This window comes from Thalassophryne amazonica, chromosome 16, assembly GCF_902500255.1.
Source record: "Thalassophryne amazonica chromosome 16, fThaAma1.1, whole genome shotgun sequence".
Taxonomy (NCBI): Eukaryota; Metazoa; Chordata; class Actinopteri; order Batrachoidiformes; family Batrachoididae; genus Thalassophryne; species Thalassophryne amazonica.
Window position 1 is genome coordinate 85,849,229 of NC_047118.1, and position 72,089 is coordinate 85,921,317.

At 43.1% G+C, this 72,089-nt stretch overlaps 1 long non-coding RNA gene across 1 annotated transcript; it reads left to right on the plus strand.

The window, feature by feature from the left end:
- Positions 1 to 39,461: 39,461 nt before the first annotated feature.
- On the plus strand, positions 39,462 to 60,206 carry LOC117527278. The gene is made up of 4 exons (XR_004565486.1): positions 39,462 to 39,585; positions 53,192 to 53,196; positions 55,234 to 55,241; positions 60,196 to 60,206. It is a non-coding gene; the product is annotated as an uncharacterized LOC117527278 (long non-coding RNA).
- The last annotated feature ends 11,883 nt before the right edge of the window (positions 60,207 to 72,089 follow it).

Genomic DNA, 72,089 nt, shown 5'->3' on the forward strand with positions numbered 1-72,089 from the left:
ACTTTGAAATAACAAATTGAAAACACATGGAAAATGGGGGTGGGGTCAATGCTCAGATGTCGTATTTTGTAAACTGCAGTGGAAACACTTTATCCGCTGTTACATGTCACATGACTTACAGATGGTCGCAATGTTTCTATGTAGGCTCTCAGTTGTCCAGGTGGTTTCCATAGTAGAGAAGCTTGAATCTTCGACTGGACTGGGTTGCTTGACGTGAGGACGTTTCGCTTCAAATCACAGAAGCTTCCTCAGCTAAAATTCTTGCTCTGGTAGTCTGACTTCTGTCTTGACTCTTGTTCTTCTCTACAGTCCAGTCGAAGATTCAAGCTTCTCTACTATGACTTCCAGAGTCACATGATGTGGTACCTGTAAGAGATGATGTTACAGCAACAACAAAATACACTCAACAAAAATATAAACGCAACACTTTTGGTTTTGCTCCCATTTTGTATGAGATGAACTCAAAGATCTAAAACTTTTTCCACATACACAATATCACCATTTCCCTCAAATATTGTTCACAAACAAGTCTAAATCTGTGATAGTGAGCACTTCTCCTTTGCTGAGATAATCCATCCCACCTCACAGGTGTGCCATACCAAGATGCTGATTAGACACCATGATTAGTGCACAGGTGTGCCTTAGACTGCCCACAATAAAAGGCCACTCTGAAAGGTGCAGTTTTGTTTTATTGGGGGGGGATACCAGTCAGTATCTGGTGTGACCACCATTTGCCTCATGCAGTGCAACACATCTCCTTCGCATAGAGTTGATCAGGTTGTCAATTGTGGCCTGTGGAATGTTGGTCCACTCCTCTTCAATGGCTGTGCGAAGTTGCTGCATATTGGCAGGAACTGGTACACGCTGTCGTATACGCCGGTCCAGAGCATCCCAAACAGGCTCAATGGGTGACATGTCCAGTGAGTATGCCGGCCATGCAAGAACTGGGACATTTTCAGCTTCCAAGAATTGTGTACAGATCCTTGCAACATGGGGCCGTGCATTATCCTGCTGCAACATGAGGTGATGTTCTTGGATGTATGGCACAACAATGGGCCTCAGGATCTCGTCACGGTATCTCTGTGCATTCAAAATGCCATCAATAAAATGCACCTGTGTTCTTCGTCCATAACAGATGCCTGCCCATACCATAACCCCACCGCCACCATGGGCCACTCGATCCACAACATTGACATCAGAAAACCGCTCACCCACACGACGCCACATACGCTGTCTGCATTCTGCCCTGGACAGTGTGAACCGGGATTCATCTGTGAAGAGAACACCTCTCCAACGTGCCAAACGCCAGCGAATGTGAGCATTTGCCCACTCAAGTCGGTTACGACGACGAACTGGAGTCAGGTCGAGACCCCGATGAGGACGACGAGCATGCAGATGAGCTTCCCTGAGACAGTTTCTGACAGTTTGTGCAGAAATTCTTTGGTTATGCAAACCGATTGTTTCAGCAGCTGTCCGAGTGGCTGGTCTCAGACGATCTTGGAGGTGAACATGCTGGATGTGGAGGTCCTGGGCTGGTGTGGTTACACGTGGTCTGCGGTTGTGAGGCTGGTTGGATGTACTGCCAAATTCTCTGAAACACCTTTGGAGACGGCTTATGGTAGAGAAATGAACATTCAATACACGAGCAACAGCTCTGGTTGACATTCCTGCTGTCAGCATGCCAATTGCACGCTCCCTCAAATCTTGCGACATCTGTGGCATTGTGCTGTGTGATAAAACTGCACCTTTCAGAGTGGCCTTTTATTGTGGGCAGTCTAAGGCACACCTGTGCACTAATCATGGTGTCTAATCAGCATCTTGATATGGCACACCTGTGAGGTGGGATGGATTATCTCAGCAAAGGAGAAGTGCTCACTATCACAGATTTAGACTGGTTTGTGAACAGTATTTGAGGGAAATGGTGATATTTTGTATGTGGAAAAAGTTTGAGATCTTTGAGTTCATCTCATACAAAATAGGAGCAAAACCAAAAGTGTTGCGTTTATATTTTTGTTGAGTGTAGCAACATATGGCCTGCAACCGCTATGAGGACTGGAATTATAGTTCTCAGAGGAGCCTTGCTGCAAAGACGGTTATCGCAAGAGGACACAACCCAGCAGTCACATCCCGTTAGTCAGTAGAAACGCTCTCATCTCACCATAGTGTTCTGTCAGTATTCTGAAATCTGTAATGGAAACCCAGATACAGACCTATGCCAAAAAAGAAATAAATCTATTCATCCATTTTCTGTCCTCGTTTGCTCCAATTAAAGGTCACGGGGGGCGTGGAGCCTCTCCCAGCAGCCATAGAGTGTGAGGCAAGGTTCATCCTGGACAGAACACCAGGCTGTCGCAGGGCCACATACAGGCAGGCAAACACATTCACACCCGCGCACACACAAGGGACAATTTAAAGTTTACAATCCATCTAACCTGCATGTCTTTGGATGTGGGAGGAAGCTGGAGCACCCCGGAGGAAATCCACGCAAACACAGGGAGAACATGCAAACTCCACACAGAAAGGCCACAGGTCGGAATCAAACCCATGACCTTCTTGCTGTGAGGCAACAGTGCTAACCGCTAACTCGCTGTGGTGCCTAAATAAATTAATAAACACAAATTAAACAATCAATCAGCACAAACTAAGATTTAGCTGAAAGAGAAACAAGGTCCTCAAATCAGTTTTTATAAAACTTGAAAAAGTTAATTTTGCTGAGGGACAGTCACGTGTTTGTGAGCTTGGTCAGAGAAGATATTTTTTGATATGTTTGTTATCAGAGTTGCATTTTAAATGTTTATTGTTGAATTGCATGTGGGGTGTGAAATAAATTATTACACACACACAAGCTGAGACAAAGAGATGGACAGAGGAGCATCATCATCTTTGGTTGTTGCTGCAGAGTGCACGCCCACCTCATCATCATCATCATCATCACCCGCCTGCATCCACTGCAGGAAACACTCCAAGAGTCCTGAAATTATTCATGACACACACGTGAAGCAGCATTTATCGTGGCGTGGTTTCTGCTTTACACTCTGTTACCTGTCAAACCTGCAGTGTTTCTGTGTTTACACTGTAAATGCACTGAATTAATCATGTATTTGCTGATTATGTGAGCGTTGCACATTATTACGTAACTCTCAGTGCATGTTGCCTACATGTGAGCTGTATGTGGATGTTTTGTGTGAGTCTGTGGGTGTATCTCTTTGTGCTGACAGGGAAGGGAGGCCGAACAGGAGGGTAGAGTTCTATAAATAGAAAGCTCTCCAACTCCCTGCCTCTTTGGGCCCAGAAAGGAAGAAAGAGATGGCGAATCAGATGCAGCCATGCTGTGTTCACCAAGAAAATACAGAAAGAGCAGAAGAGTGGAGGGAGGGAGCCATTTTGGCACAACCTCGTCTGTGTCCTGACCACAAGAGTAAAGCATCTCTCTCTCTCTTAAATATATATATATATATATATATATATATATATATATATATATATATATATATATATATATATATATATATATACGAGGTCTATTAGAAAAGTATCTGACATTATTTTTTTCAAAAACTATATGGATTTGAATCACGTGTGATTACATCAGACATGCTTGAACCCTCGTGGGCCTGCGAGAGTTTTTTCATGCCTGTTGGTTGCGTCATTCGCCTGTGGGCAGTCTTTGAGTGAGGAGTGGGCCACCCCTCCCGTCTATTTTTTCATTGTTTAGGAATGGCTCAGAGACTGCCGCTTTGCTTGATCAAAATTTTTTCAGAAACTGTAAGGCACATCCGAATGGACACCATTTGAGAAATTCAGCTGGTTTTCGGTGAAAATTTTAAGGGCTGATGAGAGATTATGGAGTGTTAATTATGGAGTGTTACTGTCGCTTTAAGGACAACCCATGGAGCGGGACGACGCACCGCGCTCTGAGCCGCCGTCGTCACCCTGTTTCGAGCTGAAAACCTCCAAATTTAAGCCTCTGTTGACCCAGAACATCGTGAGAGAACAGAGAAGTTTCAGAAGAGGTCAGGATCAGCAGTTTATCCGGACATTCCACTGTTAAAGGACATTTTGTAATGAAAGACGTGCGGACGGATTCGCGCGTCGGCAGGCAGCTGCTCATGGCCCGGCACCACAGAGAAACACCTCCGTTGGAAGCATTACGGGACAAGTTGGAACATGCCCAGCTGTTAAATAGTTTCTCGGATACTCACTCGACTGAAAACCATCGAAAGCTGCCTGAATTTTACAAATGGTTATCAACACGGAGGTGTTCCTCTGTGGCGCCGGGCTGTGAGCAGCTGCCTGCCGACACGCGAATCCGTCCGCACGTCTTTCATTACAAAATCTCCTTTAACAGTGGAATGTCCGGATAAACTGCTGATCCCGACCTCTTCTGAAACTTCTCTATTCTCTCACGATGTCCTGGGTCAACAGAGGCTTAAATTTGGAAGTTTTCAGCTCGAAACAGGCTGACAACGACGGCTCGGGGCGCGGCGCACCCTCCGGCTCCGTGGGTTGTCCTTAAAGCGACAGTAACACTCCATAATCTCTCATCAGCCCTTAAAATTTTCACCGAAAACAAGCTGAATTTCACGAATGATGTCCACTCGGATGTGCTTTACAGTTTCTGAAAAAAATTTGATCAAGCAAAGCGGCAGTCTCTGAGCCATTCCTAAACAATGAAAAAATAGACAGGAGGGGTGGACCACTCCTCACTCAAACCCTGCCCACAGGCGAATGACGCAACCAACAGGCATGACAAAACTCACGCATGCCCACAAGGTTTCAAGCTTGTCTGACGTAATCGCACGTGATTCAAATCCATAGTTTTTGAAAAAAATAAAAAGGTCGGTTTCTTTTCTAATAGACCACGTATATATAGTGCATCTGTAAAGTATTCAGAACACTTTACTTTTCCCACATTTTGTTCTGTTACAGCCTTATTCCAAAATGGATTAAATAATTTTTCCTCCAAATTCTTCACACAATACCCATAATGACAAGGTGAAAAAAGTTTTTTTTTTTTTTTTGTTTTTTTAGATATTTTTTTTTCAAATTTATTATTAAAAAAAGAAATCACATGTACATTCACAGGCTTCACATTCACATGTTAACTCAAAGTTTTTGCCATGAAGCTGAAAATTGAGCTCAGCTGCCTCCTGTTTCCACTGATCATCTTGAGATGTTTGTACAGCTTAATTGGAGTCCACCTGGGGTAAATTCATTTGATTGGATTGATTTGGAAAGGCACACACATCTACATATAAGGCCCTGGAGTTCACAGTGCATGTCATAGCACAAACCAAGCATGAAGACAAAGGAATTGTCTGTAGACCTCTGAGACAGGATTGTCTCAAAGCACAAGGGTATAGAAAGGGTATAGAAACATTTCTGCTGCTTTGAAGGTCCCAATGAGCACATTGACCTCCATCCATCCATCCATCCATCCATTTTCTTCTGCTTATCCTAGGTCGGGTCGCAGGGTCAGCAGCTCAAGCAAAGCTGCCCAGACCTCCCGATCCACACACACCTCCCCCAGCTCCTCTGGGGCAACCCCGAGGCATTCCCAAGCCAGCTGAGAGACGTAGTCCCTCCAGCGTGATCTGGGTCTTCCCCGGGGCCTCCTCCCGATGGGACGTGCCCGGAACACCTGTCCAGCGAGGCGTCCAGGGGGCATCCGAAAAAGATGCCCGAGCCACCTCAGCTGGCTCCTTTTGACATGGAGGAGCAGCGGCTCGACTCCGAGCTCCTCCCGAGTGACAGAGCTCCTCACCCTATCTCTAAGGGACCGCCCAGCCACCCTGCGGAGGAAACTCTTCTCGGCTGCTTGTACTTGTGATCTTGTTCTTTCGGTCATGAGCCAAATCTCATGACCATAGGTGAGGGTAGGAATGTAGATTGATTGGTAAATCGAGAGCTTTGCCCCCCACTCAGCTCTCTCTTCACCACGATGGTCCGATACAGCGATGCTGCACCGATCCGTCTATCGATCTCACGCTCCATCCGTCCCTCACTCATGAACAAGACCCCAAGACACTTATACACCTCCACCTCAGGCAAGGACACCCCACCGACCTGAAGAGGGCAAGGCACCTTTTTCCAGTTGAGAACCATGGCCTCGGATTTGGAGGTGCTGATCTTCATCCCGGACGCTTCACACTTGGCTGCACACCGCCCGAGTGCATGCTGAAGGTCCTGGTTTGACGAAGCCAACAGGACCACATCATCCGCAAACAGCAGAAATGAGATTCTGTGGTTCCCAAACCAGACCCCCTCTACACCTTGGCTGCGCCTAGAAATTCTGTCCATAAAGGTAAAGAACAGAACCGGTGACAATGGGCAGCCCTGACGGAGGCCAACGTGCACTGGAAACAGGTTTAACTTACTACCGGCAATGCAAACTAAGCTCCTGCTGCGGTCGTACAGGGACCGGATAGCCCTTAGCAAAGGACCCCGTACTCCCGGAGCACCCCCCACAGGGCACCTCGAGGGACATGGTCAAACGCCTTCTCCAGATCCACAAAGCACATGTGGACTGGTTGGGTGAACTCCCATGAACCCTCGAGCACCCGATGGAGGGTGTAGAGCTGGTCCAGTGTGCTGCAACCAGGATGAAAACCGCACTGCTCCTCCTGAATCCGAAGTTCGACTATCGGTCGAATTCTCCTCTCCAGCACCCTGGAATAGACCTTACCAGGGAGGCTGAGGAGTGTGATCCCCCTGTAGTTGGCACACACCCTCTGGTCCCCCTTCTTAAACAGAGGGACCACCACCCCAGTCTGCCAATCCAGGGGTACTGTCCCCGACCGCCACGCGATGTTGCAGAGACGTGTCAACCAAGACAGTCCCACAACATCCAGAGACTTAAGGTACTCAGGACGGATTTCGTCCACCCCAGGAGCCTTGCCACCAAGGAGCTTTCTGACCACCTCGGTGACTTCGGCCTGGGTGATGGACGAGTCCGCCTCTGAGTCCCCAGTCTCTGCTTCCTCTTCGGAAGACATGACGATGGGATTGAGGAGATCCTCAAAGTATTCCTTCCACTGCCCAACAACATCCCCAGTCAAGGTCAGCAGCTCCCCACCCGCACTATAGACAGTGTCGGCGGAGAGCTGCTTCCGCCTCCTGAGACGTCGGACGGTTTGCCAGAATTTCTTCGAGGCTGACCGATAATCCTCCTCCATGGCCTCTCCGAACTCCTCCCAGACCCGAGTTTTTGCCTCTGTAACCGCACAGGCTGCAGCACGCTTGGCCTGCTGGTACCTGTCAGCTGCCTCCGGGGTCCCACCTACCAACAAAGACGTGTAGGACTCCTTCTTCAAGCTGAAGAGCTGAACATTGACCTCCATCATCTGAAAATGGAAGAAGTTCAGATCCACCAGGACTCTTCCTCGAGCTGGCTGCCCATCTAAACTGAGTGATTGGGAGAGAAGGGCCTTAGTCAGGGAAGTGACCAAGAACCTGATGGTCACTCTGTCAGAGATCCAGCATTCCTCTGTGGAGAGAGAAGAATCTTCCAGAATGGTTAGGGTTAGCAATCCACCAATCAGGCTTGTATAGTAGAGTGGCCAGACAGAAGCCACTCCTTAGTAAAAGGCACATGACAACCCACCTGGAGTTTGTCAAAAGGCACCTGAAGGACTCTCAGACTATGAGAAACAAAATTCTCTGGTCTGATAAGACAAAGACTGAACTCTTAAGCGTGAATGTCAGACGTCATATTTGGAGGAAACCAGGCACCATCCCTACAGTGAAGCATGGTGGTGGCAGGATCATGCTGTGAGGATGTTTTTCAGCAGTAGGAACTGGGAGACTAGTCAGGAGTGAGGGAAAGATGAATGCAGCAATGTACAGAGGCATCCTGAATGAAAACCTACTCCAAGAAAAAATAAAAAAGAGAGATGGTGCAGCGAACGGCTGCCTCTGTGTTTTGGTGCACATTCCTTTGTTTGTTTTTGTGTGTTACTCCTGTGATATGCAATGGTTCCTGGTGTCCCAGTCTGAATAGCCCCCCTAAAAATTGGTCCTCCTTGCCTTCACTGCGCATGTGTCATGTGGCACCACAGCAGCTCATCTGAGACTAAGTCTTTACACCCAAAGTGATCAAAGGGGTTAATGTGATTATGAACCATCTGATGACAAAGTAAAACCTCTTAAATCATTCTAAAGTCAGTTTTAAGCAGAAATGAGGCGATAATCTGTGAGTCGCTAATGACGCTTTGAAATGACAGTGGCGCAGTGAATGCAGCAACTAGCAGCTCATTTGGCTGCGGTGCTCTGATCATAAAAGACAGAGGAAGCCTCTGTCTTTTATGATGAAATAATGCTGAATCTATGTGGAAATGATAGTTGTACAAAAGCTTCAGATATCTGTCACTGATATAGATGATGAATGGAGTGCAGTTTGAAGCAGAAAACCTCATTCATTCTGGTTGGTGTTTACATCCCACCGCTGGCTAACATGCATGTGGCACAACGCACACTCGCTGATCAGATACTGGATGTGGAGCGGACTAATCCAGACTCTTTAGTTATTGTCCTGGGTGACTTTAACAAAGGTAACCTCTCCCATGAAGTTTCCAAATACAGACTGCTCAATGTCCGACCAGACAGGACAGAATTCTGGATCATTGTGACACAACGATGAACAATGCTTTTCATGCTGTCCCCTGCGCCACTCTGGGCCACTCTGACTACTCCATGGTCCACCTGATTCCTACCTACAGGTAGAAACTAAAGCTCTGCATACCTGTAGTGAGGACATCCAAATTGTGGAGCAGTGAGCCTGTGGAACAAGCCTTAAGGAATGTTTGGAAAACTTGGACTGGGATGTGTTCAAGGCTACCACCAACAGTCTGGATGAGTACACAGATGCCGTGACTTCACATATATCAGCTTTTGTGATGTATACAATTTCATTGCGACACGGCTCAATGGCGGACGCGTGTAATTTTTGTAAGATTTATTGCGAATTAAGTAGCAATGATAAGGCTAGATATCGTGAAAAGATCACGGAGTGTGAGAGGATCGATCCATACAGCAATCTAGTCAATTCTGAGGATGATGTGCGCCTGTGACCATCAGTGGACTACACTGACATTGTTAATTATTTAGTTTTGACTACGTGCTTTGTAACAGGTAAACAAATGAAAGCTTACAAAAGCCTTTCAGCCTACAATTTTTTTGTATCTGGATGGGTTCGGAACATCACCGTGAAAGTGACAGAGAGAGAGAGAGAGAGGAGGATTGTGTTGGCCAGGGTAAGTACATGACCTCAGTACAGAAACTCATGGAAAAATGTTATACCTGCAAATGTTTTTGTTGTAATTCACTTAGGTAAAAGTTGGTGACTTTTTTTTAAATTTATTTTTAATAATGATTTAATTTATTTTATTTTAATTTTATTACTTAGGTCAACCATTCTCAAAGGGCAAATGAAACTTCACTAAAGCCATGGGTGTTGTTGGAAGCAGATGGGGAGGTGGTTACAGCACACTGGGATTGCATGGCTGGGTAAGATTTTTTTTATTTATCTATCTATTTATTTACTTAGTGATTTGTTTGTTTGTTGGTTTGTCCCACCCTGTTTGGAGTTTGGACAAAGGGAAAAAGGCAGGTCATTGTGCGAAGATTAAAGGAAACAGTTGTCCCTGTCTTGTATGACCATTTCACAGTTGAAATTTGTTACATAATCATTGTTATATGTATGATCTTGTGTGTATATGTATGATATGTATGTATGGTTCTTGGTCCAGTGAGACCTCGGCATCAATTTAACTAGTTCAGCTCAGCCTTGGCTCGTGTGTCATATATCACAATGACAAAGTGAGGAACCTTGGGGTAATTTTTGATCCTTCGTTGTCCTTTGGCCTCCACATTAAAAATATTACTAGGACTGCTTTCTTCCACCTGCGAAATATAGCGAAGATTCGTCCCATCTTGTCTATGGCTGATGCTGAGACCCTGATCCATGCATTTATCTCTTCTAGATTGGACAACTGCAATGTTCTATTTTCTGGTTTACTGCAGTCTAGCATTAGGGGTCTCCAATTGGTTCAAAATGCTGCAGCCAGACTTTTGACACGAAGCAGAAAGTTCGACCACATTACACCCATTTTGGCATTCCTTCACTGTCTTCCTGTCCCAGTGAGATCAGATTTTAAGGTTCTGCTACTAACCTATAAAATTATTCATGCACTGGCACCTCCCTACCTAGCTGACCTAATTAAACCTTACGTACTGGCCCGGGTTTTACGTTCTCAGGGTGCAGGACTACTTTGTGTCCCAAAGGTGAATTAGAAGTCTGCGGGTCACAGAGCTTTCTCTTATCGTGCCCCTGTTCTGTGGAATGATCTCCCTGCGTCAATAAAACAGTCAGATTCTGTGGAGATTTTCAAGTCCAGACCTAAGACGCACTTATTTTCCCTTTCATATGGCTCACATACTGGTACAGTTTTGTTTTACGCTTTTTACTCTTTTAATTCATTATTAGTTATTATTATTGTTATTATTATTAGTAATTGGAGCAGGCTGCGGCCTCAACTTTACCTAAATTTTGGGTCTTTTAGTGAAGTTTAGGGCTAGCGGCCGGCGATCACCTTAGTATTTCTGTTTTTCTTGTTGTTTAATGCTGGCAAATTATACAGTGTTTTTTAGTCTTTCTGAAGCCTGATTCTGTTTTTTCTCTGTTGCAGCTCCATCCAGAGATGGGAGTTGTATTTGTGTTGGCAACCGTCCTATCCTGTGCGCCAATAGCATTTCTTGTATATTCGTCCATGAATTGTTCTGTAATTTATGTCTGTATCATGGCCCAAGCAGAGGGTCACCCCTTTCAGTCTGGTCTGCTTGAGGTTTCTTCCTCAAAGGGAGTTTTGCCTTACCACTGTTGCTCTGGGGGTTGGTAAGGTTAGACCTTACCTGTGTGAAGCGCTTTGAGGCAACTCTGTTGTGATTTGGCGCTATATAAATGAAAATAAATTGAAAATAGTTTGCTGAACATTATTGTCAGCTGTATCTAATGTCTAGTTTTTATTTTAGGTTCCATATGTGCACTTCTGCACATATGGAGTGTGGACTTCTCGTCAGCCCACAAGAAGAAGAAGGACCTTGTCAACCATAATAAGTCACCAGCAGCACTGAGGTTAGTCACAGGGAGCAATCGCCTTAATAGCGTCATTCCAGGCGAGGAACAGATGACCTTCTTCACAGATGTTGGTTCTCATAACTTTCAAGTTATGCTGATCTTGATATATTTTATGAATTGGGTGTAAAACAGTATTTTTGCAATACTTTGATATAAATAAATGAATTAAACTAAATCAATATATAGATAAATTTAAAAAAAATGCTAGATGATTTTCATTCCATTACAGGGTTAGAACTTTACAGTAAAAAAGTGGTCCATGACCACCAAATTTTGCTCTAGACCCCTGAAACACTCACATGTTAAGAGGTCCACTTGATCACCACCATCAAAATTTAACTAACCCTGCATTAGATGCATAGTTTTTAACCTCATTATGTTTATTTATTTTCTAAAAGCTGATCCAAACTGGAGAGAAGGTATCCATCCTGTCCATCCTGCCAGGCAGCTTCAGCGATCACTTCACACCAAGGCAGCAATTTCCCAGAGACCTGAGAACCCTCTTTGAGGTGGAGGCACTGGAGCTTCAGTACAATGAGCTGTTGCAGCGTTGTGCTGAACTCGCTGAAACCGTTTCAGCCATGGTGAAGAATGTGGAGGCAAAGACCAGAGGGCAAGCTTCCAGCAAAGCATGGTTCCCATATAGGTAAAAATCCACTGTTATTTTTTGTTGCACTTTGTGCACTATGCACAAAGTGTACCGTAAGGTTAAAGCTAGGCTATGACAGCGGGGGGCAATATGCATATGCTGCAAGTATTTGTTGAACAGTACTGTATACTGCTTGATATGTGAGTCAGTTACATTGATATCGTATCCTAACGTTTATTTTATTTTAAATTTATAGGTCTGGACGGATAACAGCCTCAAAAGTGAAAGCTGCCTGCCAGACAGACCCAGCAAAGCCTGATTAAGTCGATCTGCTACCCAAACAAGTCTACATTTTCAAATGAAGCTACATAGTAAGTTCATTTCAGAAAGTTACAGGGGTGTGCTTGATTGGTTCCATTGAGTAGTAGATCATAGATGACCCAAGCACTAAAACAAAGTATTCAATGCATTCAATGAAACGTGGTTCTGAAGGCTGTACAAATCATGTGATGATATATGTAAAAATGACAGAAATGCCATGAACACTTATGAAAAATGTTGATATATATATATTTTTTTAATATTAAATAACACAAATTAGAAAACCACAATGTATTTAGTCTTTCTGTATAATTCATCTCAAACTGAAAAAAAAATCAATATTTTGTTTCAGGTGGGGATGTGAAAATGAAAAAAGGCACAGGAATTATACGAGGTCTATTAGAAAAGTATCCGACCTTATTATTTTTTTCAAAAACCATATGGATTTGAATCACGTGTGATTGCGTCAGACAAGCTTGAACCCTCGTGCGCATGTGTGAGTTTTTCCACGCCTGTCGGTTGCGTCATTCGCCTGTGAGCAGGCTTTGAGTGAGGAGTGGTCCAGCCCCCTCATCGTTGTTTCATTGCCAGGAAATGGCGGAATGATTTGGGCTTTTTTTCCATCAGAATTTTTTCAGAAACTGTTAGAGACAGGCAGCTGGAAACCATTCGAAAAATTTATCTGGCTTTCGGTGAAAATTTTACGGGCTTTACAGAGAATAAGGACTGTTACTACAGCTTTAAGGACGGCTTTAAGGACGCTCGGCGCACCGCGCTCCGTGCCGCCATCAAGAGCCACAAACCACCGGATCATTTCTAAACGGATGGCTCTGTGGATCCGAGACCATTGTGTGCACTTTCTCTGGTTATCACAAGAGCTGGACATCAGCCATTTTCCGGCAGATTTCACTTTTAACAAGAGATTTTGTCATGGAAAGCCGAGCGGAGGCTTCACGCATCACGACCGATTTGCTGATGAAGCGAGACAAAGGAACACCTCCGTTTTGGTCTCACAGGACAGCTTTGAGATGGCGTTCAGACAGCTGTCAGTGGTTTTTCCATCGAGTGATTATCCGAGAAATTGTGGATGTGCCTGGACATGCCAAAACATGTCCCGTGAGACTTCATCACGGCGTTGCTTTGCGCAATGCAGCACCGTCGCGACGCGCGGAATTCCTCCGCACGTCTGTCTCAATGTGCCGAAAAAGTGCTGATGTCCACGTCTTTTCACAATTCCTGTGCTAGTCAGACGACGTCCCGGAGAAAACACAGCGTCCAGTTTGGAAATGAATGGCACATTCCACTGTTACAGGAGTTTTTGTCATGGAAAGAGGAGCGGAGGCTTTGCGCGTCGCGGCGGTGCCACATGGCGCAAAGCAACGCCGTGATGAAGCCTCACGGGACATGTTCTGGCATGTCCAGGCACATCCACAATTTCTCGGATAATCACTCGATGGAAAAACCACTGACATAATGTTTGTACACACATAATGTACAAACATTATGTGTGTTTTTAACTTTGTAGCACCTTATATAACAACCACACATAAAAATGTATTGAGTCAATTTCAAGAACTTCTGATTGTACTGATGAGGTTATGTTTAAACACTCCATTCCAAAATTTAGCCTATCGTTTTGGAGTCTCTGTTTCCACTGCGACAACCCCTGGCAAAAATTATGGAATCACCGGCCTCGGAGGATGTTCATTCAGTTGTTTAATTTTGTAGAAAAAAAGCAGATCACAGACATGACACAAAACTAAAGTCATTTCAAATGGCAACTTTCTGGCTTTAAGAAACACTATAAGAAATCAAGAAAAAAAGATTGTGGCAGTCAGTAACGGTTACTTTTTTAGACCAAGCAGAGGAAAAAAATATGGAATCACTCAATTCTGAGGAAAAAATTATGGAATCACCCTGTAAATTTTCATCCCCAAAACTAACACCTGCATCATATCAGATCTGCTCGTTAGTCTGCATCTAAAAAGGAGTGAACACACCTTGGAGAGCTGTTGCACCAAGTGTACTGACATGAATCATGGCTCCAACACGAGAGATGTCAATTGAAACAAAGGAGAGGATTATCAAACTCTTAAGAGAGAGTAAATCATCACGCAATGTTGCAAAAGATGTTGGTTGTTCACAGTCAGCTGTGTCTAAACTCTGGACCAAATACAAACAACATGGGAAGGTTGTTAAAGGCAAACATACTGGTAGACCAAGGAAGACATCAAAGCGTCAAGACACAAAACTTAAAGCAATATGTCTCAAAAATCGAAAAATGTACAACAAAACAAATGAGGAACGAATGGGAGGAAACTGGAGTCAACGTCTATGACCGAACTGTAAGAAACCGCCTAAAGGAAATGGGATTTACATACAGAAAAGCTAAACGAAAGGCATCATTAACACCTAAACAGAAAATAACAAGGTTACAATGGGCTAAGGAAAAGCAATTGTGGACTGTGGATGACTGGATGAAAGTCATATTCAGTGATGAATCTCGAATCTGCATTGGGCAAGGTGATGATGCTGGAACTTTTGTTTGGTGCCTTTCCAATGAGATTTATAAAGATGACTGCCTGAAGAGAACATGTAAATTTCCACAGTCATTGATGATATGGGGCTGCATGTCAGGTAAAGGCACTGGGGAGATGGCTGTCATTACATCATCAATAAATGCACAAGTTTATGTTGATATTTTGGACAATTGAAAGGATGTTTGGGGATGATGAAATCATTTTTCAAGATGATAATGCATCTTGCCATAGAGCAAAAACTGCAAAAACATTCCTTGCAAAAAGTTTTGCGGGATGAAAATTTACAGGGTGATTCCATAATTTTTTCCTCTGCTTGGTCTAAAAAAGTAACAGTTACTGACTGCCACAATCTTTTTTTTTTTATTTCTTATAGTGTTTCTTAAAGCCAGAAAGTTGCCATTTGAAATGACTTTAGTTTTGTGTCATGTCTGTGATCTGCTTTTTTTCTACAAAATTAAACAACTGAATGAACATCCTCTGAGGCCGGTGATTCCATACTTTTTGCCAGGGGTTGTATGAACTCATGTCTTCTACTTTAGCTGTAACCATTACTTGTGTCTGTATGTGAATGATGGTTGACCTAAGGTGTTGTATGTGAGTGTTTTGGGTGGATTTCTTTGTCGGAAAGGATACATTCTTGTGTCTGATGACTGCGCCTCAGGCTGCCTCTTGTCTGCTTCATCAGATGATGTCTCCTGCTCATCCTTTGCTGTTTCATCATCCTCCACTTCTGGTTCCATTCCGCCTTGCTCTGGACACTCCTCTCTGTCACTTCCTTGCTCCAGGTGTCTGTCAGCTGCTTGGGGTCTGAATTCCTCTGCTTCCACTCTCAGCTGGCTGTTGACCTGGTTGAATGACTCTGCTGGTCGTGTGGTGATGAACCTCCAATCACTTTCATCCTCGAACTACTGTCAGAGTCTCTTTCTTTGTGTTTTTCCTGCCTTCTCCTCTTCCTGTCTGTGGCAGGCTTTCTCATTACAGTTGTCTTTGTCACCTGTATTTCCTCTTCCATAGGCAAGAAGTCACAGGGCAGTAAGAGGTTCCTGTGCAGGACTCTGGTCTTTCCTGGGCCCCTCTCAGGTCGTACCACATAGACAGGACCGTCTTTGTATTTTCTCTGTTACAATGTGAATTTGCTCCTCCCAATAGGACCTGAGCTTCCCTGGTCCTCCCTTGTCCCTGACATTTCGTACCAACACTCTGCACCCTGGCTGTAGTTCAGCTCCATAGGTCTTTCGGTCATAGTGCTTCTTTGCTCTCTTTTGCTCTCTTTGAGCGGTCTCTGATGCCAACCTGTATGCCTCTTGCATACGCTTTCTCCACTTGCTTGCGTACTCACTATGTGAAGTACTTTCATCACTTGGTGTCAGGCTGAACATAAGCTCTACAGGTAGTCGGGGGTTTCTGCCATACAGAAGGTAGTATGGGGCGTAACCGGTCGCTTCACTGCGCGTACAGTTGTCTGCATGCACAACTTTGGCTAAAGAGCTCTTCCAGTCTGACTTGGCTTCCTGTGTCAGGTTTCTCAGCATTGACAGGAGGGTCCGATTAAATCTCTCAACCTGACCGTTTCCAGCTGCATGATAGGTTGTTGTATGTGACCCCTGGATACCAGAATACTGTTCCAGAGTAAAAACAGCTTGTTTTCAAACACTTTGCCCTGGTCATGATGCAACTTAGCAGGAAAGCCAAACCTTAGCACAAAGTCTCCAAAGATCTTTTCAGCAGCTGTTTTTGCTGACTTGTTGGTACATGCATACGCCTGAGCAAAGCGAGTGAAGTGATCCATGACCACTAGAATATACTCATATCCTCCTTTGCAACTTTCTAGGAGTAGGCAGTTGATTGACACCATCTCGAACGGGTATGTGGTGACTATATTAACTAGTGGTGCCTTAGTCGGCTTGTTTGGCCGCTTTTGTTTCAGACAGCTGCACCCTTTTGTTACATAGTGGTCCACATCCCTTTGCATATGAGGCCAACAGAATCGATCACGAATCAAACTGAGTGTCCGCTCAACTACAAGATGTCCCATCTCATCATGTAACTCCCTGAAGATGAGCTGATGGAATGTTTTTGGTAACACTAACTGATCCCGAACGGCTGTTTTCCTGTACAGGACACCCTCTTTATTGATATATAGCTTGTTTTTCTCCCTTGCTAGGAGAGACATATCATCACGACGATCTTTTCCTCTTATTTGGGGCCACTGTCCTGACATGACATATTCACAAACTTTGCCAATGACTGGATCATCTTTTTGTGCTTTCTTTAAGTTGTCTGTGGAGATTTGTGGCACTGGGGATGTCACTCGTTCTTGTTCTACATCAGCACAAGCTGCAGCGATAGTGATTGGACACATCCAGGGCTCATGTTCCTGAGATTGAAGTTGGAGTGTCTGTGTGACAGCTGTGATTACCTCTGGATCCATTTCCTGTGAGCATGTGTGCATGTACTGTTCCATGTCGAGCGGCATCTGTGAGAGGCCATCTGCATCTCCATTGACTTTTCAAGGCCGATACTTGATAGAGAAGTTGAAGTCTGCTAACTCAGAAATCCACCTGTGAGTCGTTGCATTTAGTTTGGCTGTGGTCAAAACATAGGTTAAAGGGTTATTGTCCATGTAGACTGTGAATGCAGGTGCATAATACAAATACTCACAAAACCTCTCACAGATTGCCCACTTCATTGCCAAGAACTCCAACTTCCTAGAATGAAGGTGGTAGTTCTTTTCTGGAGCAGTTAGCGTTCTCGACCCATAACCAATGACAACCAACTGGCCTTGCTGTCTCTGGTACAGTACTGCGCCAAGACCCTCCTGCGAGGCATCGCAGTGCAACACAAACGGCTTGTCAAAGTCAGGATAACCCAGGACTGGTGGATGTAGCAGATGTTCTGTGAGCTGGCAGAGCACTTGCTGGTGTTGTTCTGTCCACATGATCAGCTGGCTGGAGGATAACTGGTCTGATTTCCTGCGTTTCCCCTTGCCGTTATTTACATTGGACCCTTGGACTTCACTTCCTGGTATTTTCTCAGTAGATAACAAAGCATACAGAGGCTTTGCAATGCGAGAGAAATTTGGAATGTATGGACGGTAGTAGGACAGGAATCCTAGCATCCTCCTTAGGTCTCCCACAGTCTCAGGCTGGCGATCTTTGAGTGCTTGTACTGGTGCAATCTCAGCAGGATCCATGCAATGGCCGTTTTTGGACACAATCTTCCCCAAAAATTTCACCTTGTCTTTGAACACTTCACACCTTTTTGGTGTCAGCTTTACACCATGTGCTTGGTAGCGACGTAACACCTCTCTCATATCATGCAGATGGTCTTCAAAAGACTTACTGTGGACAAGATTGTCATCCAAATACGGCTGACATGTTTCACTCCTCCATGCTGTGCTGAAACGCTGCTGGAGCTGAGGATAGGCCGAAGGGGGTCCACACCCACTCATACAAACCCCACGGTGTTGTAAAGGCTGTGAGTGGTCTGCTGCTCTCCTCCAGAAAGCCCTGATGATACTCTTTGCCCTGGTCCAGCACAGAGAACCAAGCACTGCCGCTTAGACTGTTCAGCACATCCTGCACTCAAGGGATGGGGTGATGATCAGGGATAGACTTCCGATTCAATTCTCGATAATCTATGCACAAACGTAAACTCCCATCCTTCTTGCGCACACAGACTATTGGTGATGAATATGGAGACCGGGATTTTTGAATCCATCCTCTATTCAGTAGGTCCTCCAAATATTCCTTCACCTCCCTGTGGAGTGGTTTGGGTACTGAGGTGTAGAGTGTCGTACTGGAGTTGTGTCACTCAATCTGATTTTTAACTGCAGAGATGAATACATCCTACATCATTCTCGTCCCTTGAAAATGCAGCACATTCCTCTCGTAGCATTTGTTTCACCTTTTGTTGCTGATTGTGAGTCAGGTGATCAACTGACACTGGTGGATCCCATAGTTCACATTCGTTTGTGTCCACCTGCCTGTTTGTCTCATTGTGCTGTCCAGGAGAAGAGGCTGTGTCGACTGTGGTTTCAGGAGCACTAGCTGTTTTTGTGTTGTTTTCATGAACACTTGCTGGTCTCACATCCACTGGATAAATAGCTTTAACCAGCTGTAGGTAGCACTGTACGAGGGGTGACAGTAATGTCATGATTGTTGTCGTTTGTGACAGGGATAGTCACCTTAGACCAATTTCCCTTTTGCAGGCAGATGACTGTTTCAGAAATGGTCAGCCCCTCTGGCCACTTTGGTATCTCGTACGGTTCAAAAAGGACTTCTTGTCTTGTGGTGATGGGACCTGTTCTCACACTACACTTAACATCTCTAGTTTGTCCTGCTGGAATCACAGTTTTTAATTTTCCTACTTTGATCACACCCTCTTGTCATCTGTGTCACTGCTCTGTACTATGTGGATCAGTACATTTGCCTTTTTACAGTCAATAGAGAAAGCATCCTTTACCACAGTGTTTGTAATTTCTGGGTTCTGTTCCATCCCATTCATCACCAGCCGCTCAATCACACTGTAGCCAATGACTGGTGGTTCTGCTACTCCTGGCTCCTTAGAGACAAGAACTGGCACAAGTATCTCTGGTTGTGAGCCTTTACTTGATCGTAGCTTGAATCTCAGTTCAACCCAGCCTGCAAACGGTATGGGTGTCTGGTTTGCTGCCTCACCGGTGATGGTCTCATTCTCCTCCAGGAATTCAGTCGTGCTTCTCAACCAAATCTGTGGGAGATAAGATTTCCTCCAGTTTTCATTGATAATGGTGACCTGTGAGCCTGTGTCCCATAGTGCTTGTGTTGCTACTCCCTCAAAGAAGCAATCTACTATGCATTTCTTCCCAATGAGAGCTTTCAACTGGGCTTGACAACGCAGAGAGAGGTGGCTGGCATATGTAGCACCCACAGTCTGTTCAGCCTTCCCACTTCTCTCCAACTCTGCCTCCAGCTGCTTAATTCTTTGACAAAGGGCCTCATGCACCTTGTCATCTGGTTCAGCTTGGCTTGGAGCTAGTGATTTTGGGGATACAACTGTCCGAATTGTGGTCTTAATGCCATCGGACTTCCCTGCAACCTTTCTCTGCCCTCTACAGCCCCTAGAGAAATGCCCTGTCTGTCCACACTTGAAACAGTGCTCACACTGTTCATCTATACCCTGCTCCTGACATGCTTTACATCCTCTCCTGACACTGATTTTTAACTGGCGGGTGGACCCTGGTGGATTGGTTATGGTTTTCCTCATCTCTGCCATCTCTTCTCTTAGCGGCCTGACTACTTCGTAAAGCTCTGAATCTTTTGAGCTAGTGGTCACAGGTGTCTTACGACTCTTAGGCTTAATCACTTCAGCTGACTGCTCCTGAACACCCACCATGGCTTCAGATGACCCCTGACCCTGCTGGCTGATCTGCATTTCTGTCTGTAGTTCATTTACTTTTGGTACTCGGGTACTTGTGTTCTTTCTCTGCTTGGACTGTCTCTCCGACTCGACACTAGCTGCTTCATTCATCCTGTCGATGAGTACTTCATCTGTCACTCTCTGATCATTGAGACAAGGCTTAAGCTGGAACTTGATATGATCACTTAACAGTCCAGTACTAACTGACCTCAAAAATTTCTTCTGAATGAGTTCAAGACTGTACTGCTCATCTGACCCTACTTCTCTAGAAGCAAGTAAAAGCCTTTCCTTTAACTCAATTGCTCTAAAGAGGAAGTTCTGAGGGGACTCACGACTGTCTTGTGTTACATTATCAAGCCTGTGGTACAGATCAGTAGAACTGACCTCTTTGAAATGCCCCTTTAATACTGTCTTCAGCTGGGAAAGGGTAAGGTCACGTTTTATCTCAAGCATATCACGAATATCCAAACCTGGGCTAATTCACCTCACCACTGCTTCTATGACTTCGGCCTCACTGTGACCCCTGCTCAGGCCCCTGTCAATCTGGTGCATCAGGTTTGTGTATAAGAGTTTGTCCTTCTGTCCCCTTTTCCCCAATCTGACCGCAAATCTTAAATTCTCTCCTTATTGTCACTTCTGGGAGCCCGTTCACAGCTGTAGGCAGCACATTTTGAGGAGCTGTGGCTTGACTCAGAGCTGTATTGTTCACTCTTTCACTCAGCCTCCTGACTTCATCCTGCAGAGCTTGACTGTTTTGCTGTAGCTGTGAGTATTTTTCAGCTAAGCTCATCTCTTCAGCTGTGTTTGGACTGGATTGTGCTGTGTTCCCTGCTGGCTCCACATTACATGCGTTTCCAGTCTTTTCTGTGATTCACTCCACCAATTTCAACATTGTCCTCAGATGATGTGATGCAACATCCTGCTCTTCATCACTAATCACACTGTCAATAGATTCAGTAATTATTCTGATTAACGCTCGTCTTGTTGTGACATTTCCTGATTGGATCTTAGCTTCAACACACACCTCCTTCAGTTAAGCCAGTTGCAGAAGCCAAAGTCTCTAAAATACCGTCTCTGCTAACTCCTCCAAATCCATCGTGTGTGATGTAGCTGCGCCCCTGACACTGTGCGTCCCCGCTGTCAATCAAAAGTAGTGCCCGTCCGCACTGAAGTCACACAGAGCCCGACGTTAATCATCCCAGCGGTGCCTCCAAGTTTGTTGCACACTTGGACCAAATAAACAGGACTTTTCAAGTGTGCATTGGTTTTTAAAAACAACAAAACCTTATTTCTTCGTAACACTTGCTGCTGCGCTTCTCGCTTCTCTCCGCAGGACCCTTCTCTGCCGCGCTCTCAGCTGCCCTACAGGTGCCTGTCTCATTAACTTATGGCAACTATCGTGCCTACCCGAAAATACATCAGAAAGCTGCTGCCAACCTGCACCAACAGACAGTAAGTGACAGTAAATATTACAGCATCACAATAAAAATATATGAGAAATGGAGGTGACGAAATAACAAATGAAAATGAGGGGTGTGAAAATGAGGGGTGTCCTCTATTCACACATCTGTTCACATATTCACATCTACTGTGGTTCCCACAATAAGAACACTGAAACAGCATCCTTCAGTCCTTCCTCAAGGCCATTTATATCAGAAGCTAACATCTCCGTTTGAGTTTCATGACCCACGCTCATGGCCTGGGCAGGGATAGATCCGGCACCAACAGATGACAAGGTTGCAGATGTAATGTTGTCATTGTCTTCTGACTGGTCCAAGTTAAAAAACAAAACAAAACAAAAAACCTGTAAATTTAAAGAATGAATCATCATCTTATAATATTACACAGTCATTGTTTGGTATCCCATTATTTATATAAAAATATAATACCTGGGCATTCATTTTTCATAACCTATAGCAATGGATTAGCATCCATAGTAAAGAAGGTATGAGTTCAGAAAATTTGTGGAAGGTGAGCACAGGAAAAATGGTTGGTGTAATAAAACACTTATTGACTGGTTACACACGTGACCAATCAATAGGTATAATCTTTTAGAAATTGTTACTGTAATATAACAGTGAAATAATTATGACAGGGTCAAAATGTATTTCACAGACAGTAAAATATCACTGTAGTGACTAAATGAATGAATAATTAATGAATCTGTATGAACAAATAATTTGTAATCTAAAGTGTTTGTTCACAATTTTTTTATGTATCATTTTTTTTAATGTATCAGCTCAACTTACATATAACATCTTCACACTTAGAGTCACTGGAAGTTGAAGGCTCCACATCAAAGTTGTTGGCACCAGCAGAAATCTTGGAATTCTGTGCTCTTGCTTGTCTTCTCTTCAAACGTTCACCACGTTCAACTGATCAAGCAACTGTTGCACTTTTGATTTTGGAGTGCCCAAGTTTCAAAGTGGGGGCCCAGTCGACATCTGTCTCGTGCATCTCATACGCAAGTTTTTATAAAGAATTTTTTTTCATATTATTTAAAAACACAAATGTCAGGGAATTTATGGACAGTGTGTGAAGATTAATAATTTACAATTTAATTGGTTTTGTCTCTGTTGCAAAAGATTCACCTAGAATCTTGACACATGACTGCTGTATTTATTTTCACTTCATTTGTAATGTAACTTTTCAATGTCTGTAACTCGAAGAATTGAATGTAGAACAGTCAAATTTTATTTAGAAAAAATAAACTTCAACTTACCCTTCACGAAATGCTCTTCACATACTCGTGTGTATTTGTAGCTGGTTGGTTTTATATCAGCTCTGTGCAGATTGTTGGGAAAGTGTAAGACACGGACCCACACAGGGGGCGAAAATGAACGGACAAAAGAGGTGCCAATGAATACAATTTAATATTGCAAAATGTGCACTACAGGTCAAATACTGCTTTAGTCTGTCAATCAAAAGTTACACAAGAAGGTGACGTGTGGGCAGGCCCAAGGATAGGAGACGCCTTATCCAGCGAAGAGCTGGGACCCACAAGGTTCCACCGCCAACGGAGACCTGCAATACACCAGAGCCGCCAAATCCCGAGTCCCCAGGTGGCCACTGCTCCCAGCTGTCAGATCTGGTACTGCTGGCAGGAAAAACAAACAGGTTACGGTGGGTGTGTGTACACCCAGCAACAGTCAGCAAAACCACAGTTACTTCCTGAGGGGAAAAATCCACCATTCCCAGAAAACAGGAACACTGAGAAGTGCAGTACCAACAGTATACTTAAAGATAAGAGAAGTGAGGAGTGGAAACGCCAACTCCCTCCAACTTCCACAAAGCCAGCTCCAAGCTACGAGTATACAAAGGTTACGACTGCAAAAATCAGTAGCAAGAATTGTGCGAACGGCACAAAACGGCTGAGAAAGTTTACCTGTGTGGTAAGCTGATAACTCGGCAGGGTTCTGATGATTCTCCCAGGCTTTTATTGTGGTGATGGTGATGATGATGATGACTGACAGCTGTCAGTGTTGGCAGTCCTACTACCATTCCCAACAACAACCATGAGCTCCAACCCATCAGCTCCTCCTCCCCACCATGCCTCTCTCCATTCATGACTCTTGAAGAAACAGGACCCATACAAAGCAGCCGGACCTGACTATGTCTCCCTATCCATGTTGTAGAACTATGCAGACCAACTGTCTCTGGTGTTCACAGACATCTTCAACACCTGACTGGAGACATGCCAGGTGCTGGCATGCTTCAAGGCCTCCACCATCATCCCCATTAGGGCTGCAGCTATCGATTATTTTTGTAATAGAGTATTCTATGGATTATTCTGGCGATTAATCGAGTAATCAGATAAAAAGTACTTTTGCATTTTTAAACAACATCAATAGTCCAGGGCTCTCCCTAAGCAATGGCACAATGTGCCTGTGCCAAAGTCTTAACATTTTGCTGAAATGGCGATGGGATGTGGCTTTCTGTTCTGTTTTTTTCCCCCCAACATGTAAAATGTAACCATTTTGAGTTGTTTTTTTTTAAGCCTCGCAGTTATTGGTTTTTTTTAAGTTACCGTGTTTGTGAAGCATTGTGTGTTGCCCAGAATAAGTGAAACACTTAGTGCGAATCTGAACAGCAGCGGGCTTCGACTGTGGGTACCCGGCTGTCGGGTCAATAGTCACTCACCACGCCGAGCAGACCGTTTGTTTTTTAATGATAGACAAACACACTGCTTCGCTTTAAATGCGCAGTAAGTCTATTTCAGATGATCAGTGTGGACCCTCTTTCTCTTAAAAGGCTTTATTTTACTCTGTCGCATTGGAAAGCGGTAGCTTTAATGGCTAAATTATAAGCTGTTACACGACCTGAGCGCATGCTCTAGTCTTCTTCTGTTGTTTTTCTGGGGACAGTACAGCACCACACACAGGCCTGGCATATGTACTACAACGTTTAAATGAAGCTTTGAAGCACAGAATTTGCCTCAGTCATTTTTTGTAATCGAATTACTCGAGTTATTAGAGTAATCATTTCAGCCCTAATCGCCATCCCCAAAAAACAAAGAACATCAGGACTTAATGACTACAGACCCATCACCCTGACCTCTGTGATGTTGAAGACCTTCAAGCACCTTGTCCTCACACACCTCAAGGCCATCTCTGACCCTCACCTGACGCCCTGCAGTTTGTCTACAGAGCCAACAGGTCGGTAGATGGTGCTATCAACATGACCCTCCACTTCATCCTCCAGCATCTGGACTCCCCAGGAACCCATGACAGGATCATGTTGTCGGTCTTTGGAGCAGGTCTGTGGGTTGACGATGACTGTTCTCACCATCCTTCGCTTCACCGTATCAGAGATTTTTCTTGGTCTGCCACTTCGGGCCTTAACTAGTACTGTGCCTGTGGTCTTCCATTTCCTCACTATGTTCCTCACAATGGAAACAAATCTCTGAGATAGCTTTTTATATCCTTTGGTGTGTAAGCTGTAGTCTTACACACCTCTCTGCAGCTTCTCTCCCCCTGCCATCCCCCCAGTACCCTGCTCTCAGACCACCAAAATTCAAAAAGAAAAAATAATATAGCACCTTCATCTGCACTACAGACTAAAACAGTTAAATGTGGTTTATTAAACATTAGGTCTCTCTCTTCTAAGTCCCTGTTAGTAAATTATATAATAATTGATCAACATTGATTTATTCTGCCTTACAGAAACCTGGTTACAGCAGGATGAATATGTTAGTTTAAATGAGTCAACACCCCCGATTCACACTAACTGTCAGAATGCTCGTATGACAGGCCGAGGGGGAGGATTAGCAGCAATCTTCCACTCCAGCTTATAATTAATCAAAAACCCAGACAGAGCTTTAATTCATTTGAAAGCTTGACTCTTATTCTTGTCCATCCAAATTGGAAGTCCCAAAAACCAGTTTTATTTATTGTTATCTATCGTCCACCTGGTCGTTACTGTGAGTTTTTCTGTGAATTTTCAGACCTTTTGTCTGACTTAGTGCTTAGCTCAGATAAGATAATTGTAGTGGGCGATTTTAACATCCACATAGATGCTGAGAATGACAGCCTCAACACTGCATTTAATCTATTATTAGACTCAATTGGCTTTGCTCAAAATGTAAATGAGTCCACCCACCACTTTAACCATACTTTAGATCTTGTTCTGACTTATGGTATGGAAATTGAAGACTTAACAGTATTCCCTGAAAACTCCCTTCTGTCTGATCATTTCTTAATAACATTTACATTTACTTTAATGGACTACCCAGCAGTGGGGAATAAGTTTCATTACAGTAGAAGTCTTTCGGAAAGCGCTGTACCTAGGTTTAAGGATATGATTCCTTCTTTGTTATGTTCTCCAGTGCCATATACCAACACAGTGCAGAGTAGCTACCTAAACTCTGTGAGCGAGATAGATTATCAATCAATCAATCAATTTTTTATATAGCACCAAATCACAACAAACAGTTGCCCCAAGGCACTTTATATTGTAAGGCAAGGCCATACAATAATTATGTAAAACCCCAACGGTCAAAACGACCCCCTGTGAGCAAGCACTTGGCTACAGTGGGAAGGAAAAACTCCCTTTTAACAGGAAGAAACCTCCAGCAGAACCAGGTTTAAGGATATGATTCCTTCTTTGTTATGTTCTCCAATGCCATATACCAACACAGTGCAGAGTAGCTACCTAAACTCTGTGAGTGAGATAGATTATCTTGTCAATAGTTTTACATCCTCATTGAGCACAACTTTGGATGCTGTAGCTCCTCTGAAAAAGAGAGCCTTAAATCAGAAGTGCCTGACTCCGTGGTATAACAAACTTGCAGCTTAAAGCAGATAACCCATAAGTTGGAGAGGAAATGGTGTCTCACTAATTTAGATGATCTTCACTTAGCCTGGAAAAAGAGTCTGTTGTTCTATAAAAAACCCTCCGTAAAGCTAGGACATCTTACTACTCATCACTAATTGAAGAAAATAAGAACAACCCCGGGTTTCTTTTCAGCACTGTAGCCAGGCTGACAAAGAGTCAGAGCTCTATTGAGCCGAGTATTCCTTTAACTTTAACTAGTAATGACTTCATGGCTTTCTTTGCTAATAAAATTTTAACTATTAGAGAAAAAATTACTTATAACCATCCCAAAGACATATCGTTATCTTTGGCTGCTTTCAGTAATGCTGGTATTTGGTTAGACTCTTTCTCTCCGATTGTTCTGTCTGAGTTGTTTTCATTAGTTACTTCCTCCAAACCATCAACATGTCTATTAGACCCCATTCCTACCAGGCTGCTCAAGGAAGCCCTACCATTAATTAATGCTTCGATCTTAAATATGATTAATCTATCTTTATTAGTTGGCTATGTACCACAGGCTTTTAAGGTGGCAGTAATTAAACCATTACTTAAAAAGCCATCACTTGACCCAGCTATCTTAGCTAATTATAGGCCAATCTCCAACCTTCCTTTTCTCTCAAAAATTCTTGAAAGGGTAGTTGTAAAACAGCGAACTGATCATCTGCAGAGGAATGGTCTATTTGAAGAGTTTCAGTCAGGTTTTAGAATTCATCATAGTACAGAAACAGCATTAGTGAAGGTTACAAATGATCTTCATATGGCCTCAGACAGTGGACTCATCTCTGTGCTTGTCCTGTTAGACCTCAGTGCAGCTTTTGATACTGTTGACCATCAAATTTTATTACAGAGATTAGAGCATGCCATAGGTATTAAAGGCACTGCGCTGTGGTGGTTTGAATCATATTTATCTAATAGAGTACAATTTGTTCATGTAAATGGGGAGTCTTCTTCACACACTAAGGTTAATTATGGAGTTCCACAAGGTTCTGTGCTAGGACCAATTTTATTCACTTTATACATGCTTCCCTTAGGCAGTATTATTAGAAAGCATTGCCTAAATTTTCATTGTTATGCAGATGATACCCAGCTTTATCTATCCATGAAGCCAGAGGACACACACCAATTAGTTAAACTGCAGGAATGTCTTACAGACATAAAGACATGGATGACCTCTAATTTCCTGCTTTTAAATTCAGATAAAACTGAAGTTATTGTACTTGGCCCCACAAATCTTAGAAACATGGTGTCTAACCAGATCCTTACTCTGGATGGCATTACCCTGACCTCCAGTAATACTGTGAGAAATCTTGGAGTCATTTTTGATCAGGTTATGTCCTTCAATGCGCATATTAAGCAAATATGTAGGACTGCTTTTTTGCATTTGCGCAATATCTCTAAAATTAGAAAGGTCTTGTCTCAGAGTGATGCTGAAAAACTAATTCATGCATTTATTTCCTCTAGGCTGGACTATTGTAATTCATTATTATCAGGTTGTCCTAAAGGTTCCCTGAAAAGCCTTCAGTTAATTCAAAATGCTGCAGCTAGAGTACTGACGGGGACTAGAAAGAGAGAGCATATTTCACCCATATTGGCCTCTCTTCATTGGCTTCCTGTTAATTCTAGAATGGAATTTAAAATTCTTCTTCTTACTTATAAGGTTTTGAATAATCAGGTCCCATCTTATCTTAGGGACCTCATAGTACCATATCACCCCAATAGAGCACTTTGCTCTCAGACTGCAGGCTTACTTGCAGTTCCTAGGGTTTGTAAGAGTAGAATGGGAGGCAGAGCCTTCAGCTCTCAGGCTCCTCTCTTGTGGAACCAGCTCCCAATTCGGATCAGGGAGACGGACACCCTCTCTACTTTTAAGATTAGGCTTAAAACTTTCCTTTTTTCTAAAGCTTACAGTTAGGGCTGGATCAGGTGACCCTGAACCATCCCTTAGTTATGCTGCTATAGACTTAGATTTTAAGGGGGTTCCCATGATGCACTGAGTGTTTCTTTCTCTTTTTGCCCTGTATGCGCCACTCTGCATTTAATCATTAGTGATTGATCTCTGCTGTCTTCCATAGCATGTCTTTTTCCTGATTCTCTCCCCTCAGCCCCAACCAGTCCCAGCAGAAGACTGCCCCTCCCTGAGCCTGGTTCTGCTGGAGGTTTCTTCCTGTTAAAAGGGAGTTTTTCCTTCCCACTGTCACCAATTGCTTGCTCACAGGGGGTCGTTTTGACAGTTGTGGTTTTTCTGTAATTATTGTATGGCTTTTGCCTTACAATATAAAGCACATTGGGGCAACTGTTTGTTGTGATTTGGCGCTATATAAATGAAATTGATTTGATTTGATTTGATTCCCCTAAACCATGATGTTGAACAATCTTTGTTTTGAGGTTATTTGAGAGTTGTTTAGAGGCTCCCGTGTTGCCACTCATTAGAAGAGATGCAAAGAGGGGGAAACATTTGCAAATGGCCACCTTAAATACCCTTTCTCATGAGTGGATTCACCTGTGTAATGAAGTCAAGGGTCAATGAGCTTACCAAACCAATTTTGTGTTCCAATAATTAGCACTAAATGTATTCAAATTAATAAAATGACAAGGGCAGCCAAATTTATGCACCTGCGCAATTGTTAAATAATTATTGCACACTTTCTGTAAATACTAGAAACTTCATTTCACTTTTCAAATATCAGTGTGTTTGTCTGCTATATGATATATTTAACTGAAATTTGTGATCCAGACAACCAATGATTTATAAAGGAAAATCATGAAAATCATCAGGGGTGCCCAAACGTTAGCATACAACTGCATGGTTGTTTGTATCAGCTCAGTTATATAACAAAGGGAGGAGGTTGGTGCCAAGGTGAAACTGTCTGGGCCTTCAAGTGTTTAGCACATTCCAAAGAAACAATAGGGTGCTTTTCTCTGCTGACACCTGTGTCAGCCTCCATATGTTGTTACATATGGAGGCTATACAAAGCACACAGGGACTCGGGTCATTTGTATAACAAAGGGAGGAGGTTGGTCATATGCTAAACTTTGGGGGAATTTTCACTGCAGACTAAAGTCTGCTCTCTGGGCCTAGTGTAAATGCAAAATGTCCATCAGGTGGAGATAATTCATAATTTATTTTCATTTATACAGCACCAAATCACAACAAAGTTGCCTGAAGGTGCTTCACGCAAGTAAGGCCTAACCTTACCAACCCCTAGAGCAAGCACGCAGGCGACAGTGGTAAGGAAAAACTCCCTCTGTTGATTTGAGGAAGAAACCTCTACCAGACCAAACTCAAAGGGGTGACCCTCTCCTTGGGCCATGCTACAGACACGATTTACAAAACAATTCACAAAACGAACATACAGAAAATGTTGCCGGTGCATAGGACAGGAGGGCCACAGAAACAGACACCACACCCATTCCTGGATGGAGCCGCACCTCAAACAGAAAGAAACAGAATCAGTATAATTTATCAGCATTAAGCAACAACAGAAGAAATACTAAAGTGATCGTCAGCCACTAGCCCTAAGCTTCACTAAAAGACTCAGACTTTAGATAAAGTTGAAAGCCGCGGCCCGCTCTGTTTCCTTATGAAATGAATTAAAAGAGTAAAAAGCCATACTGGCATACCATACTCTGCCAGTATGCGAGCCATGCAAAAGGGAAAATAAGTGCATCTTAAGTCTGGACTTGAAAGTCTCTACAGAATCTGACTGTTTTATTGACGCAGAGAGATCATTCCATAGAACAGGGGCACGATAAGTGAAAGCTCTGTTACCTGCAGACTTTTTATTCACCCTAGTGACACAAAGTAGTCCTGCACCCTGAGAACGCAGAGTCGAGATTAAACCCGACCTGTATGTCGGGTTTAATTAGGTCAGCTAAGTAGGGAGGTGCCTGTCCGTGAACAATTTTATAGGCGAGTAGCAGACCCTTAAAATCTGATCTCACAGGGACAGGAAGCCAGTGAAGACACAGCAAAATGGGTGTAATGTGGTCAAACTTTCTGCATGTTAAAATTAGTCTGTTTTGTTTGAGCTGAGTGGATGGCAACAGTGTAACGCCCAAAGTGAACCTGAGCTACACTACCCACAATGCTCCCTGCATCAACCGGCCAGTCACGTCTTGCGCTTAATGATGATGTCATCAGCAAGCGACAGCCCATTTATGTCAGCGACAGTGACATAAACCCATGGAAATATAGACCTGGAATGGACGTGCGCGCCTCAATCTATTAGCGTCGCTCAGGACAGGAAGGCGCCATTACTAAGGGTGGAGATGTGCCAATCAACAATAATAAACTGACCGTTTTTTTTTGCACTGGCGTCGCTATTTCTTAACAGATTTTAATAAATGTAGGCTTGTTTTAAAGCCCCTTGAAAGCTCTTTCCAATGAGCCTATGCATTTGTGGGTGGAAAAAAAAAACTTTTATGTAAAATGCAGAAATTTGGGGAAATTATGACAAACTGTGCTGCTTTTCTTGCTCTATTGTTGCTATTTGTTAACAGATGTTAATAAAAGTAGGCTTGTTTTAAAACCCTTTAATTGCTCTTTCTAATGAACCCATACATGCCTGAGTAGAAAAAAATGTTTTATGTAAAGTGTGGAAATTTGGGGGAAATATGCCATTCTGTTCATTTACTGTGATGTTTTTTTCCTGTCATCATAATTCTCAATGGATTTTTATAAATGAGGCCTTGTAAGTTGTATTCAAGATGATTAAAAGCTCTAATGAACCCATACATGCCTGGATAAAAAATCCTTATGTATTAAAATATAAATCTGAAGTATGCCTTGACATTGTGGTCATTTATCTTGCTGCTTTTTCCACTGTAATATTATTGCTAGTCTTTTAATGACAACAACGTATATATATGATTTTTACTAACATTTTATTCCAAGTAGATATAAAGCCATTCAGAATTTATTACTTTTAACCCTCAGTCAGGGTAAAAAGTACCTCCTCCATCCCCTCCAACCACACTGTTAAAATTTAAATGCCACCTGTGCCATGTACATATCATACGAGGTCTGTGAGAAAACTATCCGACCTTTTTATTTTTTTCAAAAACTATATGGATTTGAATTATGTGCGATTGCATCAGACAAGCTTGAACCTTCGTGCGCATGCGTGAGTTTTTTCACTCCTGTCGGTTGCGTCATTCGCCTGTGGGCAGGCTTTTAGTGAGCACTGGTCCACCCCCCTCGTTGGATTTTTATTGTTTAGGAATGGTGGACCGACTGCCGCTTTGTTCCATGAAAATTTTTTCATAAACTCTGCCAGACAGCCAGATTGAAACCATTTGGAAGATTCAGATGGCTTTCGGTGAAGACTCTATCGGTATCACACGGATTAAGGACCATTAAAACTGGATTAAAAACGGCCCATGGCGGCGGAGGGCGCACCGCGCCCCGAGCGGCCATCGACAGGTTGGAACGAGCAGATCACTTCCAAATTTAAGGCTCTGTTGATGCAGGACGTCGTGTGACTAGCAGAGAAGTTTCAGAAGAGGTCGGGATCAGCACTTTATCGCCACATTCCACTGTTAAAGGAGATTTTGTAATGAAAGACGTGTGGATGGATTCGCGCGTCGGGATGCAGCCGCTCATGGCGCGGGACAAACAACACCTCCGTGTTGGAAGTCTCACAGGACAAGTTGTGACATGCCCAGCTGTTAAACAATTTCTCGGATACTCACTCGACTGAAAAGCCACCAAAAGCCGTCTGAATCTTACGAATGGTTTCCAACACAGAGGTGAGCACTAACACATCTGTGATGGCACCATCAATGCTGAAAGGTACATCCAGGTTTTGGAGCAACACATGCTGCCATCCAAGCAACGTCTCTGTCGCCCATTGAAAATGTGTGACGCATTATGAAGCGCAAAATACAGCAATGGAGACCCGGACTGCTGAACAACTGAAGTCGTACATTAAGCAAGAATAGGAAAGAATTCCACCTGCAAAGCTTCAACAATTAGTGTCCTCAGTTCCCAAACACTTATTGAGTGTTGTTAGAAGGAAAGGTGATGTAACACAGTGGTAAACATACCACTGTCCCAGCTTTTTTGAAATGTGTTGCAGGCATCCATTTCAAAATGAGCAAATATTTGCACAAAAACAAAGCCTATCAGCTTGAATATTAAATATCTTGTCTTTGTGGTGTATTCAATTGAATATAGGTTGAAGAGGATTTGCAAATCATTGTATTCTGTTTTTATTGACATTTTACACAACATCCCAACTTCATTGGATTTGGGGTTGTACATGGGCCTCCTTGTCGGGTCAGACAGGGTGCAACCACAAGTTCAACGAGTCCAGGTCATCACCAATATCAAGACACCTACAAACCTAACTGAATTGTGCAGCTTTCCGGGAGTGTGCAACTATTCCTCCCAATTCAAAACTACGCAGATTTGGCGAATCCATTGACAGACCAGCTCAAAAGTGACACGCCGTTCCTATGGCGTAAACCTCAAGAACAGGCCATGCTGGTTGTAAAAGACTTACTCTGCTCAGCCCCATGCCTAGCATACCCAGACTGTAGCAAAGAGTTCCACCTAGAGGTGGAATTCTCCAATCAATGCCTAAGTGTGGGACTGCACCAAATGTATGACAAAGATAGGCGAGTGGTAGCATACGCGAGCAAGATCCTAAAACCACTGGAAATGAAATTCAGTGACTGCGAAAAAAAAACCCTACTAGCAACAGTCTGGGCTGGTAAGCACTTAGCTAACTATCTGGGTGGACAAAAAGTCATTGTGGAAACCAATCATCAATCAGTGACATTCCTTAACAGTCAGAGACTGAGAGAAGATGTAGTGATAAACTCACAAGTTGCTTCTTGGTTGATGGCGTTACAAAGTTTTGACATGGAGGTGCGGTATGCACAAAGCCGCAAAAGTCCCTTAGGCACAGGGCTAGCTGCTTGCCAGCCAGCGCTGCACTGAAGATGCATCGGCTATAAGCCTGTTGAACAAGGACTTGCCACCACCTGACTCCCCTAATCACCATTTCTTTGAGCACAATGCCTGCTAAGGCATGATCACTGCATAAGCTGATGGCTGTTCATTCCACCATGAAACAATCGTCCGGGCAGGAGTGGGGATCCCGTGGGTCGACAACACACCATATGAGCCACAGAAATTTCAGCTGGGACCACAGCTGAGACTCAGTATGCAGAAATTGCTGACATACTCATAACATGCCGGTTAGCTGTGATGCAAAATGTGAGAACATTTGTGCTGTGCACAGATTGACTCTGCACGTCTCAGCATTTCATGCAATCTGCCTGGCTGGAAATACAGTGGCTTTGTGATCTCCATCAGGAAACTGATCAAACATAAAGAACCATTGGCAGCCTGTGACCACCTGATAACTACACATGACCTCCAGAAATACTAGAAAAGGTTCAGAAGTCACTCCCACACACCAGGCCAAGACAAAGAGTTCAATGATTGACTAACATATTAGCCAATTAAGGCACTCTTGACGGTACACTGTGGGCATTCGATGAGACACTTTTTCACCGCCCACCCACCCCTACTGTGTCTGCGGTGACCCACGCAAGGGCTGCTACCGCAAACCCTGACATGGCTCCAGTCTCCACGACGGCCTCAGTTGCTCCGGGTTTCTCTGACTCCGACCTAGCTTCACTCCAGGCTCTGCATCAGGCTGTTAAAAAAATTATGCTACACCTCACTAATCCTCAGAGTCACCTGCTGACTGAGTATGATTTTGCTTCCATTCCTGACTTAAAACAGCTGCACCCCACCCAAGGTAAGCTGAAAGTGCTATGTGGCCTCTTGGTCTATGCTTCTGGGGACCTCCCTTCATCTGCGTTGGTGGTCCCTCATAACCACCGGGGGCGATGTTGATGCACAGGCATGATTCATTATGCACAGCTCACTGAGGAACCAAAGCAACATATAACGCGATACAGCAGGTGGCATATTGGCCAAAGATGTAAGCGATTACATCAAAGGCTACTTGGTCTGTTGCCAATTTCAACCTGTGAACCCGCTTCACAGAGCTCCCTTACAGAAAATGGGTATCTCCTTCCCGTGGTCAGGTCTACAAATTGACTGGGTGACTGGTGGGACCCCTCACGAAGTCTGCAAGAGGAAAAAAATATTTCTTCACTGTCACGTGTGGCTTCACCAAATAGCTGGAATGTCTGCTGGCTCAAACCTAGAGTACTTTAGGAATTCAATTGTGTTGTGAGTTGAGAAAAAAGAAGACAGTGTACAATAAGACTCCAATCGTGTTCATTGATTTTTCCAGTATGATCTGGCTCGTGATCCTGCTGTTCCTCGGTGTGACCATCACCAGCACCTCCTCTGATGTGACTGAAGTCAGACCAGAATCGGGCATTGTCTTAAAGGACCAACCCGGGTTGTTAATCACGAACTGCTGCTTACATCACAGAGGGTGTTTGTCAGGCTTAAACCCAGTGGACGTGTACAGAGCCAACTTCCCCAATTTCTCCATAAACTTGATCTTATGGGCACGTAGCCAGTGAACCAAGAATGTTGTGAAGCATACAGAGGACGATATTGCTCATATGCTACAACAGCCAGGGAAGTTCACCATCACACAGAACTGAGTGGTCTTGAAAGATCTTGTTAAGAGGTTCATTGGAGGTTTGCCAATGGCAGCCTCAGCTGTAGGATCCCTCTTCAGTTGTGGTCTGTCAGCTGTCAATACAGTGACACTGGCCACTGTAAAAAGGCATGTCAGTGAACTACAAAATGCAATTCCTGAAATACAAGCTCAGTTCAGCCAACAATGTGAAGGTCTTGAAACCATGGGTAAAACTGTACGAGATACCGTTCTAGTCCTCAACACGCATACCAACGTACTTGGTGTAGTAAACAAGTTAGTTACAGTGGTAGAAGACTACGCACACACAGATGGTATCTACACTAATGTAGATACATGTCGGACATGATTAGGTATATAGGATCATCAATCAACAGCCTTACTGTTGGTGGAATACCACCCTACATTGTCCCTCTGTCTTTGGTCCAGAACTCCTGGAATCAGCAACCCACAATCTGGTTACGCCATTCCAGGCCCAGTTAGCTTATGCTTTTGGCAGCTCCATCCCACTGTATGTGGACCCAAATGCCTTGGAAACCCTTCAACCCAGAAAACATTTATAGGCTAAAGAGCACTGTAAATGTTGGTGGGTGGCAAGGGGATACTCACGTCCATACACCCCCTGTGGTAGCATTCAGGGATACTAATCTGGAACTGTATTTGGTTCCAAATTTAAAATTGTGCACAGTCAGCAAAGACATTCACTACCTGTGCACGAGCAAACCTTTCATCCGGGATGACACAGATGGTATATGTGGTCTTAAAGCCCTTACCGGCCAAATCCGCTGTGCTACTACCATCACGCCATTGCATCAAGTCATGGACACCCAAGTGGAGATAGTGGGACAACGTTGGCTGGTCAATACACCCAAAAACTCAGCCCTACTAATGTATGACTGTCATGACGCAACAACTTGTCTCGAGCTCCATCTAAAGACCTTATGGGTCACGGTACCTGAAAATGCAATGCTCCATATTGGCAAGGTGGCATTATACCACTTGCACCCCAGTCAATACAAAGGAGCCATTATAATAGAGTTCTACAATCAGACTGCTATTGAACTAGACTGTCAGACTTGGGAGAAAATCCAGTACAAGGGCTCTCAGGTGATCGATATGGCCCCTGTAGACACAGTCCAAAAAGAAATAAAAGCTCAGAACCTCAAACCATACCAAGCTTTGTCATATGTATGGTACACAGCTGATACCTTAATACTCATAGCCATCGACATAAGCTACTTGGTCACTCTCGGTTTAGCCCCGTGGTTACAAAAACATGCCAATAGCCTTAAGGAAGGGATAAATCGATGCTCCAGAGCCATCACCCTGGTAGCCAGATGAGAAAACCTGATGACAAGTTGGCCTGAAAATCTCAAAGGGAACTCAAATTTAGACAAGGTACTGGAACCTGACCAGGCCTTAGAGCTGCTGGATTTGGCTTAACCAAGCCAGTGGTAACATTGATGTAAATTGTAGATACTCATGTAGTAAGTAGTATAATAATCTGAGTAAACTACATATTCCTTTTTTCATTAGCCCAAGCCACTCTGCTAGTCTGACATTAACCCTTCACAGCTAAATTGCAAGTGGAAGACATCGCCTACCACTCTTCGCAGCCTTCCTTGCCTCTGCGATTAAACGTTTGAGTCCCAAAGTCAAATTGAGTAGGGGAATGTCGCAAGAAGCCTGTGTCAACTCTAAACTTCATGAGTGCATGAAGCAAAATCCCATTAAACTTTCTTCAAAGGAGAAAAAATTTTGGCCAAGGTCTATAACTTGTCAACATGATAACAGGATGGAGTGGTCAGTAAAACAAAACAACCTAATCAAATTTATGACCTTCTAAATGCATTATTTGTGAGCTGTTTTGGGTTTCATTATCAGCCAGATGGCCAAAAACCCCTCCGCATGGAACACACAAAACCCAACAGTTTGATGCCATGAACAAACAGGCTGCAATGATTGCACAGCATACATCATTACTGACTTTGCATTCACTTAAATCTTTTAATAAGTGGTGCTGAAGGTTTTACAGTGTCTTTTAACATAACAAAGCCAAGGCCTATTAACTCCTCATTAGTGATCATGATTGCCTACAACTGATAGTTTCTCTTTGTCAGCATCAACAGGATGTGTTTGACAGCACTCATTGAACTAACCAATAATCAGAACAATGGGAAAGTTCAAGGAGCAAGACGTAAAGCCCCTTTCACACCGGGGGTGTTCCCAGTTGCACCATGCGTTATTATGACGACGCCACGTGGAAGCAACTCAGTGCCGAGACGATGTAGCTCGGGGCCACAACAGCGCGAGGGGCGCAAAGGAGGAAGCAAGTCAGGCGCCGAAAAATTAAACCTGCTTAATTTTTTTTGGTGTCCTGTGCTCGACCTTGAAAGGATGTGGTTCCAGCGCAAGTCAAGGCAAAGAGGCGTAACTTGGGGCAAAGAGGCATTACCCGGCGTGACTCGGAAGCCAATTTATGCTTCCTGTTGTGTTCCATTGTTCACACAGTATAAATCATGCAGGATTGATTTTATACCGTGTACTTAATGCAGTGAAAACTACATGCTGAAAAAAAAGACCACAGAAAAAAAATGCTGATTGCAGCTCAGCTCCTTCTCTGTGTGGAGCTGTCTGGTGAAGAGAAGCACTGAGAGGCAGCAGCAGCTTCTTCTCTCACAAATGTGTTGAAATAAAATCCATAAAAGTCCTCTCAGACTGATTGCCAGAAATATCCAGTAAAACGTCCGGATGTCTCTAGTCCACTCATGGACGTTCGTTCATGCGCACATGTGAACAATTAAAAGAAAAAAAAAAGTCTGGCTGCAGGCATTAGTTCCTTGTTCTCTGCTCAAACTCTCACATCACAGTTAAAAAAAGGACAAAAGAGGACATAAGTCCTGAGACAGGACATGTCAACATCAAGTAGAACTCCAGACATCTCCACATTTGCTTAAGGATGGTTCGCATCTCGTGGTCAAAGGAGGAAAGATAAACTATAACAGTACTCAGAGTGCAGCCCTGCAGCTCTGCACAAGAACAAATATAAAGTAGAAGAGAAGTCAGAGTGCACAGTCTGTCTGCAGCCAAACTGTGCACTCTGACTTCTCTGTGCAGAGAACCTGCAGGCTGCATTCTCACCTCCTCTCTGCCCCCTGCTGCGCGCACCTGACGCAGATATTCCTGCATCGTCATGACACCACTGGAAGGAACTGGGAGCAGCCCCGGTGTGAAAGGGGCTGAAGGAGAATAGTTGTTATGTGGGCCGCTGAAGAGGAGGTACTGCTGGCCCACCACCACCAGAGGGCACCCTGCTTGGAGTGCGGGCTCCAAGCACGAGAGGGCGCCAGACCCAGAAGAAGTGACAGCTGTCATTCTTCCTCTGCACCAGCTGTCACTCGTTCATCATCATCATCACCATAAAGGCTGGACTGCAACTCCACCTCCTCGCCGAGAAATCGACTACCAGTACCAAAGTAATTTCTCTGCTGACTAACACTGTGTGTGTAATAACTTGAACTTCTATTGCAGCCGTTTTTCCTGGAGTGTTGCCTTATCTAGAGGACTGGCGTTTGGTGTGACAGTGATGGCTTCGCCCCACACCCCATCTCAGATAAGTGGTTGACCAGGAGCTGCACGAGTGTGTGATTTAGAGGTGGAGGTGCTCCCTCCTAACTGTATTTGGACTGTGAATTACTGAGTGTGCGGACTCACACATCATATCTCTGCTTTCTACCAGCAGTACCAGGGTCGACAGCCGAAGACAGAGGCCACCTGGGGACTCGGGACTTGGCGGCTCCGGTGTTCCTCAGACCGTTGGTGGTGGAGGCCGTGTGGGACGCGGCTTCTCTCTCGTCAGGGGTCTTCTATCTTCGAGCCTGCCCACACGTCACCTGGTGTTTATTGACTCTGCAAATTCTGTGACTTTAGTTGTGTATTATCACAACATTAAATTGTTACCTTTTGGCTTACTCATTGTCCGTTCATTTGGGCCCCCTGTTGTGGGTCCGTGCTACGACACCTTTCCCAACAATAGTAGATTTACAGGAGTTGGGAAGGTCTCTTGGAGACATTTCTAAACAACTGCAGTTTCCAAGATCATCAGTTCAAACAAATGTACACAAGTACATGATATTCAGATGTATCACCACTTTGCCAAGGTCCGGAAGAAGATGCAAACTGTCAGGAAATTGGTTAGGATGTTCAGGATCGAGCAACCCAGGAACCACCAAGGCTCAGGCCTGCCATGAACACCACCAGCATCACTGTCCACAGTAAAGTGAGTTTTTCTGTTATGGTTTAGGCAAAGTCTGATGGAACCCAAAATGCAAGTCAGAAACCAGAGGAGAATGATAACTGAAAAAGCACAAGTGATTTATTTCTCCCAACCCATAGTGAAAACAGTCCAAAACCAACAGTAAAAATCCAAGGGCTGCACAGACAATCAGCTGGGTGCATGGATAACAATGGAGCAAGGATAAGGGAAAAAAAAAAAATCAAATACTCACAGCCAGGCAACACAAACAAATGTGAGTGAATTAACCCACAAGAGGCGGGAAAAAATGGGGGCTTAAATAGTAGAGTGACCAGACATCCTCTTTTTCCCGGACATGTCCTACCTTTGAGACCTAAAAAATGTCTGGGGGAATTTCAAAATCGTCCAGGATTTTGTTCAACTGCCTCAAACATAATACAGTGGTCCCTCGCTATAACGCGGTTCACCTTTCGCGGCCTCGCAGTTTCGTGGATTTTTTTAGTCCAATTTTGCCTGCGTTTTTTTTTTTTTTTTTTTACAGTGCATTGTGTTCTGCATCCTCATCAAGCAGCCGGTCGCAGCACCGCGAAGGGAGAGCACGGGCATTGTGTTCTGCATGTGTCTGTTTATTAGTGCCATGATAACGCCATGTTGGTGCACGTTTAGGCATGAGATTGGTCCAAACCTCCAGCCCTCCCACACCTGGTCCCTACAAAGTGTGGGTTTTCAATTCACAAATTCACAGCAGCATTTAAAGATGTCCCTTCTTTTTTTTTTAAACGCAGTCCAAAAATAGACACTCCATCACAGTTCCGCAGTTGTGCACTGTGCGCCAGGCTGCTGTCCACCTGTGCACCAGACCAGCTAGACCCGAACCACGGGTTCCTGGAGAGCCGCCTCTGTGCTCTTTCTAAGTGGCTTCCTTTCCATCCGTGGCTTGCTGGCTTTATTTTTTCCCTGGCTTTAAACACAGTCATTTTTACAATGTGATTCCACTTTCAACTTTGCGTTTGTCCATTTAATTCTGCAAAAGCACTCTTTTGCGTGCGGTGCCATTCTGCATACAGAATGAGGTGGCCGCTTTATTATATACACCTGTGGATCATTTTCAATACATATATATATATATATATATATATATATATATATATATATATATATATATATATATATATATATATATTGTTGGGTTTGCACCCTGTTTTTAAAGAAATGAGAGGCACAAACACTGTAAAGAAACCAGTCAGAGAGAGACAAATATATATATATTTTTTGCTCTGCGCAGAGGAGGAAAACAAGAAGCAGCTTATGTGCTAAGCTCCAAAGCTCTCCTAAAATCTCCTCCTCTGGCCCAGCCTTTTATTTAGTTCATCAACATGAGAAAAAACAAACAAGGACAGTCGGGAGAGGTTACACATGAGTCATGTCTGCAAGAGGGAGATATCGGGACAAGGTGACTGCTGGAACCTTCCATTCCTGCGACATGAACCTTGCGGCTCCCACAGCAGGATAAGGCACTTATGTAAAATGAAAAATAGCTTGCTCACTCATGAAGAACGCAGACAACAAGTCTTTCTTTTTAAAACCTCCTCTTCTCACAAAGAGGAAAAGTACACGTAGTCATAAAAGAAAATAAATGATAATATAAGCATGAACTATATAAAATAAATGATAATATAAGCATAAACTATATAAAATCCTTGACATAATCCTCCCTGTTTATCGTTTATTTACATAAACACACTTCAATAGAAAATTTGTCCACTTTAACCACTTGTCTTATTACTTTTTCAGCTAAAGCTTCATAGGCTAAGAGTGTGTTAACTCATCACGTCAACAGTTCAAGCTTGAACTGAAGTTGTGAGCTTTTCAATATCATCATAATTCTCAACACAGTCATTATAGTTTTCTCCACTAAGGTCTGACTGTTTCAATGCTTGATATTTTGGCATAGTTTGTTGGAAACCCAGATTACACTGTACAAATGTATTTGACACCATTTTGCCAACCATTGTTTTGATACAAGGGATCACACAACACATGCAAAGTCCAATCAGAATTAGGACTATAATAACTGGTGTCACCATTTTCAATAGTAACTGCCACCATGGTCCTGAAGTCAACCAGGACCAGGGATTCCACCGGTTCACGGCTAGGGTGTCTTTATGCATTGCATCACAAAGTTTATTCAGCTCTTCCAATGCGTCCTGCACATCCACTGAATGAATGGAGTCTGGGATGAAAGTACAGCATGTTGTGTTCAGCAGAACACAAACTCCTCCCTGTGAACCAGTAAGCAAGTCTAAAACCATGCGATTTTGCATCACCATGGTACGTAAAGCATCTATTTCAGTGTTTTAGCTGCTACTATTTTCTCAGTTACATTCATGAACAGACCCAATCGATAATTCAGAGTTTCAATCATTAATTAATTTTTTCCCACTCCTATCCAGGGGAACAATGAATGTGCTATTTTATCTCCTACAGACCACAATTTTTGGTCCTTTGGTACATCCGAGCCCCACATGTGATCATGTGGTAACACATCTGGGTATATCAATCACCTTCGTCTGGTGCTGCCATTCTTCTCTGTGGAGGTCCTTGGCACTACCACATATGTATGGTCAGTCACCTGGGTAGGTGCACACACACCACCCCAATTTGGTGGGAGACTCATGTACAGTCTGGAACCACAAAGCCAATAGATGTCATCATACACCGGAGTACCATTTACAGGTGGTAGCAAAAACTTACTAACATAAGCACATGATTCATCCGTTCCCCATGGACAGGAGCCTGTATAATTACATCCCCGTCCAATGTGATGAAGATAAGTACCATCCACATAATATGTTTTGGTTAGGCTTAAATTATTTGATAAAACATACGTTTGGGTACACAGACGTTTCTTAATTTTACCTACAGTTTTATTCCCTGTCCCGTAAAAGCAAATCGGGAATGGCCGTTGTGATGACAATTTAACGTGATGATATTTTTGCATTTCCCTTCAGTCTAGTCAATGGAGCAGCACTCGGGCACGCTTGTACGTCTTCTGTTGAAATCCCTATCATATAAGTGGTTGCACTGAGACAAGTGGTGTTACGTCTTGTCAGATTTGCTGAGAACTGTTGCCCCCGAAATACAGTTTGATTATGCATCCGTATGATAAGACATTCTGTCACCCTAGCAGGGTACGGTTTAGCTGTCAGAGCTGGGTGTGTTGAGGATATAGGCATTTGCGAACAAACATAACAATTAGTAACATGTAATTCCATAGCCAATAAATGAACATATCTGTACCACATATTATTATGGTATATATGAGGGTGTCCATCTGTCTCATTCACATTATGAATAAACCTCTTCTGATGTTGCTTCCGTTGTTCTCTGGCTCGGTCCACAGTGAACTGCAATTCTTGGGTCAACCACCAGGCCAGGAATCCGAGGAGCACGAAACACACTAAGATCACAACGCAACCGGCTGCCCTACCAACAGTCCGGCAGCGGCGGCGCTGAGCACGCCGCTCCGGGGTCTGCTGTAGTTCAGTCATGATTGCTAGGATACAGTGTTGTTAACCAACCTCACCTAATAGTGCAAGGATCTCCCTGCTTCACTGGCGTTGAGACAATCTATTGCTAATTAAATAGACTCCCTTTGTAGCCAGACTTCCCCTTACACTGTGGAGGCAGCCAACACACGCCGTATCTTACAGTGACTTAGATGTATCCACGTTGATCTCTCCGCTATCTTTACTGCAGTTGGTGTTGTTAACAGCACTTGGTATGGACCTTCCCAACGAGGACTGGACCAGTTCTTCCTCTTAATCACTCTGATGAATACCCAGTCTCCTGGCTGGACTACTGGAAGGCCGTCCTGTGGGAGATCAAAATTATTCGGCAGTAAATGTGTTTGAGTTATCTCTTTTTCATAAAATCTGCTAATGTTTGTTCCTCATCTGCTGTTTTAGTATCCATGTCAAAAATTGGTAGACGATATGGTCGTCCATAAAGTATCTCAAATGGTGTTAAACCTGATGGTGTTGGTGTTATTCTCATATACAATTTTACTAGGTCCAAACATTCAATCCAGGTTCGTTTTGTCTCTTCCATACATTTCCTTAGTCTTATTTTTATTGTGCCATTTGTCCTTTCCACTAATCCTGCACTTTGTGGGTGGTAAGCACAATGATGTTTTAACTTAATTTTCATGTGTTCTACTCTTTGTACAACTTTATTTACAAAATGTGTTCCATTATCACTTTACAATGTCTCTGGTATTCCATAATACGGAATAATTGTCTTACACAATGCTTTTGCTACTGTTAAAGCATCTGCTTTTTGTGATGGAACAATTTCTACCCATTTTGAAAAGGCATCAATTAATACTAGACAGTATTGATAAGGTCCACATCGATTTAGTTCAATAAAGTCCATATGAACAATTTGAAAAGGATATTGTGGTTTTGGGAATTGCCCTCTCCGGGGTCTTATATTTCCCTGTGGGTTGTGTTTCAATCAGGTAACACAGGCTTTACAAAAATTTTTTGAGTATAAATTAAATCCATAGGTAGTAAAGTATTGGTCTACCATATATACCATCCCCCCTGTCGACACATGCGTTAACCCATGCGTCGCAATTGCAGCTGCTTTGAATAAGCTTTTGGGTAGGATGGGTTTGTTATGTACACAATAAAGTCCTTTGGGGTTTGGGGTTGCCCCATTTTTCAACCACAAATGTCGTTCCTGCGCTGGTGCCTGTTTTTGCATATCCAATTAAAGGTCAGAATCTATTAATGGTTCATTGTCTGTCTGAGCTGTGTAAATAGAAGAAGTGCCATATCGACCAGCTGCTGCTTCTTTCGCTATTTTGTCTACCAGGCAGTTTCCTCTGGAGACAAAATCTGTACCTCTGGTGTGGGCTGCGCATTTACATAATGCCAGGTGTGATGGTAATGTCACTGCTTCTAGCAAATTTGTGAGTAAGCCTGCATGTGTCACTGGTTTCCCTGTAGAGGTTATCATACCTCTTTGTTGCCATTGTTTTGCGAGGAACCAAAATGTTGAAAATGCATATTGACTATCTGTATAGACTGTCAGTTTCTGTCCTTTAGCCAAGATACAAGCTCTGGTTAATGCAATGAGTTCTGCAGCTTGGGCTGATTTAAAATGATCGATCTGTTTTGCTTCAATAACAGTATTTGGTAATTGAACAACAGCATAGCCTGTTAATGTCTGTCCTTTCTGATCTTTGAAACATGAGCCATCCACAAAGTAATGTAGTCCATCTGTAAATGGTTCGTCTGTTATGTCTGGTTGAGGTAATTGTTGTTTCTCTGTGTGTCTGCCAAACAATCATGCGGTTCACCGTCTGTCTCAGTAGGTAGGAGCCTGGCGGGATTCAAGGTGTTGCATCTTTCAATGGTAATATGTGGCTGAGACAATAGCATTGCTGTATATGCTATCTGTCTAGCAGGCGATAAGAATGTATCCAAACGTTTGGAATAATAGCCAACTGGTTTATTTTTATTACCGTGTTGTTGTAGCAAGACTGCACACATGAATCCCTGTTTTGTGTCCACCATGAGAGTGAATGGCTTAGCATAATTGGGCAGAGATAATACTGTGGAACTCACAAGTTCTTGTTTAAGAGCTGTAAACTGTTCTTCAGCTTCTTTATTCCACTGTATTTTGTCACTCATAGGCGTTGGTATAGAGTGTATTAAATCCTGCAATTTCTGCACCTTCTCTGCATAACATGGAATCCAGGCTCTGCAATAATTACAGATACCTAAGAAAGTCATCATTTCCTTTTTTGTTGACGGGTTAGGCGCTTTGAGAATAGCGTGCTTTCAATCGTCTTGTATTCGTTTCCCTTCAGCTGATAGGACGTGGCCTAAATAAGTCACTTGTGGTTGCACGAACTGCAACTTTTGCTTTTTAATTTTCCTTCCTGTTTCTGCCAAATGTTGCAAAAGCATCATAGTACATTTTGTACAGCTGTCTTTTGTCTTTCCTGCCACCAAAATGTCATCTACATACACCAAGATTTGTGAATCTTCTGGTGGAGTAAATGAAGATAAGCAACAATTTATTGCCTGTGTAAAAATGGTCGGACTGTCAGCAAAACCTTGAGGGAGTCTTGTATATGTGTATCTTTTCCCTTTGAATGTAAAAGCAAACCAAAATTGAGAGTCTGGATGAACAGGTACTGAGAAAAATGCATTACTGATGTCTATGACAGAGAAGTACATGTTTCCAGGACTTAATCTATTTAGCAGTGTATGTGGGTCTGGAACCAGAGGGGCGCTAGTTTCTACTGCAGCATTTACTGCACGTAGGTCTTGTACCATTCGCCAATTCTGATTGTCAGCTTTCTTCACAGGATATACTGGAGTGTTACAGGATGCATCTAAACATTCCCTGATGACTCCTGCTTCCAATAATTCTGCAATAACCGGTTCAATTCCTTTTTCTGCTTCAGGTTTTAATGGATATTGTTTGATCCGTGGTCTCCAATCAGATCGTGGCTTAATTTTGACTGGCGGAATATTTTTCAACAGTCCTACATCTGTGGGTGTATTCACCCAGAGATGAGGAGGCAGTGTGGCCAATAAAGTCTCATCTTCCTGTGTCAGCAACACAGATGTTGTTAAATTTCAATCGTCCAGATCTACTTCATGTATCACTGGTGTCGTCCAAGCACTTACAAACATGTATTTCCGATACAAGCCTGTGGATGGACTGAAATCCCACACCGACACTGCATCTGCTTCGGCCAATCAGTTGCTTCCTCAGCTATTTTAGCAATTCAAGGTCCTTCCAGGACTGAGTGTCTGCCCTTGTCAGTGAAATATGCGGCACAGCCTCAGGTTTTCCTCTGTACCATTTGTCTGCACTTTGGGTCAGCACTACACTACACACAGAGGTGGTTTTTCTGTCTGTGTATAGGTGTGCTACTGTCTGTAATTCTGATGGAATTTTCAGAAATCCTGCTCCATACCTTTCATCCTTTTGTGGAGTGAATAGCATAGTTATGTGTAGATCTTTTGGTGACCTCATTACTACATGTTCTCTGTTTTCACAGGTCATCAGACCTTCCTCCAATAATTGTTCAGTTTGTCTCAACTCCGACAGATCCAAAGAGTACTGCCAGGCCTGGGCCAAATTTGTATATACAGTAGCGGGCTGTCTCACAGCTCTCATACCACCTACTGTTGGCGTGACTCCTATAGATAAGGCAGTCATCAAATCTCGTCCCAGTAAATTTACTGGACAATGGGGCGAATAAACCACAGAGACACAAGCAGTTTGGTTAGTTTCAGGATCTTCAAAATTGACAAACTTCAATATTTTCTCTGAATTCACCTGTCCATTTGCAGATTTTACCCAAACGACTTCTTTTGCAAATTTAGTTCCGGGAGGTCTGTCTGTTATCACTGTCCTACATGCTCCTGTGTCACAGAGAAAATCCATGTCCTGTCCATTTACCTTTAGAGTCACCCCAGGTTTTTTTTCCTCTTTATGGCCTCTACTCTCATCCGTGCTTCACTGAGCCATACTTTTGCACACTCTATTTCTCCTTCTTTTCTTACTTTCCTGTTACCCTTTTTATTTGCTGCTGCTGCTGTACGTTTTAACACCAAACCTTCACAATCTGGCATGACCAATTTACCTGAAAAGCCATATTTCTTTTTCCATTTAGTTATGTACTTCAGATTTTCCAGATTGCGTTTGTGCATGTATTTTTCGTCACCCTGAAATAGGGGCTTATTTTCTGTGCATGTGTTTCCCATGTTGTTCACCTATTCTCCTTCACTCTGCAAAGTTCAGGTCAAGCTTCTACCCCGTGGGGCGGACCTTCCTTGGAATCCCCCTCTTTGCAGACTCGTCGGGAATATGTGAGTGTGGTGCGTATGGACTTAAAATGACCTACTTTGCAGACAACGGCTCCACTTTTATCCCCTGATAAAATGGGATATCAAGCTGTCCGTGCTTCAGTCACTCACAGTCTCATTCTTTTATTATTACTAAGGAATACTCAGTCAAACAATACCACACATACAGTCCGACACTGTCACACACACACACACACTCCCACAACCGCTCCAACTCTCACACATATACAAAATAAATTACAGATTTCATCAATGATTGCAATTACAGACAAGCCCTCATCTTAAAAAAATAAAATAAAATAATAAATCATTTTATATCAAGACATAAATAACACAACAAAATCCTTACAACAAAACAACAAAAACAGAATTTTCTCTCATTCATACCACAAACACACTTAGTTTCACTTTTGCAATAATCAATTAATTTGCGTCTCTCTAACTGCTTCTCCTGAAATTTATTCTTATTCCTCCTGTATTTCTCAGCCGGATGGGGACTCTAACCCCTCCGCCACCTGTGCCGGCAGGACCGGAGACTCTAACTCCCTCCCCCGCACTTTATTCTGGATGGGGACTTGAACCCCTCCTCAACATTTTTTCCTCACAGGCAGGCAGTAATTACTTACGTTAATTTGTTGCGCCCCTCATTTGGTTCGGAGGTGTCGTCAATCTACTGCGGCGAGCGGAGGTGGACGTCTATAGTCACCGGCCCGACGGAGAATTCACTCCTCAGGACTTTCCTTCAATCCCTCTAGTGGAATCGGCTGTGCACGGTCTGCGGCGTGTCTCCCTCCGTTCGCTTGAGAAGATCTGTCGACGCCCCACGTTGGGCGCCAAGAAAAAACTGTTGGGTTTGCACCCTGTTTTTAAAGAAATGAGAGGCACAAACACTGTAAAGAAACCAGTCAGAGAGAGACAAATATATATATTTTTTGCTCTGCGCAGAGGAGGAGAACAATGAAGCAGCTTATGTGCTAAGCTCCAAAGCTCTCCCAAAATCCCCTCCTCTGGCCCAGCCTTTTATTTAGTTCATCAACATGAGAAAAAACAAACAAGGACAGTCGGGAGAGGTTACACATGAGTCATGTCTGCAAGAGGGAGATATCGGGACAAGGTGACTGCTGGAACCTTCCATTCCTGCGGCTCATGTCCACAGCAGGATAAGGCACTTATGTAAAATGAAAAATAGCTTGCTCACTCATGAAGAATGTAGACAACAAGTCTTTCTTTTTAAAACCTCCTCTTCTCACAAAGAGGAAAAATAATAAGCATAAACTATAAGAAAATAAATGATAATATAAGCATAAACTATATAAAATCCTTGACAATATATATAAAACTTTATTTCTTCCGCAGCTTACAAGTCACCATGATACAACTTTTAACTTTGTGTTATGTCTTCAAAATCGGTCTTTTGCGTGCTATCCACCTGTGTTGCTGCACAGCTTCTGCTCTTAGTTGCTCCACTGGAGTTATTATCGTCCATGGCTTTAAACACACATCCACTTTCACGCAGTCACCCAAATTTTAAATTGTGTTCGTCCAATATTGACTGAAAAATCAAAATCACTCTTTTGTGAGCTGGCGTTCTGCCTAAATGCTCGTTTGAAGCGTGATGATGAGTCACTGCCTCAGTGCGCACACACAACGGAGCTCATGTGATCCATTAATTCCAGAAGTGAGAGAGGTGTTTTCAGCATCCAAGGTTTGACAGAAAATGATTAATCCACTACAAAATAATTATTTTATATAGAGTCCAGCGCACAGAGCAGGTGGAATTGCGTGTGCAAGAGAGCCGCTCCAAAAATAGCCTCTCAGGTCTTGCTTCAGTGCGCACACACAGTGGAGGTCATGTGATCCATTAACAAGATATTAAATCAACATACTTTTTCATACAACAGACATCAACATACACACATACTTTTACTGCTAGGAACTGTTTTATCAAGCTATAAAAAACATTAAAAATAATTACCTTAAGCTGTTCAAAATACATTCCACATGGAGCAGGAAAGAGAGGAAAAAAGTGTCCAGATGAAACAGTTCTCTGATTCTAGAAGTGATTAGAGGTGTTTTAGGCATCCAAGGTTTGACAGAAAATGATTACTCCACTACAAAATAATTATTTTATATAGAGTCCAGCGCACAGAGCAGGTGGAATTGTGTGCGCAAGAGGACAGCGGCTCCAAAAATAGCCTCTCAGGTCCTGCGAAGGTGCCAGGCGCACGGATAATGGACTTTTAGCAGACTCGTAAGCACCACACAAATGCCTCTAAGCCGTTGCATTAACTCGAACACAAACTGCGCCACGCTGTTGTTGCTAAATTTTGAACTTCTTGAAATTAGAGCCACGCTCAGAGAGGAGCCTTGTTAACTGAAGATAATGCCTCTAAGAGCCACTCAGAGCCATGAAACTCCCACGATAGTTGAAGAAACCCTCTCGTAGCAAAGAAAATATGCTGCGTGGCTCATTATTCATCCTTCATTAATCGGTGGGACCCAGGCCTGGGTCCCACCGAATGGGTGTGTCACGATTATTCGAAGAATGACCCACATTTTCATCTATTACGTATCCACTATGAAGGTGCCACTATGTGCCTCTCTGTACCCCGCATGTGCCACATAGCAGCCTCTAGTGAGCCTCTAGTGAGCCACGACCGACCTGTCATTACGGCACCACGACGAAGAGGCGCGATCAGACAGAGGAACTGTGAAATACTGGTCAGTCACCATTAATAATTTCTTATGTGTCCAACCTCATAGGTTGATCGTTAAAATTAAATTTGTTAGTTCTAAAAGACATAGTGTACATATGTTGTTTTGTGTTATTCGGGCCAATAAATGCAATTGTTATACAGACACCATGTCATTTGTGTCATAACATGGCACTAGTGGAAAATCAGAGCTGCACTTGAATGCCTCGTACAGCAGTCACCACATCCATCCACCAACACCATCACCAACAAACATCTAGGTGCCACCCACAAACATCCAGCACCTCTCGTGTGGCACCTAGAAAAGGCGGGGCCATTTGTGCTCCCAACACAAAAAAAGAGAGCAGGCGACCACATTCGAGCTGGAGGTGCGAATGGTCCCGCCTTTTCTAAGTGCCCTATGAGTGTGTTACCACACCACCACAAATTGCATGCGAGTGTGCGGTGCCCCCCCCCTCCCCCCCGCAAGACACATTGCATGTGAGTGTGTCACGCCCCTCCCCCCGAGATGACAAGAGTGCGATCGCTGTCCAGTGCAGAGCGCATATGGACGGCTGGCATGTCCATGCCGGAACAGCTGACCTCTGTGTACAATGCACGTGTGGACGGGCTCTCATGCTCTTATGACATGCTAATAATTACATACAGACAATATCGCAGCAACGTCTCAACGCACAGGGCATGGGGTGAACTGTGTTATCAGCTGGACACCGGCCAGGCTTATGTCACTCCCACCACGGGGAAAGGTGTGAACACATTCATGTGTGATTGCTTTGCTCATAGTGCCATGGACACAGTGAACATGTCAGCTGACCGCCGGCCAGCGACTCACTGGAACTAACAGTGGCTCAGTGCACATGACGTGTTAAGTTAGAACACAGAGATCAGGACAAATAAATACAACAATAGCTACGTATATACATATTTTCATACAAAATACATAAAATAAATAATCATAGAACAATGGAACAGAGAGTAACACTTTTTCTGAGAGATGAGTTAGTTGACAGAGGTGGGCATGTCCGCAACAGCCGCTGCTGTTGAGATCTGTGGACTCAAGTCACAACTGGAGAACACATATTGTGTCATGAAGGATATCACCTGACAACACTCCACTGTGACGCACATGCATGGCCATATTGCCCTCATGTGGAAATACATAAAAACACATATCGCCTTTGCAACAGGCATGAGCAACTGCATCAGTGTGCACATCGGCAGGCTGGTCCATGTGAAAAGGACCGGCTGATCATGTGAACACTCAGCTGGCATTCTAAATGTCACGTCCACTACATGAGCTATGGTCCACATCAATCAATCAATCAATCAATTTTTTTTTTATATAGCGCCAAATCACAACAAACAGTTGCCCCAAGGCGCTTTACACTGCAAGGCAAGGCCATACAATAATTATGTAAAACCCCAACGGTCAAAACGACCCCCTGTGAGCAAGCACTTGGCGACAGTGGGAAGGAAAAACTCCCTTTTAACAGGAAGAAACCTCCAGCAGTACCAGGCTCAGGGAGGGGCAGTCTTCTGCTGGGACTGGTTGGGGCTGAGGGAGAGAACCAGGAAAAAGACATGCTGTGGAGGGGAGCAGAGATCAATCACTAATGATTAAATGCAGAGAGGTGCATACAGAGCAAAAAGAGAAAGAAACAGTGCATCATGGGAACCCCCCAGCAGTCTACGTCTATAGCAGCATAACTAAGGGATGGTTCAGGGTCACCCGATCCAGCCCTAACTATAAGCTTTAGCAAAAAGGAAAGTTTTAAGCCTAATCTTAAAAGTAGAGAGGGTGTCTGTCTCCCTGATCTGAATTGGGAGCTGGTTCCACAGGAGAGGAGCCTGAAAGCTGAAGGCTCTGCCTCCCATTCTACTCTTACAAACCCTAGGAACTACAAGTAAGCCTGCAGTCTGAGAGCGAAGCGCTCTATTGGGGTGATATGGTACTACGAGGTCCCTAAGATAAGATGGGACCTGATTATTCAAAACCTTATAAGTAAGAAGAAGAATTTTAAATTCTATTCTAGAATTAACAGGAAGCCAATGAAGAGAGGCCAATATGGGTGAGATATGTTCTCTCCTTCTAGTCCCCATTAGTACTCTAGCTGCAGCATTTTGAATTAACTGAAGGCTTTTTAGGGAACTTTTAGGACAACCTGATAATAATGAATTACAATAGTCCAGCCTAGAGGAAATAAATGCATGAATTAGTTTTTCAGCATCACTCTGAGACAAGACCTTTCTGATTTTAGAGATATTGCGTAAATGCAAAAAAGCAGTCCTACATATTTGTTTAATATGCGCTTTGAATGACATATCCTGATCAAAAATGACTCCAAGATTTCTCACAGTATTACTAGAAGTCAGGGTAATGCCATCCAGAGTAAGGATCTGGTTAGACACCATGTTTCTAAGATTTGTGGGGCCAAGTACAATAACTTCAGCTTTATCTGAGTTTAAAAGCAGGAAATTAGAGGTCATCCATGTCTTTATGTCTGTAAGACAATCCTGCAGTTTAGCTAATTGGTGTGTGTCCTCTGGCTTCATGGATAGATAAAGCTGGGTATCATCTGCGTAACAATGAAAATTTAAGCAATACCGTCTAATAATACTGCCTAAGGGAAGCATGTATAAAGTGAATAAAATTGGTCCTAGCACAGAACCTTGTGGAACTCCATAATTAACTTTAGTCTGTGAAGAAGATTCCCCATTTACATGAACAAATTGTAATCTATTAGACAAATATGATTCAAACCACCGCAGCGCAGTGCCTTTAATACCTATGGCATGCTTTAATCTCTGTAATAAAATTTTATGGTCAACAGTATCAAAAGCAGCACTGAGGTCTAACAGAACAAGCACAGAGATGAGTCCACTGTCCGAGGCCATAAGAAGATCATTTGTAACCTTCACTAATGCTGCTTCTGTACTATGATGAATTCTAAAACCTGACTGAAACTCTTCAAATAGACCATTCCTCTGCAGATGATCAGTTAGCTGTTTTACAACTACCCTTTCAAGAATTTTTGAGAGAAAAGGAAGGTTGGAGATTGGCCTATAATTAGCTAAGATAGCTGGGTCAAGGGATGGCTTTTTAAGTAATGGTTTAATTACTGCCACCTTAAAAGCCTGTGGTACATAGCCAACTAACAAAGATAGATTGATCATATTTAAGATCGAAGCATTAAATAATGGTAGGGCTTCCTTGAGCAGCCTGGTAGGAATGGGGTCTAATAGACATGTTGATGGTTTGGATGAAGTAACTAATGAAAATAACTCAGACAGAACAATCTGAGAGAAAGAGTCTAACCAAATACCGGCATCACTGAAAGCAGCCAAAGATAACGATACGTCTTTGGGATGGTTATGAGTAATTTTTTCTCTAATAGTTAAAATTTTGTTAGCAAAGAAAGTCATGAAGTCATTACTAGTTAAAGTTAATGGAATACTCAGCTCAATAGAGCTCTGACTCTTTGTCAGCCTGGCTACAGTGCTGAAAAGAAACCTGGGGTTGTTCTTATTTTCTTCAATTAGTGATGAGTAGAAAGATGTCCTAGCTTTACGGAGGGCTTTTTTATAGAGCAACAGACTCTTTTTCCAGGCTAAGTGAAGATCTTCTAAATTAGTGAGATGCCATTTCCTCTCCAACTTACGGGTTATCTGCTTTAAGCTACGAGTTTGTGAGTTATACCACGGAGTCAGACACTTCTGATTTAAAGCTCTCTTTTTCAGAGGAGCTACAGCATCCAAAGTTGTCTTCAATGAGGATGTAAAACTATTGACAAGATACTCTATCTCACTTACAGACTTTAGGTAGCTACTCTGCACTGTGTTAGTATATGGCATTAGAGAACATAAAGAAGGAATCATATCCTTAAACCTAGTTACAGCGCTTTCTGAAAGACTTCTAGTGTAATGAAACTTATTCCCCACTGCTGGGTAGTCCATCAGAGTAAATGTAAATGTTATTAAGAAATGATCAGACAGAAGGGAGTTTTCAGGGAATACTGTTAAGTCTTCTATTTCCATACCATAAGTCAGAACAAGATCTAAGATATGATTAAAGTGGTGGGTGGACTCATTTACATTTTGAGCAAAGCCAATAGAGTCTAATAATAGATTAAATGCAGTGTTGAGGCTGTCATTCTCAGCATCTGTGTGGATGTTAAAATCGCCCACTATAATTATCTTACCTGAGCTAAGCACTAAGTCAGACAAAAGGTCTGAAAATTCACAGAGAAACTCACAGTAACGACCAGGTGGACAATAGATAATAACAAATAAAACTGGTTTTGGGGACTTCCAATTTGGATGGACAAGACTAAGAGTCAAGCTTTCAAATTAATTAAAGCTCTGTCTAGGATTTTGATTAATTAATAAGCTGGAATGGAAGATTGCTGCTAATCCTCCGCCTCGGCCCGTGCTACGAGCATTCTGAAAGTTAGTGTGACTCGGGGGTGTTGACTCATTTAAACTAACATATTCATCCTGCTGTAACCAGGTTTCTGTAAGGCAGAATAAATCAATATGTTGATCAATTATTATATCATTTACCAACAGGGACTTAGAAGAGAGAGACCTAATGATTAATAGACCACATTTAACTGTTTTAGTCTGTGGTGCAGTTGAAGGTGCTATATTATTTTTTCTTTTTGAATTTTTATGCTTAAATAGATTTTTACTGGTTGTTGGTGGTCTGGGAGCAGGCACCGTCTCTACGGGGATGGGGTAATGAGGGGATGGCAGGGGGAGAGAAGCTGCAGAGAGGTGTGTAAGACTACAACTCTGCTTCCTGGTCCCAACCCTGGATAGTCACGGTTTGGAGGATTTAAGAAAATTGGCCAGATTTCTAGAAATGAGAGCTGCTCCATCCAAAGTGGGATGGATGCCGTCTCTCCTAACAAGACCAGGTTTTCCCCAGAAGCTTAGCCAATTATCTATGAAGCCCACCTCATTTTTTGGACACTACTCAGACAGCCAGCAATTCAAGGGGAACATGCGGCTAAACATGTCACTCCCGGTCCAATTGGGGAGGGGCCCAGAGAAAACTACAGAGTCCGACATTGTTTTTGCAAAGTTACACACCGATTCAATGTTAATTTTAGTGACCTCCGATTGGCGTAACCGGGTGTCATTACTGCCGACGTGAATTACAATCTTACCAAATTTACGCTTAGCCTTAGCCAGCAGTTTCAAATTTCCTTCAATGTCGCCTGCTCTGGCCCCCGGAAGACAATTAACTATGGTTGCTGGTGTCGCTAACTTCACATTTCTCAAAACAGAGTCGCCAATAACCAGAGTTTGATCCTCGGCGGGTGTGTCGCCGAGTGGGGAAAAACGGTTAGAAATGTGAACGGGTTGGCGGTGTACACGGGGCTTCTGTTTAGGACTACGCTTCCTCCTCACAGTCACCCAGTCGGCCTGCTTTCCTGGCTGCTCGGGATCTGCCAGAGGGGAACTAACGGCGGCTAAGCTACCTTGGTCCGCACCGACTACAGGGGCCTGGCTAGCTGTAGAATTTTCCACGGTGCGGAGCCGAGTCTCCAATTCGCCCAGCCTGGCCTCCAAAGCTACGAATAAGCTACACTTATTACAAGTACCATTACTGCTAAAGGAGGCCGAGGAATAACTAAACATTTCACACCCAGAGCAGAAAAGTGCGGGAGAGACAGGAGAAGCCGCCATGCTAAACCGGCTAAGAGCTAGTAGCTGCGCTAAGCTAGCAGATTCCTAAAAACACTGCAAAGTGAATAATGTGTAAATAATTTAGAGGTGATTCAGCAGAGGGAGTGCTTTAGTTAAGGCACGTGAAGATTACACTGGGAAACAAATCGTTATCTAGTTAACTAGATCAATCTAACTGCGCAGATTAAACAGCTAACAGATACAGAAAAACACCGCTGTGCTCCGGAACAGGAAGTGATACAATACCGCAGTGAGAGCCAACCACCAGTTGACGTGGTGTCCTTCGGCACGCCGCTTGCAGGACACGTGGCACTGGCAGATGTGGACATGACAAGAGCGCAGCAGTGGTGCGATGAGGTGTCACACTCTCCAGGTGCTCGCACTGTGTCTGAACATGCACGGAACCGTTGCTGCTGTATCGTTCATGCCTGTTGGACCATGTTTCCCTCCTGACAGCAGGTGGAATGTTTCGCAGTTGCCCAATTCGCTTTTTGTTGCGGTTTTTTGGCTGGTTCCTGCTTCTTTCGCCCAACTTTGTGTTATGTGTGAAGAGGCCATAATGCTTACTTAGTACAGGGAGGTGATGAACAATCTGAAAAATTTCTACTTTTCACATCTACTTCATTAAGTGGATGAATTTATTTCAAAGAAGGTTCTGCTCTGCCTCAAATATCTGAATCTCTTAAAACTACAGTAATCACTTAACAGGTGTAATGTGTGTTCCAGACAACAAAGAACACTGTATGAAGGAAAATAAGGAAGGATGGAAATAAGACACTTTCAGTTATTTATTTTTTTATTGTTATTTTTTACTGGTCTGTTCAGTCTCTATACAAGATGGCGCCGTTGTATGTGGCCTGCCGTCGGCATTCGCTTCTTTTAGTGTCGTTTTTATTGTTTTTACACTTTGTTGCATGGAATGTGTCACCGCTCCTGGTGTATGATCGCCAGACTCTTATCAGCGTTCGGGCTTTGCTGGAGAATTTCGCTGTTCCTGGCTCGGGCGGACGGCCAGGGACGCGGCTGCCCTGCCGCCTGTCTTAGCGTCCGTACCAGACTTTCTACACCGGCCGCTTGGCGTGTTGCCTCGGCGTCTGCGTCGCAGAGGACGCGGGAAGAGAGGAGGAGTCCGTGTTCGGCTCAGAGTGTGCCTGGCTGTTTCCTGCAAACATGCTCCACGACAATTCATAGCCGGATTCTTCACACCATATGACGGCTACGACGTGCGGCGTTCCCTGACTTTTCGCTATCGGTGGCTCCGGCCGGTTGTCCGGGGTGCCGGGTCTCCACTTCCACGTCGCCGTCCTGTGAGGAGCTGCAGTCGTGGCTGCGTGCAGGAGAACCTGCGCCCGCTCGGTCGTGTCTCGCAGCAGACTGACGTGCGCTCAGTCCGTGTGGCGCTCATCAACACAAGGTCACTCACAAGTAAGACTTTCATTTTGAATGACTTTTTCTCCAGTCGTGATCTGGACTTTCTCCTGTTAACGGAGACCTGGTTGAAACCAGGTGAAAATAGCGCCTTTTCTGAGCTCCTCCCCCCCGGCTGCTCGTTTTTCAGCAGGTCGAGCATCAGGTCGAGGCGGGGGTGTGGCCACGATTTTTAAAGACAGTTTTAAATGCCGATTTTTATCTTCTAATGTCTACTCCACTTTTGAACTTCAGTTGTTTGTGATGGAGTTTGACTGTCCTGTGCTCTGTGCTGTTGTTTATCGTCCACCAAAATTTAATAAGGGTTTTATTCAGGAGTTTTCTGAGTTTCTGGCAGATTTTATCCCAAAATATGACAAATGTTTGGTCTGTGGTGATTTTAATATTCATATCTGTTGTCCTTTTAATCAGCTGGCTGATGATTTTAAAAGCCTCCTGAACTCTTTTGGTCTAACACAAGTTGTGGATGGACCAACACATAATCTTGGACACACCTTGGACCTGGTTATTTCTTTTGGGCTCTCAGTTTCACTTAAGGACATATCAGACATTGCTCTTTCAGATCACTTTCCTGTTATTTTTGAATTTATTGCTCCTCCATCTGCTAGTAAGCCACTTGTTCCTGTCTCTCGCCGCCGTTTGGTCACCTCCTCGACAGCGGGAGACTTTGCTGCTGCCTTCATGGACTCTCAGTTTTATGCCATGAATGGACTGGTTTCTCCATTACTCCCAGATAACATCCTCTCTTCTTTCCACTCTACATGCACAGTCATTTTGGACTCTGTTGCACCGATGCGCTGCAAATCCAGGAAATCAAAATCCGACCCCTGGTTAAATGCCACGGCCCGTGCCCTCGGGCAACGCTGCAGACGGGCGGAGAGAAAATGGAAAAAGGACAAACTACAGGTGTCTCTGGGTTTTCTGAGGGACAGTCTAACTGACTATCAGAAGGCTGTGAAGGAGGCAAAAGCACAATATCTGTCTCATATTATTTCGAGCAGTTGTCATCGTCCCAGTGTGTTATTTCAGACTATAAACTCAGTTGTAAATCCACACACCTCTGTTTTGTTGGACGCTACAACCACAACCTGTGAGGAGTTTCTTCAGTTTTTTATTGATAAGGTTTCATCAGTCAGACAGAACGCTGATCAGAGCTGTAATGTTGAGTTGTCTGCTCCTCGTGCACATTCTGCTGTGCTCGAACAGTTTGAGCCCATTTCTTTTGCATCTCTCGCTGATGTTGTAAAACACATAAAATCTACAAGTTGTCCTTTTGATGTTGTTCCAGTTAAGGTGCTGAAGGAGGCTTTTAATACTGTTGGGGCGGGTCTCCCAACTTTTATCAATGCTTGTCTTAGATCAGGGTCTGTTCCAGCTGCTTTTAAACATGCTGTGGTTCGACCTCTTCTTAAAAAACCTCACCTGGACTCATCAGTTTTATCCAATTTTAGACCTGTCTCTCATCTGCCATTTCTATCTAAGGTTTTAGAAAAGGTTGTCTTTTTACAGTTACAATCATTTTTAGAAGACAATCTCATCCTTGAAAAATTCCAGTCTGGGTTTAGATCACGACACAGCACTGAGTCAGCACTTTTAAAAGTTCATAATGATATTACTCTGTCGGTGGATGCAGGGAATCCTGCTGTGCTGGTTCTGTTGGACCTCACAGCAGCCTTTGATACTGTGGATCACACAGTACTTGTTTCCCGGTTGGAACATTTTATTGGCATTCATGGTATTGCACTTGAGTGGTTTAGATCATATTTGGCTGAAAGGAGCTTTTCTGTCATGATTGGGGACCTTTCCTCATCAACTGCTCCTCTGTGCTGTGGAGTGCCGCAGGGATCTGTCCTTGGGCCGATTCTATTTTCTTTGTACATTCTGCCATTGGGGTCAATTATAACCCAGCACAATTTGTCCTTTCATTGTTTTGCAGATGATCTGCAAATCTATCTGCCTGTGAGGACTAATGGGAGTGATGCTTTGTCATCATTATTTAATTGTATTGGTGATGTAAAGCAGTGGCTGTCCTGAAACTTCCTTTACCTGAATGATGGTAAAACTGAGATCATGGTGTTTGAGCACACTGGCATACCAAATGTGGTAACACCAAATTTTGGTGCTTTGGCTAACTATGTAATACCAGCTGTCAAGAATTTGGGAGTGATATTTGACAGCTGTTTGAGGTTCGATCAACAGATAAATTCTGTTGTCAAAGCTAGTTTTTTCCAACTTCGCCTCTTGGCTAAAATAAAGCACTTTCTCAGTAGACGTGATCTTGAGACGGCCATTCATGCTTTCATCAGCTCCAGACTTGATTATTGTAATGCACTTTATGTGGGCATTAATCAGTCGTCTCTTGCGCGTCTCCAGTTGGTGCAGAATGCTGCTGCTCGTCTTTTGACAAACACTTCTAGATGTGAGCATATTGCGCCCATCCTATACTCACTCCACTGGCTTCCAGTTCATTTTAGAATTGATTTTAAAATTTTAATGTTTGTTTTTAAAGCTATTTATGGCCTTGCACCTCCCTACTTGTCTGAAATTTTAACTTTGCGCACCTACAGTAGGACGTTAAGGGCGTCTGGCCAGCTTTACTTAGATGTTCCAAGGTCAAGATATAAACGCTGGGATGATCATGCTTTCGCGGTAGCCGGCCCCAGACTGTGGAATGAGCTACCTTTTGAGTTACGTACTATTCCTGACCTAGCACTTTTTAAATCTAAGTTAAAGACTTATTTATTTAAACTGGCTTTTAACACTTAGTGGGGAGGTGACATGTTCTGTTATTTTTATGTTTTTTTTTTATGTGTTGTTTTAAAATTTAATTTTATATGTGTTTTATTTTGTAAATTTGTGTTTTTAATGTTAAGCACTTTGGACACCAGTCGGTGCTGTAAAGCGCTTTATAAATAAATGTTGGTTGATTGATTGATTGATTGATACTGTGTTACACGTCACTACATTTTCCACCATAAGTGTCAGAAATAAACATGATTATTCCAGTGGGGGAAACAGCCACAAAATACTTAACTTTATTGTTTGCATAATAGTGATTCACTTCTTGAATCAAAGTTTTTTGCTTTTTGTAAAAGTTTCTCTGTGCAGTCAGTTACACAGGTTGTGTTAGCAATGTGCTCTTTAAAACCTTTAGGCATTGTTGCTTTCATTGTTTCACGAGGCAATGACACAGTGTGATCTTTCATGTGTTCACACATAATATCTACCCACAGTCCCACTGTCCTCCTGACCTGACCTTGTGATATTTGAAATTGGTGTGCTAAATCAGCCATGACAAAGTTTTGTCTTTGTTTCATCAAAGTCATTAGAATTTGGGTCACAAACGTAATTGATGATGAAGTGTTTGAAATTCTGTGAGTAGAATCCCTGCATACAGAAGGAAGTCTGCATCGCTGTCTAAGATACAGTCAGCTACAGTGTGTGGTGGTCCTGATGGTGGTGGATTTTCCATCTCATCTTATTCATCTGAGGGCAGCAATACAGGACATGATTATCAAGAAGTGATGCATTAGAGTTTTCATGACAACACTTTTGTTGTACACCATCTGTACTCCAGAAACCCAGAGAAAACCTCATACATAATACCCAGGGTTCTAGCTATGGTGGGTGCCACTGGAAGAACCGCCTGGCTCTCGGGTTCAAATTTCCTCTCCTGCCCAGCACGGATTTTCCAAAAAATGAACTGAAATGTTGCTGAAAAATATACCAATTCTATCATATTTCAAGCTTATAGTGCCGTACTTTTGTTTTATTTTGCAATTTCAACCAAATAATTAAAGAAATAACAAATGTATTTCTCATTTTCTTCATATTGTAGCGGGATGAAGGTCCTGGGTCCTGATTGAAAAGACGTTCCCACCAGCTTGGCTAACGGGGAATTCCCCTTTGGCTGACCTGGTAGAGGAATGGTCTTTAGTGTGAGCTGTCCGGGTTCGATCCCACCGCTGTCCCGACCACAAAGGTCCTACGGTCACAATATCTCAGTCACAAATGGCAGAGATCAGCAGCCAGCAGATCAGAGTGGAGACGCTGTGCATCAGAGTGGAGACGCTGTGCGTCTCCACTCTGATCTGACTTAAAGGAAAAAGAACTCCATTAAAATGTTTCATTAAAATAATACAGAGTGTCAGTGTCCGTAGATGCTGATATATTCAGAAGTTTATGGTTTATTTTACACTTTAAAGGCTCCTGTTTACAAAAAACTCAGAGGAATAGTGAGAGCAAGCAGGAGGGGGAGGAGAGGGGGGGGCGTGCACAAGGGGGAGGGGGGGGAGGTGAGAGGAGCTTCGTGCAGCTCCAGTGACCAGGGACGAACGACAGGATGATCACAGGAACCGATGGATACAAAGTTGGAGCAGGAATCGTGCAAACACTGGGCGATAAACATTAATGATGGCAACGGGAAACAAACAGGCGTGACATAAATAGACACTGAAGAATTACCCTGATGAAAGACAGGTGCTCTTAATCATGAATGTATTAACAAACACTGAACACAAGAGAGCGACAAACCATTATCTACATAGTGGACTGAACGTAAAGCGTGACAATGACATAAGGTTACCAGGGAAACCAGAGACATGGGTGCAACCTGAAAAAAATACTAGAATACAAAACTGAAATACAAAAAGCCCAAAATGGCAGAACAAAACAGAACATAAAAGGAGCTGACAACTCGTGAAGAATAGAGCCTTAATGTAGCAAGGTGAAGTCCGGATTGAAAGGATGTTCCTGCTAGCATGGCTAGTGGGGAATTCCCCTTTTGCTGACCTGGTAGAGTCTTGGTCTGGAAGGTGAGGAATCCGGTGTTCGAATCCCACCACCATCCCTGCCACAAAAATCAATCAAATCAAATCAATTTTATTTATATAGCGCCAAATCACAACAAACAGTTGCCCCAAGGCGCTTTATATTGTAAGGCAAAGCCATACAATAATTACGGAAAAACCCCAACGGTCAAAACGACCCCCTGTGAGCAAGCACTTGGCAACAGTGGGAAGGAAAAACTCCCTTTTAACAGGAAGAAACCTCCAGCAGAACCAGGCTCAGGGAGGGGCAGTCTTCTGTTGGGACTGGTTGGGGCTGAGGGAGAGAATCAGGAAAAAGACATGCTGTGGAGGGGAGCAGAGATCAATCACTAATGATTAAATGCAGAGTGGTGCATACAGAGCAAAAAGAGAAAGAAACACTCAGTGCATCATGGGAACCCCCCAGCAGTCTACGTCTATAGCAGCATAACTAAGGGATGGTTCAGGGTCACCTGATCCAGCCCTAACTATAAGCTTTAGCAAAAAGGAAAGTTTTAAGCCTAATCTTAAAAGTAGAGAGGGTGTCTGTCTCCCTGATCCGAATTGGGAGCTGGTTCCAGAGGAGAGGAGCCTGAAAGCTGAAGGCTCTGCCTCCCATTCTACTCTTACAAACCCTAGGAACTATAAGTAAGCCTGCAGTCTGAGAGCGAAGCGCTCTATTGGGGTGATATGGTACTATGAGGTCCCTAAGATAAGATGGGACCTGATTATTCAAAACCTTATAAGTAAGAAGAAGAATTTTAAATTCTATTCTAGAATTAACAGGAAGCCAATGAAGAGAAGCCAATATGGGTGAAATATGCTCTCTCCTTCTAGTCCCTGTCAGTACTCTAGCTGCAGCATTTTGAATTAACTGAAGGCTTTTCAGGGAACTTTTAGGACAACCTGATAATAATCAATCACAATAGTCCAGCCTAGAGGAAATAAATGCATGAATTAGTTTTTCAGCATCACTCTGAGACAAGACCTTTCTAATTTTAGAGATATTGCGCAAATGCAAAAAAGTAGTCCTACATAATTGTTTAATATGCACATTGAATGACATATCCTGATCAAAAATGACTCCAAGATTTCTCACAGTATTACTAGAGGTCAGGGTAATGCCATCCAGAGTAAGGATCTGGTTAGACACCATGTTTCTAAGATTTGTGGGGCCAAGTACAATAACTTCAGTTTTATCTGAGTTTAAAAGCAGGAAATTAGAGGTCATCCATGTCTTTATGTCTGTAAGACAATCCTGCAGTTTAGCTAATTGGTGTGTGTCCTCTGGCTTCATGGATAGATAAAACTGGGTATCATCTGCGTAACAATGAAAATTGAAGCAATGCTGTCTAATAATACTGCCTAAGGGAAGCATGTATAAAGTGAATAAAATTGGTCCTAGCACAGAACCTTGTGGAACTCCATAATTAACCTTAGTCTGTGAAGAAGATTCCCCATTTACATGAACAAATTGTAATCTATTAGATAAATATGATTCAAACCACTGCAGTGCAGTGCCTTTAATACCTATGGCATGCTCTAATCTCTGTAATAAAATTTTATGGTCAACAGTATCAAAAGCAGCACTGAGGTCTAACAGAACAAGCACAGAGATGAGTCCACTGTCTGAGGCCATAAGAAGATCATTTGTAACCTTCACTAATGCTGTTTCTGTACTATGATGAATTCTAAACCCTGAATGAAACTCTTCAAATAGACCATTCCTCTGCAGATGATCAGTTAGCTGTTTTACAACTACCCTTTCAAGAATTTTTGAGAGAAAAGGAAGGTTGGAGATTGGCTTATAATTAGCTAAGATAGCTGGGTCAAGTGATGGCTTTTTAAGTAATGGTTTAATTACTGCCACCTTAAAAGCCTGTGGTACATAGCCAACTAATAAAGATAGATTGATCATATTTAAGATTGAAGCATTAATTAATGGTAGGGCTTCCTTGAGCAGCCTGGCAGGAATGGGGTCTAATAGACATGTTGATGGTTTGGATGAAGTAACTAATGAAAATAACTCAGACAGAACAATTGGAGAGAAAGATAGAAAGAGAAAGAAAGAAAGAAACCAAATACCGGCATCACTGAAAGCAGCCAAAGAGAACGATATGTCTTTGGGATGGTTATGAGTAATTTTTTCTCTAATAGTTAAAATTTTATTAGCAAAGAAAGTCATGAAGTCATTACTAGTATAGTCATTCAGTCACATTAGGAAGAGAACGAATAACCCACCACCACGTGCAATGCTGAGACAGAAGCCTAGCAATGTGCGTGGCAGAGAATCGAAGTACTGTGTAGGGACAGAGGACAGGTGGCGAGGACAAAGAGATCCAGGATGGTACATGACATGACGCAGCGCTTCACAGCCACACATCAGGATGAGAAGGAAGCACTGATCCATGCACACTTACTGGACACACGACACATGCACACCAACAGACAGAAACAGATGACACACAGGGAAACACACATATGCAAGATGTGGAAAAAACCCCAGAAGAGACTGAAGGGCTGAGAAGGCATGTGCGTATGGTGTGGGAGGAGCGCCAGAGGAAGCACATTCCCACATACACGACTCACACCCATCAATCCATCCACACATGTCCAGAGTGCGCACACGCACACATAAAGACAGGAAGGCAGGTGCGACACCCAGTCATCCATACACACACACACACACACACACACACATCCACAGAGCACAGGGGGACATCATACCAAATCCCAGAACCAACCCGACTAGGCTGACACCTAACAATTACAAAATAAATGTCATTTTTTTGCCTATTATTCTTGCTTTCAATGCATCTAAAACCACTCAAAATTGGTTAAAATAGCTTGCCAATAACATTTTTGAGGTATAAAACCCTATACCAGGGGTGGGCAACCTGTTCCAGAAAGGGCCAAGAAGGTGCAGGTTTTCTTTGCAGCCACTGACTCCACCAAGTGATTTCACTGATTAATATCACCTTGAGCAGATGGAATCAGTTAATCAGTGAAATCACCTGGTGGCGTCAGTGGCTGCAAAGAAAACCTGCAGCCTTTTGGCCCTTTCTGGAACAAGTTGCCCACCCCTGCCCTGTGCCTTCAGGAGGGCCTTGCCCCCTTGACCCCCAACAGGGACCCCTGGACCCCCGGCCGTGAGTCGCGATCACGTAATTTACCCAGCACTAAAATGATTCTACCTAGAACCCTGATATTACAACCCCATTTCCAATGAAGTTGGGACGTTGTATAAAATGTAAATCAAAACAGGACACAATGATTTGCCAATCCTCTTCAACCTATATTCAGGGCTGTGAAAACTCAGAGGATCCACAAAATTCCACGAATTTCATTATGGGGGGCGTGTTTGTGTTTTCCTCTGTAAATGTGATCGTCACTGAGTTTTTAAAATGTCTATCACAAAGTGTTCTTTTTTTATGACATCGTGCAAGTTTTATAAGTCCGCGGACACTGATCTGTGTTACAGATACAAATCTGTGTTATCGGATCTGCGGCGTTTCAAGGAGAAAAACCCCTCTCAAAGCCTGGCTGTTGCGACAGTTGTCATAAAGCAGTTGGTTGCTGCGGCGACGCTGTGTAGCTCCTGCACAAAGGTTTTAAGCTAAACATACCATGTGGACATTGCAAACACTTAGAGCTTGAAAGTGTTGTGTGGGCCGCTGAAGAGGAGGTACTGCTGGCCCACTACCAAAGGGCGCCCTGCCTGAAGTGCGGGCTTCAGGCACGAGAGGGCGCTGCTGCCTCACAAGAACAGCCGGGGGTAACAGCCGGGGGTGACAGCTGTCACTCATCAACTATGACAGCTGTCACCAATCACCAGGTTGTCAACCACCCTACTAAAGCCGGACGACATCTCCACCTCGTCGCTGAGATATCGTCTACCTACGAGGTAAATTCTCAGCTGTTGTTGTGCTGACACACGTTACTTGTTTTCGTGTTTGTTGAACTGTTTGCAGGTGTCTTGCTCGCTACTTTCAGCTGGAGGCTGGGTTCGCGGATGGTGGAGGAGTGACGCACCTCACTCTTCAATAAGTAGGAATACAGACTCTGCATAAACTGTGTACCTGAGGTGGAGGTGTCTTTCCCACCGTAACAGAAACTATTGTTCCAGCTGACTGTTTACTGGGTGTGTTTCCACACACTCATTATATCTGTTCGCTGCTTCCTGCCAGCAGTACCAGATCCGACAGTCGGAGACGGTGACCACCTGGGAACTCAGGACTTGGCGGCTCCAGTATCCTTCGGATTCGGTGGCAGTGGATATCGTGTGGGATCCTGTTCTTCTCGGGACAGACGTCTCCTATCCTGGAGCCTACCCACACGTCACCTTGTACATTTTGATTGTAACCCAATTCTGTTTGTCTGTATTCTCGTTGTGCACATTTCACAACAGTAAAGTGTTGTATTTTGGCTCATCTATTGTCCGTTCATTTACGCCCACTGTTGTGGGTCTGTGTCGTTACACTTTCCCAACAGAAAGTTTTTAAAAGAAGAATTGTGCAGCATGTCTGTGTCACGGACTGACGTCAGAGAGAAGATGGCGAGAAAGATGGTTTGAAAAAGTTTTATAAAGACAAGAATCCGTGGACTGTGCCATAAGGAAACATGGTAAGAAAATAAACATTGTGCTGTTCAAACAGGATTTTAGAAAAAAATTGTGATTTTTTTTTTTTTTTCATTAATCTAGACTTTCTTTCATTGGAAAAAGACTGTGGCTTTGAATGGATTTACATGAATTTATACAATGTAAATGAGTTTTTATTAATGTAGACTTTTTCATGGGAAAAAGACACTGGCTTTGAGTGGATTTACAGGAATTTATACAAGAATATGTGACTATTTTACAATAAGTTATGTTATTGATATTTTACAATGATTTTCAAAATATTCTACAAGCTTTAGCTGTGGTTTTTGAAATTCTGTAACAGTCTTTTCAGTCTTCATGAATTTCATGTTGTTTAATTGTTCTGAGTTAATGCATAATTTAGTTTACAATTAAAAGAAAAATTATTCCAGGTCCTACTTCCACGTCATAGTTTGTTATTTCAACATTATCATTGACAGTTCAAATGAAAAGTTGAATACAGGGTCATTTAAATATACACCAATTTTGAGATTTTTTTGTTCCAGGAGATGCTGAAAATGTATCATTAGATTAAAAATTAATTTGGTTTCTGGGATCCCACAGGGCCCGAGACCCCAGCTCCTGGGGGCCTATGTTCCACAGACCCCCTGCAAATTTTTCTTGGGTTTCAAAATTTTCATTTCACAGCCCTGAATATTCAATTGATTCAGTTGAAATGGTTCTGCAACACGTTTCAAAAAAGCTGGGACAGTGGTATGTTTACCACTGTGTTACATCACCTTTCCTTCTAACAACACTCAATAAGTGTTTGGGAACTGAGGACACTAACTGTTGAAGCTTTGTAGGTGGAATTCTTTCCCATTCTTGCTTGATGTACAACTTCAGTTGTTCAACAGTCCGGGGTTTCCATTGTCGTATTTTGCGTTTCATAATGTGCCACACATTTTCAATGGGTGACAGGTCTGGACTGCAGGCAGACCAGTCTAGTACCCGCACTCTTTTACTATGAAGCCACACTGTTGTAACACGTGCAGAATGTGGCTTGGCATTGTCTTGCTGAAATAAGCAGGGACGTCCCTGAAAAAGACGTTGCTTGGATGGCAGCATATGTGGAATTCCTTGCAATTGAATGTTGAGAAACATTGCTCTTAAACTGTTGGACTATTTTTTCATGCAGTTGTTCACAAAGTGGTGATCCCCACTCCATCTTTGCTTGTGAATGGCTGAGCCTTGTGGGGATGCTCCCAATCATGACACTCAGCTGTTTCCAGTTAGGTGTTCTTTGAGCATTCATCAACTTTTCCCAGTCTTTTGTTGCCCCGTCCCAACTTTTTTGAAATGTGTTGCAGGTATTGTTGTGTTGCACAAAAACAATAAAGTTTATCAGTTTGAACATTAAATATCTTGTCTTTGTGGTGTTTTCAATTGAATATAGGTTGAAGAGGATTTGAAAATCATTGTATTCTGTTTTTATTTACATTTTACACAACGTCCCAACTTCATTGGAATTGGGGTTGTAACAGCTACAATATTAAATTCAGATTAAGATTAAAATACTGCATTGTTGAACATTTTTCTTATGTCTGTACTGAAATTATGGCATTTTTAGGTTCCTACTGACCGGCAGCCCAAATGCATTTTATATTTTAACTGTTCAGTAAAGGGTAGTACATGCTGTTGCTAATGATTAATACTACAGTGATTTGTCCTCCAGACACATGAGATCATACATGTTATTCTGGTGACACTGCTGTCAGTCCTTCTCCAGTGGTCTGTTATATCCCAACCACAAATGAAGGGGGTTCTTTTGTGGGCTTTTTGTCAACAAAGTGAAACGAGCGCACGTATAACATTTTACGTGGTCTTTTCCAGTTGATTTTTTTCAGCCACATCCCTCGGGGCTCCTCATTCCTCTCTCAGCGGTGGAAACTCTCTGTGTGGCTCCATGTTAAAAACATCGCTGTTCTAGCCACAGATTTAACTTTGTCTGGTTATTAGTACAGCCGCGAACAACACAACATGTTCCCGTGCTGTGCAAGGACATTTTTTAAATTAGCCAAAAATTAACTTGATAATCATGCCCATGATGAATGTATGTAAACTTCCATCCACAACAGTTTTTAAACTGAAGTTCTTTGTTTTGTCTGAATGTAGGTTTGGTTGTCCATTCGGCTGCTCCCGTTTTTTTGTGTTTGGCATCGCCACAGCGGATACAACCAGATCCGCATTGATATTTGGCAACTCCAGTGTTACGAGTGTTACCTGGAGAAACACACACAGCCACTGGTGTTCCAAAGAGGTCTCCCATCCATGTACTAACCAGGTCCCGCACTGCTTAGCTTCTGAGATCTGATGGGATCAGGCTGACACAGAGCAGATCGGCTGCTTTGTCTGAATGTAGGGAAATCCAAAATTGAATGTTCACTAAATATCAAACATAAAACAGTTGCCCTTGTCAGGCTCCATCCCTCAAGTCTTATTTCGAAACCTCTGGCCTCCTGTGTGTGTCTGTGGATTTCGTCTTGTGTTGTCCTACAGGTGTTCTGTATTGTCTTGTCTGCCTCCCTGTCTATTTCGCGTCTCTCTCCTCCTGTGTCCAGTGTGTCGTGACCCGGCCCTTTAGGGTCATCTGTCATTAGTCGACTCATTTCCTCCTCCGTGCTTTGAAATTCAGTGTTGGTTTTTCTCATGTCATGTCAGGTTACCATGCTCAGGTTATTATTGGTTTTGTTTCATTTATCATTTGTGTATTATTTGCTGCTCACGTATATAGTTTTGCTTTATTATTTTTTGTTTGCTTTTACTCTTGGTCCCTTATGTTGCTTTAGTCTTAGTTTAATTCCGTTTATTTCATTAATTATAATGCCTTAGTCACAGGTTTTGGTTATTATTTATCTTCAAGTGTTTCTTCCGATTATGAAAAAGACGTTGCTTGGATGGCAGCACATGTTGCTCCAAAACCTGGATGTACCTTTCAGCATTGATGGTGCCATCACAGATGTGTAAGTTGTCCATGCCATGGGCACTAACACACCCCCATACCATCACAGATGCTGACTTTTGAACTTTGCGCTGGTAACAATCTGGATGGTCTTTTTCCTCTTTTGTCCAGAGGACACGACGTCCATGATTTCCAAAAACAATTTGAAATGTGGACTCATCAGACCACAGCACACTTTTCCACTTTGCGTCTGTCCATTTCAAATGAACTCAGGCCCAGAGATGGTGGCCGCGTTTCTTGATGTTACTGATGTTTGGCTTTAGCTTTGCATGGTAGAGTTTTAACTTGCACTTGTAGATGTAGCAACGAGCTGTGTTAAGTGACAATGGTTTTCTGAAGTGTTCCTGAGCCCACGCAGTAAGATCCTTTACACAATGATGTTGGTTTTTAATGCAGTGCCACCTGAGGGATCAAAGGTCACGGGCATTCAGTGTTGGTATTCGGCCTTGCCGCTTACATGTAGAAAGTTCTCCGGATTCTCTGCATCTTCTGATTATATATTACGGACTGTAGATGATGGAATACATAAATTTCTTGCAATTGAATGTTGAGAAACATTGTTCTTAAACTGTTGGACTATTTTTTCATGCAGTTGTTCAGAAGGTGGTGCTCCTCACCCTTGTGAATGGCTGAGCCTTGTGGGGATGCTCCTTTTATACCCAATCATGACACTCACCTGTTTCCAATTAGGTGTTCTTTGAGCATTCATCAACTTTTCCCAGTCTTTTGTTGCCCCGTCCCAACTTTTTTGAAATGTGTTCCAGGTATCCATTTCAAAATGAGCAAATATTTGCACAAAAACAATAAAGTTTATCAGTTTGAACATTAAATATCTTGTCTTTGTAGTGTATTCAATTGAATATAGGTTGAAGAGGATTTGCAAATCATTGTATTCTGTTTTTATTTACATTTTACACAATGTCCCAACTTCATTGGAATTGGGGTTGTAACAGCTACAATATTAAATTCAGATTAAGATTAAAATACTGCATTGTTGAACATTTTTGTTATGTCTGTACTGAAATTATGGCATTTTTCCTGGTCATGCTTGTATTGTATTCTGTCCATGTTTCTGTTTTTGCCTCGTCTTCTTTGATTGCCCCTGCGTCAGCACTCTTCGTCTCTCACTATGACTCTTTCTGCTCTGTGTTTTCATCCACTTCTGCTCTTGCACCTGCTCACATGTCTTTGTCTCTTTCATCACTCCACTCTGTTTTCCTGCCTTCACCATCTTGCACTGTGCACAATATTTGTCTCCCCTGGTCACACGCCCTTCCAGAACTTTCACTGACACCTGCATTTTGTCCACTAATTGCACCACCTGTTATTTAAGCCCTCACAGTCTCACAGCTCACTGCCAGATTGTTGATTTCGTGTCACTTTCCAGCCTCCATCCTGTGCTTTGTTTTGTGCTGTTTTGCTTGTATTTTGACTTTGCCTGTTTTTGACCTTGACTTTGTCTTGCTCTGATAGCCCAAACACTGTGTATTTTGACCTGTGCCTGTTTTTGACTATGCCTCTTGCATACATGTCAACCTACGGATTGTCCTTAAATTATACAGATTTTTCCAAGATTCAGAGTCATACAGACATACAAATAAAGTCTTACAGATATTCAGCATTTGGTCTGCAGTGGGTCTGTAATCAACCGTTTCTACAGCACGACTCCACTTTGAAGCATGAGCCATTGAAGCAATGCTTCGATCCACTAGTTCGTTGGTTCTTTGATTCGCTGCCCTTCAGAAACGGCAAGTCCGCTTCTTAAACCCTCTCAAAGCCATTAAAATATCGTGAGTCACATTTGTGTGTATTAAAGTCACTAATTGGGACTCTTGTCTTGTTGCAGTCAAGAAACAAGAATCATCCTCCGTTCCATTGGCACAGCTCCAAACACTGTGCGGCTCTCTGCCAAGACAGAGTCTGGTTGGAATTAATAACTTCAGAATGAATTGCCGCTTTAAATAAAATGACACCTCTTACAAATGTATTACAGACAAGAAACGACAATCCACTAAAACATTTTTTTCGCCTCCCAAAATGAGACGTGCTGTATTCTTTATGAATTACATCCTGACGTGCACCACAGCCAGCTGCAAGAGCTCAGCTCAGATGTAAGGAAAGACATTTTTGCCAATAATGTCTGAAAGGAAATGCTTTTGACAAAAACTACAGATTTTGTTTATTCCTATTTATGTCCAGAGATCAAGGATCCACCATGTAGAGTTTATTATGTCCAGAGTTTAAGGATCCAGTGACCACTTTCATATTTATTTGCTTAAAGACTCAATAAAATGTTGTTCAATTTCAATTCAATTTCAATTTAATTGGCTTATAATCCAAATCATAACAAAATCTGTCTCAAGGCGCCTCACATAGAACAGTTCAACATAAAAAAAATTAACTAAATAAATAAAAATTAAAAAATTCAAATACATAATTAAAAACAGAAGTAAAGGAATAAAACAGATAAAAAATAAAAACTATTCATAAGTCTTGACTTAAAAATGTCCACGGACTCCAACTGCCTCACGGTCACAGGAAGACCGTTCCACAGAGTGGGTGCACGATAAATCAAATCAAATCAGTTTTATTTATATAGCGCCAAATCACAACAACAGTTGCCCCAAGGCGCTTTATATTGCAAGGCAAAAGCCGTACAATAATTACAGAAAAATCCCAACGGTCAAAACGACCCCCTGTGAGCAAGCACTTGGCGACAGTGGGAAGGAAAAACTCCCTTTTAACAGGACAAAACCTCCAGCAGAACCAGGCTCAGGGAGGGGCAGTCATCTGCTGGGACTGGTTGG